This window comes from Neltuma alba, unplaced genomic scaffold, assembly GCF_004799145.2.
Source record: "Neltuma alba isolate B1F8T4 unplaced genomic scaffold, ASM479914v2 tig00012416_pilon, whole genome shotgun sequence".
NCBI lineage: Eukaryota > Viridiplantae > Streptophyta > Magnoliopsida > Fabales > Fabaceae > Neltuma > Neltuma alba.
In genome coordinates, this window is record NW_021636907.1 from 260,840 (window position 1) to 332,928 (window position 72,089).

The 72,089-nt window shown below is 32.6% G+C and overlaps 5 protein-coding genes across 6 annotated transcripts in view; 2 read left to right on the plus strand and 3 right to left on the minus strand.

Moving 5' to 3' along the window:
* Nucleotides 1–14,568: 14,568 nt before the first annotated feature.
* LOC114726968 (uncharacterized) lies at nt 14,569–23,452 on the plus strand. Its single transcript, XM_028913677.1, has 15 exons — nt 14,569–14,708; nt 15,131–15,236; nt 15,339–15,774; nt 15,934–17,717; nt 18,496–18,780; nt 18,868–19,143; nt 19,347–19,475; nt 19,579–19,779; nt 19,912–20,054; nt 20,159–20,462; nt 21,108–21,247; nt 21,836–21,893; nt 21,983–22,372; nt 22,775–22,995; nt 23,365–23,452. The coding sequence occupies exons 1-15, from the start codon at nt 14,569–14,571 to the stop codon at nt 23,450–23,452; spliced, it is 4,701 nt and encodes a 1,566-aa protein (XP_028769510.1).
* A 2,821-nt stretch (nt 23,453–26,273) lies between these two features.
* Nucleotides 26,274–32,857, minus strand: LOC114726970 (protein CROWDED NUCLEI 1-like). Its single transcript, XM_028913678.1, is given in 9 exon segments — nt 26,274–26,905; nt 27,101–27,269; nt 27,676–29,138; nt 29,140–29,760; nt 30,082–30,165; nt 30,269–30,539; nt 30,646–30,899; nt 31,076–31,285; nt 32,360–32,857. Coding segments are annotated over 9 exon segments (3,552 nt in total). The 5' UTR covers nt 32,591–32,857; the 3' UTR covers nt 26,274–26,656.
* Nucleotides 32,858–43,442: 10,585 nt separating this feature from the next.
* On the plus strand, nt 43,443–47,560 carry LOC114726956 (probable transmembrane ascorbate ferrireductase 2). Its single transcript, XM_028913667.1, has 4 exons — nt 43,443–43,709; nt 44,563–44,611; nt 46,327–46,526; nt 47,173–47,560. The coding sequence occupies exons 1-4, from the start codon at nt 43,563–43,565 to the stop codon at nt 47,476–47,478; spliced, it is 702 nt and encodes a 233-aa protein (XP_028769500.1). The 5' UTR covers nt 43,443–43,562; the 3' UTR covers nt 47,479–47,560.
* Nucleotides 47,561–49,297: 1,737 nt separating this feature from the next.
* Nucleotides 49,298–52,208, minus strand: LOC114726959 (cyclin-B1-2-like). The gene is made up of 4 exons (XM_028913668.1): nt 52,001–52,208; nt 51,452–51,552; nt 49,993–50,090; nt 49,298–49,612 (listed from the first exon to the last, which is right to left on the minus strand). Exons 1-4 carry the CDS (start codon nt 52,127–52,129, stop codon nt 49,512–49,514), a joined length of 429 nt encoding a protein of 142 aa, XP_028769501.1. The 5' UTR covers nt 52,130–52,208; the 3' UTR covers nt 49,298–49,511.
* An 18,249-nt stretch (nt 52,209–70,457) lies between these two features.
* The window catches only part of LOC114726971 (transcription factor CYCLOIDEA-like), a 1,983-nt gene continuing 351 nt past the window's right edge, over nt 70,458–72,089 (minus strand). Inside the window, exons 1-3 of one of the 2 annotated variants that reach the window (XR_003738546.1) lie at nt 71,240–72,089; nt 70,764–70,928; nt 70,458–70,667 (exon numbers count right to left, since the gene is read on the minus strand). The exon at nt 71,240–72,089 is cut by the window's right edge and continues 351 nt beyond it. Coding sequence is in view for 1 of the 2 variants with exons in the window: in XM_028913679.1 (XP_028769512.1) it covers nt 70,873–70,928; nt 71,240–72,089 (906 nt within the window). In the remaining variant the exon portion in view is untranslated. Of the gene's footprint in view, nt 70,929–71,239 lie in introns of both variants that reach the window. The other variant, XM_028913679.1, reaches the window with a different exon arrangement.

A 72,089-nucleotide genomic window follows, 5' to 3' on the forward strand; every position in this document is an offset into this window, starting at 1 on the left:
CAATAGCCCAAGAGAGAGATAATAACTAAAAATATAGTGAGAGTAGTTCCTAACCTCATCATTTTCTTTTCTTTTTTGGCCACGGAACTTCATCATTTTCATGTTACGTGAAGACGATGGATGAGAGTATGTTTGGCCAAAAAAGAAAAAGGAAGACCGTTGGTGATGTTGAATTCGAGTATATTTATATGACTTTTAGTAACCAATTTGAAAAATAAACAAATTGATTTTAGACTCTAGTAATTAAATATACGTTTGTATAATCATTTATTGTGTGAACAGTTAATTTGAGTTTCTTTTGATTTGACTATGAAAAAAAAATTGTGAGTTTCTGTTTTTTATATAAAAACGGAATTCTTGAATTCAAAAATGCCTTTGTATTTAATGCAAAACATTTGTCAATCTCGTTAAAACATAGCCAATTTTCCAAATTCATCAAAATATTAGACAGAATTTGAGAAATGAATTATTGATAAACTTGACTATGGAGATTCTAATTTGTCGAAGAAGTGTTTGGGTCAGACACTGTTGGTTTGAAATAGTGTCCGTTGGGAAGATATTACTATTAAATATACATTTCCCTCATGTGATGCGAACAGTTAATTTCGGTGTTTCATCTGACCCGAAGAGGGGAAAAAACCAAAGTTTCTATCTTTAATGAAACTGAATTCTCGAATGCAAAATTGATGCAAAACATACAAAGTACCAGAAACAATCATTTATATGTAGGTTGGATAGAATTTGAAAAATGAATTACATTACATATTGATCAAACAAGTACTTTATAATATAGTGTCTGTTGGGTTACTATTTCAGTTATATAAGGTTATTATAGCATAGAGGTTAAGGACTATGTGAGTCTCAGTTGCTACGTCAAACATAAATGGTTAAAGGGCAAATATACCAATAAAGTATTCTGCAAGGAGTTATAGCATTCCAAACTACAATATGATTTAATTTTGCCCATAAATGATTAAAAAAAAAAGGCGCAAAAATTTACAATCCGTAAAGAGAGGCATAAGTTGGCAAGTGTTGGCCTTGGATGTTATAAAGATTAGAATTCTATTTGACATGAAGTGCAGACCTGAAAATACGCATTCAAATTTGTCTTAAGTGGCAGAAACCTTAAGCACATCATTTAATTTTTCTCACACTTAACAGCCACATAAATCACACTTCAATTCAGAACCCATTTGTCACGCTCTTGCCCCTTCCTTCTGGATCGACCCATTTGAGGGATTTGGCATATCAAAAGGGAAAATTGTAGGAAGGGGATGAGCTTGGGACTCTGGGGAGAGAGTGAGGGAGGATGAGGGGTTCGAATCAACCTGGATAGAGGAGAGAAGAGAAAGTGAGGAGTTGGAACAGCTTTGAAATAGGTTTTGAATTAAAGTGTGTCTATATGAATGTGATGCGTGACAAAATAAAATGTCATGCCTCGGTTTTTGCCAACTAAGACAAATTTTAGCATATGTACTATGTCTGCACTTCCATGATACTACCTGCAATCTCTAATACCACTCTATTTTTAATTTTGAGTCATTTGTAGAAAAGAAGTTTGTTTCTAATATAAGTTATTTGCGGGGCAACTAATGAGATTTCTCTAGTTTTACGCTTGTTGGCTTAAATAAGTGAGAGAAAATATAAAAAATATTTTTTAATACCCTTTCTTTAATAAGGGCAAAGGTGGAAAAATTATTAATTTAATATATTTCTTGATTTGTAGGTTTGGGATATAAGTGACTTCTAAATAGAAACAAAGTGGTATACAACTCTGTTTCTATTTATAAGTCACTTGTATCCTAAGTTCACAAACTAAAAAATGCATTGAATTGATAATTTTTTTTACATTTGTCCTTATTAAAAAAGGATATTAAAAAAGGTTTTATATTTTCTCTATTTACTTTATTTCTCTCTACATTTATTAAATCAATAGGAATAAAATTAGAAAAAACTTATCAATTATTCTACAAGTGACTTACTACTCTGTCCCTTATTATAAAATCCTTTTAACTAAATTATCTAGTTTAAAAAAAAAAGTTAAAATTAGTCAAAAGCAATTAATATGTAACAAATGTAATTGTTTTCCAAATATACCTCTATATATAAATGGGTAAATGTGAAAGAGTAATAGTGAGATAAATGAATAAAAGAGAATGTATGAAATGCATTAAACTAAGGGCAAAATAGGTAATAATGTATTAAATGTTCAGACAAACTCAAAAAGGATCTTATAAAAAGGGACAAACTTATTCAAAAAAAATGGATCTTATAATAAAAGACGGAAGAAGTATATTAAAAAAAAACTTTTTCTTATAATTAAATTATACATAGCCATGGAAACAAAATGATAAGAGCTAGTCAGCTAGATAACTAATTTAAAGGGGAAAAAAACTTACCTCTGGTCCCGTTATATCCCGTGCAACCAGTTTCCCAATAAAAAACTGCCATATGGATTCAGTAAATGACCCATTTAACGGTGTTTATCTTTTCTCCTCCTCTGTTCATGAAAAAATCACTTCGTCGTCTTCTCCGACTTCGTTCAAGAGAAAATCAATTCGTGCTCTAGGATTTCACTGAGACAGAGGCAACCACTGTCACTGGACTTTCATCACAAGCCTATGTCTCGCCTCAACCCTTAACGTAGCAAAGAGAAAAGCAGACAAACAATCCAAGCTCTCCGACCATCTCCACCACCGAGCTCCGAGTCGACGCCGTGACCTTCTTGACTATGGCTTACATCTTAGCAGCCATTTCCATCTTGACCGATCTGGTCATACTTGCTCTAGTTTCGACTGCGTCCTTCTCTGTTCTGAGTCGGCCATCCCTATTTCAAACGGCAATGGCTCGTCTTCATCGAAGGTTTGATCTTCTTGCTTTTTCCTATCGGTTTGCGTGCTAATCTCATCCCCAAATAGGTCCGAATCATCTCCTTTGCCAGAATCAGACTCTTCCTTACATTCATCAGAAATCAAGTTTAATTCGGTACAAACCATCCACCCTACTAGTACTAGTCTCGATGGGTGCCCCGATTCCTCTCGAGCTTCCCTCAAAACGACAGCATCAACTTGCTTCCCAGCGTGACCGTCTCCGGCAATATCCTATGCCTATGAGATAGAATGAAGGGCCGACATTATGGCTCACCATGGCGGGTTGTGGCTTTTGCTGGGGATTTGCGCTCTTGAACGGAGATGGAAAAAATAAATGATAACCTGTTTAATAAATCCAGATGGCGGTTTATAATTGGAGAACTAGTTGTCCTGGATGTAAGAGGTAAGTTTTGTCAGAAAATTAGTAAAATTAGTTGCAATAAATGAGTTTTTTTTTAAATATCTATTTTTTAGTCAATTGTATTTCTTCCTTAAAAATTGGAATCTTATAATGATTTTCTCTTTTCTTTTTTGCCTTAAGCGCAATGTATTTTTAAACTAACGCATACTTGGAATCCACTGGATTATAGGTAGACAAGAATACTGCTACTTCTAATTTTTAATATAAGATCTCATTTGTTTTTTATTTTAATCTTAAATATAAAACCTCAATTCATTTTGTCTCTCATATTTATCTATTGTTTTAAAGATAGTTCTTCTAATAACGGCTGTTCTAGCCAATAAACTTGATTAGTAAAGATATTTTAAGAAAGATAATATCTATTCATTACAAATAACTAATTTAACTAATTTTTTTAATTTACTCAAATTAATCAACTAAATCTTATATTTAAGACCGAAAGTAGTATTGTACTACCTTCCAACCAAGTCCTTTGGGTCTCAAGTTTGAGTTTTAGGAGAGACACTTGCATTGGGAGGAGTAGTCACAAATTCCGAACCAAATTAGTCAGTTGTTCCAATACGTAATGATAAGATCCAGAAAAAACAATATAAAAAAAAAAGACTATTTGTTTTATTAGATATGGAGATAATCCTGTTATTGTTACACGCACACATATTTTACTGATGACAAACAATATCATATTCGCATCGGCGTTGGAGTCCAACGTTTGTGCAGGAGCAGTTAGTAGGATATGCTGAAGGTCCATACTTCCTTATGAACTCGAGATCGCAGTCAAGCCCTATGCCACCACAGTTCCCTGTTAACGTCAACGCCTCACGACATGTTTTCGGATCACCTTTTCCATGATTACATGCAAATATTTCATTAATTATTCCAAACATGGCATGTTTATAATAATTTTAAATACTACCTCCAGTTTTAAATATAAGACATCGTTAATATAAACGATGTCTTATATTTAAAACCGGAGGCAGTATATATATTAAAAATAAACCTAAACAACAATGTAAATACTTCACCACCATCAGGTTGGAAAAGTGTATCTTGGACTAGAATGTGGTAGCCTGAGAGAGAGAAAATAACAAAGAAAAGAATGAAAACTGCTTCCAACTTCATGATTTATCTTCCAAGTTCTGCAGGGTAAAGTTCTTCCCTTTTTCAGGCCGAAAGAGATGACCGAGTTGACTACCGTCGCATATTCAAGTATTTATGATAGTGCCCTCTATTAACCAATTTTAAGATTATAATTATGTCTACATTTATTGGATGGGATTCTGAATTAATGTCTTGTGACTCATTAATTATTACTCCTTCCGATTCTACATATAAGATTCAAATAATCAAATTACGTCTAACAAACCACTAGTTAAAATTAGTTTAAAATAATAAATAGGTAAGAAATATTTTTTTAAATATACCCTGATTTATTAAGAAAGTAAATAAGAGACAACAAATAAAATAATAATAAAAGAGAATATATGGGAATAATATTGATGAAAGAGATATATAGTCAGCTAAGGGCAAAGAGGGGAAAAAAAAGTAACCAATGCTCAAATAAACTAAAAAATAAAGCTTATATTTTAGACCATACCTATCTTCAAAGTGAAGCTTATATATAGAACAAGAGAGAGTACAATTGAATTGGTATACTCCCACCGCCACCACAGGTTTTAGTCGTACCACTCTAGTGCTTGTCATAGGTTATTTATAGAAGAAGATTAAGGTAGTGTTTGGATGAAAACCAAACTATAATTTTAAAAGTACTTTACAGTTTATAAAGTAAATATGTAAAAGAATTTGTCTCATTTTGCAAAAAAATACTTCTTAAAATCACTTTTGAAGGTTGTCAAACACCCTTTAAGTTTGATGCTAAATATAAGTTACTTGAAGAGTTACTAATGATCATTTTTTTTAATTTTACCCATATGCTACCTCTGGTCTTTAATATAGAACTAATTTGACTTTTAATTTGGTTCTCAATCTCAGATCCCAATCTATTTTGTCTTTAATATTTATCTATTTTACCCTCAAGTAATTTTTATAATAGTTACATATGTTAAAGGAGTTACTATTAATGAAAAATTCAAGCACACATGATTAATAAGGATATTTTAGGAAAGACAATATCTATTTGTTACAAATGATTAACTTAACTAATTTTCTTAATCTCTCCAAATTAGACAACTAGGTCTTATATTAAAGACACGAGGTAGTATAATTTTTGTTGGGAAGGGAGAGAGAGGAAGGAAGCTGGGTGAGATTGATTTCTAAATATATACTCGTCTAGATATATTTATAAGGTATTTTCAGTATATTTCACACAGATAAAAAAAAACTAAAAATGCATTTTCTCTCCTTTGAAATATAACAGCTTTTCAATTTTACCTTTATTTAATATACCACTCCATTCTTATTTATAAGTTACTTATACCCCAAGCCAACACATTAAGAAATGTATTAAATTGATAATTTTTTTCACGTTTGTTCTTATTAAGAAAAGAGTATTAAAATATGTTTTATATTTTTTCTTATCTACTTACTTTATCTCTCTCAGCATTAATTAAGTTAAGAGGGATAAAATTGAAAAAAAGTTGATTAATACCCTACAAGTTACTTATATTTAGGAACAAATTTTTTTTTTTTTACAAGTGACTACACCTTTTAAAAATAATAATTATCTACATTATAATTAATAAAGGACAAAATAGTACATTCATGTTAAAAATTAAATAAGATGATATATAAATAGAATAAAAAAATTCTTTCTTTACTTTATAAATAAGATCAGAGCGGGGGAATAGAGAGAGAATTTTAATAAGAATAAATTTGAAAATTTTGGTGAATTTAAATTTATGAGAATAAGTTACAAGTTATTTACAATGAAGATAGAAACAATATACCACTCTGGTTCTTATTATTTTTTACTTATAGGAATTTCTCACATACTTAGAAGAATATTAAATAGATAAAATATTTCACTTTTATCCTTATTAAGGAGAACATTAAATACTAATATATTTTTCTCACACATCCCTTTTTTATTCACCTCTACTATAATTAATAGGAGCGGAAGTGAAAATAAAACATTAAAAAAAGTACAAGTGACAAGTAAAAGAATCAATATCTCTCCGTACAAGTAAAAAATAATAAACACCATACTACTTTAGTCTGATTTATAAGAAGTTACTTCCAACACATTTAACCAGAAAATGCTTAAAAGTTATTAATTTTAAAATTTCACAACTTCATAATTCCCTACCCATATTTTGCTGCTCATCTATTTTGATGCATGTTGGGCAACTGATACTTTTTGGCATTTCAATTTTTAATATAAATTACTTTTAACTACTACTCACTTATTATAAAAATGAAGTAACAATTAATTTAATTAGTAAATTTATCTGATGACAGAAAATTTATTAAATTTGTCTAACGACAGTAAATGATTCTCCACACTACCTTTATTAATTGCATTAAATTCAAACATCATATTACACTAATTAATTATTTCGGTCAAAAAAAATATTCCCTCTAATCTTTATTATAACATCTCTTCTAGAAGAAATTTTTTATTCTTTTTATAAGACTCTAATAATTTCAATCAGTATTATTTTTTTTTTCATATATACCCATATTTGATAAGGGAGTGAGGGAGTAAAAATTAATACGAATATACAATGTTCAAATTTAGTGTAGTTAATGAGTAATATTAAAAATCACTTGAATTTCATTATAAATTCAATGCTTTTAACCATTTTTATTGGTACGTTAGTGAATTAATTAGTAGTCTCTTATAATAAGTATGAGAGAGTAGTCTTACCTTGATTCTTAATATAAAAATTAGTTTGATATTCAATCTAGTCTTAAATATAAGACCCTAATCCACTTTGTCCATCATATTTATCTATTTTTTTCAAAGTAGTTATTGACTTATTGTAGTAGTTGTACATGTTAAAGGTTCCATTAAATGGTATTTCTAGCTAACACGTATAATTAACAAGGATATTATAGAAAAAACAATACATATTTATTACAAATAACTAACTTTAAAAACTTCTTTAATCTATTTAAATTAATTAACTAACTTTTATTAGGAAGCTAGTATTACATTAGTTATATGTTGCTTGCAGAGCATGGGTATAAATGAAATGCAACAAGTATATTCTAAATTAACTTATATTTTGAGATCAAAAGTAACCTTGTGCTCATCTAATTTTATACAAGCCACTTCGATGACTTAGTTTTATAAAGTATTTTTTTAGGATTGTTAGTCCAAATAATAATTTTTTTAACAATAACAATAATTATTTTAAAAATTAAACTTAATATATTAGTAGTAGTTGAAAACGTTATGCTAGCATTTAAAATTGCAATGTCCATCATTTTTTACGTTAGAAGATAGAAAAGACATTAGGTGACAAAAATGAAATATTGTGAACTATAAATAAAAGGGTTAAGGTGTAATTTTAACAACAAAATTTATCCTAAGGGGCACTGGGTACTATAAAGTTTATTTGGGTGCAAAAATATACATGAAGTTGTCAAAAGGGAGCATCTAGCACCATACCGTTAACGTCCGTCAGTTTACCGTTAGAGGGGCCCAGAAAGTCAGTTTTAAGGTGCATTTTTAACAACAAAGTTTGCATCAAGGGGCATTAGGCACCATGAAATTTACTTGGGTGTAAAAATATACATGAACTTTGTAAAAGGAAAAAAATAACAAAATTCTTCAACTTCCATAAACATCCATTAATTTTATTATGTTGGGTCTCACCAAATGTTATATTTTCTCTCCATCAATTTTCACTTCCAAGTCGATCCATCTTTCTCTCATCATAGTCAACACGCAGACTCTTTCTGTAATGTTATTTTCTTAGCATCCAAGCCTTTTATATGTATTTAAGCAAAACACATCTTTTCCTTCTAGGATATGACGTTTATTGCTTGCATCCAAGTACTACCTCCAGTCCTTAATATAGGATGCAATGGACTAATTTGAAGAGATTAAAAATAAATAAATAAATAACTTTAAAATATTATATTTATTGTTTTTTCTCCAAATTAATTTTCTTGGCTTGTAAACTAATCTATAATTTAATGATGCATATAAATATTTTAGAGAGATCATGTACTATATGCTATTACGTCAAATAAATAAATAATATAATATTTAAAGTAATTTATTTATTTATTTTAATCTCCTCAAATTAGTCCATTGTATCCTATATTAAGGACTGGAGGTAGTACGCGGGTGCAAGTAATGAACTTCATATCGTAGAAGGGAAAGATGTGTTTTGCTTAAATACATATAAAAGGCTTGGAGGCTCAAAAAACGACATGACAGAGAGAGTGTGCATGTTGACTATGATGAGAGAAAGATGGATCGGCTTGGAAGTGGAAATTTATAGAGAGAAAATATAGCATTTGGTGAGACCGAAAAGAATAAAATTAATGGATGTTTATGGAAGTTGAAAAATTTTGTTATTTTTTTCCTTTTACAAAGTTCATGTATATTTTACACCCAAGTAAATTTCATGGTGCCTAATGTCTCTTGATGCAAACTTTGTTGTTAAAAATGCATCTTAAAACTGACGAGCGTTAACGGCATGGTGTCAGATTCTCCCTTTTGACAACTTCATGTATATTTTTGCACCCAAATAAATTTATGGTGCCTAGTGCTTCTTAGGGTAAACTTTATAAAATTGCACCTTAACCCTAAATAAAATTTTATAATTAGAACACAAGGTAGTATATAATAGGCATATATCTTAGTGCATTTTATTTGTTTACAGATACAGTACTATCATATATATATATATATATTTATATATATGATTGGTCAACATCTGAGGCGGGAAAAAAAAAAACAGAGAGATTGCTCAACAAACAAGATCGCAGCTGCAGAGGCGATGGGTATCGTCAGCAGCTAAACAATCGCAATGGGAAACCTGTGCTTGAGATCCATACTTCTTCATGAAGGCCCCAACACAATCGTACCATCCAAACTCACCACAAGGACTTCCTGGTATTGTCATGTTCTCATGACAGATCTTGGTTCCACCTGCTTAACATATTAATTAATAAGTGATTATATTACAACATTATAATTATCAAACAAGTAATGAAAAATGTTATCTAATTGTTTCTATGTCAATACTCCTTTGATCCTGTTGTTTATAAGTTATTTCTAACATGTTTCACCAAATATTTAATATATGCAATTTCCTACAAAATAACAACTTACATAATAATAAACGAAATATATATAAAATAATATATGTATGTTAGAATTTAAATATTTAATGATGTGACATATATAAGATAAAGAATATTTTTCTACATTATACTCCTTCTGGTTCAAAATATATATTTATTAAAAAAATTGGTTAAAATTAGTTTAAAATAATAAATGTGTAAGGTATATATATTTTTTGAAATATGTCTTTATTAATGAAGAGAATAAGCAAAAGATACAATAGATGAATCAAAGAAAAAAAAAGAATATATGTTAGGGGTAAAATTAAAAAAAAAACTCATTAAATACTAAGATAAAAGTAAATATTATCTTATAAAAAAAACCAAGACCCTCTAATAAAATATATTTTATATTTTGAACTGAAGGGAGTGCTCCTCTAGTCCTATTTATAGTATTGATAGAGAATTTTTTTATACTATTTATAAATCACATCATTAATTTTTTTATATGAATGTATAATTTTATTATTTATTTATTGTCGTATAGATTTTGTTCTCATGAAATGTATACTACATATTAAATAAAAATAAAGCTAAACGTTTGTTAAACTTTAAGATATAATAAACGAGATTTAAGATTTTTTTTAATTTGAATAAAACATGTAAAAAGTGATTTATAAATTAGATCACAGAAGCAAATAAGATTCAAGGAGTAATTTAAAAAAATCATAATCATACCTTGAACTTGAGTGCGATGACCAGAAAGAGAGAGAACAAACAGAAAAAGAGTGAGAATAGCTCCCACCTTCATTTTCTCTTTCAAATTTCTTGCTGGTGGAGTACTGTTCTCGAGAACCAAGTATTTATAGGGGATGCTTTGGCAATCAATTAGAGAGAAATTAAATTCATTTTAGACTGATATTAAGTGTGGTTAATTAATTTGTGAGATCATCTCTTTAATGAAATTTAATTGAATTTGTTTTGGTTTGGTCAACAATTGAATGGAACGACTTAATGTTGATTTATATGCGGTGCTACGTGGTCACATTTGAGCATTATTAAATTCAATGAAAAATAGATTAATGAAATTTATAAAAAAATAGATTTATCATTTATGAACATACTACTCACTCTAGTCCTATTTATAAGCTTCAATTTAGATTTGTCTTAATATTTAATTAGGTTTTTTAATGTTACTTTTTATTATTTCTCTTATCACATTTTCCCCACATATTCTCTTTTATAATTTTTCTCATTTATTATAAGGGCATGTTTGAAAATAAAAGTCTATTTCTAACCTACTTATTATTTTTAACTAATTTTAACTAATTATTCGTAATTTGTAAATTAGTTATTTGAAACTTATAATGAGGATCAAAAGGAATACTTTCATCCTAAATGTAAGTCAATTGTAGGAAAAAGTTTTGGTCACAAATATAAGTCATTAGTTGTATATTTAATATTTTTTAAAATTTTATCTTTATTTAATTCTAATTAAAAAAAGGATAGATATGAAAATAATTTTTAAATATACAGAGATAAAACTGTATGGGTGCTAATACGGGCAACCTACGAGGCGCGGTGGCGATGCAAACCAAACATTCCTGCTCCAAGCCAGCCGGCCACATTTTTTTTATTTTTAATTTTTATATAACATACCAAAAAGTACAATGAAATCCTTATTCTCCTTGAAATAATTTATTGAAAACACTGAATAAATGATATAGTCATATTTTTCAATTTTTCAAGTGAAATGTGACATATAATAACATAATTATAATAATTAATAAAATTAAAAAAATAAAAGTACGGTAGTGAGATAACTTAATACACTTGGTACTGTGAGTTGAAAGAGGCTTACAGCTAACTCAAACTTGTTATTTTTTGAGTTGGTAGGTTGAACCTACGAGCCCAATCTATATTACCACCTGTCCAGCTCTACTCCATTGATTTTATTTACAAGGTAAAAAGAAATATATTTTTTGTCTTAATTATAATTCACTTTATTAAATTTTAAACATTAATATATTATTTTATCATACACTTAGATTGCTGTTTTTTGAAAAGTAAATACTATATTAAATAGGGATAAAAGTGAGATGTTAGATTTTAAGGTAGAGTTAATGATATTTTAAGAGTTTTTTTTTTTTGGTAAAATAAGCAGAAGCGTGTGAGTGATTTTTTTAGACTAACCCCTTCAATGGCTTATTTATTATCGGTATTGAATATCGGTGATATTGTTTATTAATTGTCAGTTTAAAGTTAGAGCACTAACAAACGGAATAAACGGAAGTTCCACAGACACTCACACTACATCCACATGCACATTTGGATCATCGTTAATTTAGATTTTGGAAGAGTCCAAAATAAAACATCAAGATGATTATTAATTAGACCTACATATAACTTTCATAATTAGACTTTTATAAAAGTGTGTATATATATATATATAACAAGTCTTGGTTTTTTTTTTAATTGAAGACGTTATTAGATGAGTAGAAGGAGTTTTGAATTTGATTGGATATTTGTGAAATATTTCTTAATTCAATAAATTTATCTATTATTACTCAGTTATTATCTATTATTTAAATTTGACCTCTTTTTTCTTGGCCAAAAGCAATTTGACTTAGTCATAAAATAAAATATTTTATTATTATTCATTGGATTATTGATCTATTTTAAATGCACGGCTATTGTAAAATATTTTTGGGTTATTCATTCCTTTTAAAAATATGAATATTTATATACAAATTCCTTGAAAAACTATAGTTATAGATAAATGTATAATAATGCTAATATAATACCATTAAAAATGTAATAATATTGCAAAAATAAAAAAATGTATTCACATAATGATTTCAAGAAGATATTATTATTATTTTAAAATACTGTTCTTCAAAATCTTAATAGAATTTAATCGAATCAGATATCACATATAATTAGGATAAAACTTAGGTTCATCTACTTCTATCTATTAAGTCTAATTCTCCAATCAAATATAACATATATTTTTTTAATAATAAAAAATTCAAATAAATAAAAATTTAAAATTTTTTAAACCATTATTTTTAAGACTAAAAATCACATATGATAATATTTAATTAGAAAATTACACATAATAAATATAAGTAAAGCAACTTAAGTTTTATCGATAAAATCATCCTATCGTCCTATACCATATATCCTTTAAATCATTTTTATCTTATATCTTCATCATACGAGCGAGGCAGAAGCAAATTATTTTATAATTTATATTCTGGCTCTCTCTTTTCCTCTAGGGTTTTGTCAGGGTGCTTTGAATTTACATCACCTGGTCTCTGAGGAACATCAGCCAGATTTTACCTCGATCACAACTATTCTAACAAGTAAGCATGATAAAGTACTTCCTAGTAGTTCTTAATATTCATAATATTCAACATGTTGTGTTTTCTGAATTTTAACGTAGTTAGTTTATTTTGTTCATAACTCACACACATATCATATCTTTTATCGAGAATTTGAATCTGCAATCTTGCGTTTAAGAAAGCCTTAAAAATGATGCTTAGTATCTTAGTATCAATTGAATTACAAAATTCTGAACCAGTTAAGTTGGTTTTAACATAAATATATAATTTTCATAATTATAGTAGTTCATATTAAGATGATGTGATTAAAGTCACGTTATTTTGCCAATGATCTTATAGTCTAGTAGCATGAAAATTTCTTCAATCGAAAAATTAATCGTATTATTTTCGTCCAAACAATTAAAAAAAAAACTCAACAGATAGTAGTGTAAATAAAATTGGGTTTTACGATGTGAAAATAAATTGATTTATAAAAATAAAAATAAATTGTAAATCTAAAAAAATAATATATAATAAATTTAAATTATAGTTTTAATAAATTTATTTAAAATAGTTATTGGCCAATAATAAATATCATTCTTTAATCGGAGTTTTCTCAAAGATTGCGGGCGCTAACATTTAACAAAGAAACCCACGGGTCCACCACGGAACGAGAGGAGAGAGAGGGGAGAGAGAGAGGCAGGGTGACAGAGAGTGGACGAAAAGGGGGATTATTGCCTTTGTTAGGTATGTTTTTGCTTTTTCTTTTCATTTTTATTAAATACAACTATTTTCTTTGCGCAATTTTTGGGTTTAATTATGATCCTTTCAACCTAATTTTCTTGATCATGGTGCCTTCCTTAAGCCATATTCTCTCTTCCCTGCATTATACCGCATCTTCTCTGTATTAGTTTTCTTAAGTCGTTTCCATCTTCCTTCTTGTTAACGTTTCTATTTACTAATTCCAAACCCTAATTTTAATTCAATGGCATTTCTTTGTCCATGTGATTTCCCGTTTTACTTCCGTGACAGTGACCTAACTAGGACAAATTAAACCTAATTAGAGGATCCTTCTTTTGGGTCCCTTGAATTACGGGGTTCAACTTTAAAGGAATGTCTGCTTTTGCAGCTCCAAAAACAATTAAGAATGCTGAATTAATATTTTGAATAATTCAATGTTGTAACTTGAACCGGGTTAAGTATTAGTGCATGCAAGTAGTGCGGATGAGAGCGTTTAAAGAATCCAGGTGGGGCTGGGTCAAGTATTGAGGAATTTAATAACACTTAAATAAGTTCTCATTTGAAATATTAGATCTCAAACAGTTAGTAGTTGTAATTTGTAAACTAAAAAAATGAAGGCGGTGACCACTTCAGTGGCTCATTTACTATACGTATTGACATTTTTGAAATAAGATGAAAGAAACGGGCGTTTCATATTTAGTGACCTTACAGTGATGTGCAGTAACAAGGGTCGCTCTTTTTTATTATTCATTGTTCATTCGGTGATTCAAAAGTTCGGTAATAATAATATGACTTCATATATTTTGAATCTGCTGTCGCATGCTGGAGTAAAAATCTTGTCTTGGACCACTGTTAAAGCTCGTGTCTGGTTTAGATACAGAGCTCATAGATCCTACTATAGACGGATTTGGTGATGGTTTCGTTTGAGGAGACAGAGATGTGAAAACTGATTTAGAAATTGCCTTAGTGTTTTTGTCATTTCTGCATGCTTAGAACTTTCGAGTAGTCACATAAAATGAGTTTGGAGCTGCAGAGAAATGGTTACTTCTTATTGATCAACTGCTACCCTGTACTTATAAATCTGTTACTAGAAGGAAGATGGTCTAAGGTCAAGACACCTGAGAATGGTAGATGCTGTTTAGTTGGTTTTACTGGGTATTAATATGAATACAACCTGAATCAATTCTCTTCAACTTATGATTATCTAATCTTGTGTCTGTTAAGTTGTAATTAAAAGTTTTTAAGCATTTGTGATGGCTATACCAACCTGTGATGATAATAATTTCCTTTTGCAGGGCGGCCATCTCCTGGTTTCTGCTGATTCATAGAAGATGCGTGCCTCAGATTACAATCTATATTTAAGAAATCCTGGCCATTCCACTGACTGGCACAAAAGAGCGGGAATCAACAATTTGCGAAATTTAATAAAAAGGAATATGTAAGTAATTTTAGTTTTCTCATCAGCATGCATTTGTATTATTTTCCAAAATTTAGGAAGAGACATGCTAAAATATAGCTGGAAGCATGTAATTTTGTATAAGATTGAGTTGAAACTAATAAATTAAATTCTATTCCAGTTCTGCTATTCTCAGTTCCACAAGTCTTCCTTATGAGGCACAGCAGAAGGTACACAGCATTACAACGATTGTGGAAAGAGAACTGTTTAATCATGCTGCTTCAGAGGTTTGTCTGCTTAATAATTATGCTGTATGTGACTGAGGCTTTTAATTTTAGATAAAGAACCTCTGGCCATTTAATGACATTTTTTTTAAAATTATTTTGTAGGATGAGTATAAGAATCAGGAGACCTTGGCCCAACGAATGCAGAACCAACTCCAAGGGACAATATTCAGTCCGCAAGTAAACAGTTACAATACTTCCACACCTATGAAGGGTCCCTCTTCTGAGTTATCACATGCTTGGTATAACAGAAATCAAGCAGACCCAGTTTTGCAGATGCTTGCTGCTAGTGACATAAATTTCACTGATTTTAGCAAGGCCAATGTGGACAATACTAATAAATATGAATTTTCCAATGGGAGGCAGTCTCATGCTTCTGTTGGCAATGAGAGAACTTTTCCTTATAATGACTTTTCATCATTTCTGAGATCCGTTGATCCAGATGGGTTTTCTAACTCTAATGCTCCTGGTGGAACAAGCAGTCTCAATTCGAGCTTCAAATCTATTTTCTCCCATTTACAGCATCAACAGAGAGATCATGGTATCTTAAATAATCTTAACACGATTTCTTTCTAACTATTGATCGTTGTATTATGGTTACTTTTTATTTCCCTTTTTTTTTCCCAAACTTCTTCATTTTTTGGCATGAAATCTTCCTATTTTTAATCATGTTTGCTCATTTGAATTACTACTATGGCAGTGGAGAAGGATTGGAGCAAGTACGATGGAAATCAATCTTCACCTTTTGTCATTACAATGAGAGAATCCCCACTGTCTATGCATGGAAATTTAATGATCTCTCCATTTGTGAGAACGGAAGCTTCTCAAGCTTTCAGTAATTTTACCGTCCAGAACCCTTGCTGTCAGTATTCAAGCGTCAATAACTTAATGCAGTATCAGCCCCAGAATTTGCATAGTCAACAAAACTTCCAACATTTTGAGTCGTCATATGAGCAGGGTGCTAATGCATATATTGCCAAGTCAAGACCCTGCTTTGCAAGTAAACATGAACCTTGCAGCCAACTGCAGGGGCAGAAAATACTGAATCAATCTCAGCTTCCTTCAACACCTATGAATGTAGGTCAACAATTTTTTTCAGCAAGTTCAGCATGCCTTTATGGTTCTAATAGAGCTGCAGGGGTAGCTCTAAGACATTTTGATGAATGTAGAAGTGATGATTATCGTAGTTCAGACTCTTCAAACATCATGACGATGGATTCCACTGTGAGAGGTCATGACAACTTGGAAGGCATTTCACCACCTTCCAAAAGATTGAAAATAGAAGCTACTTTTGATGTTTCCGTGAGCAATAGTGATATTTATAAACTATGGGATTCTCAGATGGTTCTAAACAATTCTCCTGAAAGGCTTCCAAAAATGCCGCAACAACCAGAATCTTTCTTTCCTATCTATTCCAAAGTTACGGACAACAATATGGAATCATCCACGAATGCAAAACAAGATTCTGCAAATTTTAGCATGACAGACAACAATGTGATTGGCATAGAAGCTATTCTTTTTGAATCAAGAGAAGCTAGTCATAAATTACGGGATTCATATCCCAAAAGCAATGATGAGGTAGCCAGAAACATTGGGGAAAATGATAGTGGATCAAATTCAAATTCAAGTAAACATACTTTCAAGAAAGATCCTAGTGTTGATATAGGCGGTGTACAGGAAAGAGGTGGCTTTGACCAGGCTGGGAAGAAAACTACAAAAGAAGTTATTGGGCCAAAAGCTGATCTGGAAAAGGCAATGGAGTTTTCAAATCAAAAAATAATGACTGTTTCAGGTGGTGTATTTGGACAAAACTTTGATAATGAGACTCTTTCTCAAGGTCCAGAAGTTGATGGTGTATTGGAGAAGTCATACCTTGAAAGCAATGGTCTGATAGCCAGAAGCTCAATGGATACTGTTAGAGGATCAAGTCTCAGTGTCCAAGCTTTCCAAAAAGATTCTTGTGCTGATATGGAGGGTGTACAGGGAAGAGTTGGGTTTGACCAGGCTGGGAAGAAAACTACAGAAGAAGTTATTGAGCCAAAAGCTCATTTAGAGCAGGGAACAGTGTCTTCAAAGGCAAATCCAGTAATAAGTGGTGTTTCCTATGATGTACTTGAAAAAACTTACAAGAGTGGGACTACCTCTGAAGGCATAGAAGGTGGTAACACATTGGAGGACTCATACCTCAACATTGATGATGTGAAGTTGACAGTCAGTAATGCACCAAGTGATGTTGGCAAGTCAAATTCAAGTGAGCGCACTCTCCAGAAAGATCCTATTGCCGATGTAGATGATTTTTGGTGCCAAAATGAGTTCAACCAGTCTGTTAAAAACAATGCAAATGGAATTACTGAGCCAAAATATGATTTGGAGAATGGAGAAAAGTCTTCAAAACCAACTTTAAGCAGTGTTTCCTTGACTGAAACTTTCACATATGATCAAATAAAGGAACACATTATGAGTCTAAGGCAGGGTTTTGGTCAGGTCAGTAAACCATTTTAGCAATCGCCATTACCTTCATAATATCCTCTCTCTTTCTATCCCTATATATATATATATATATATATGGGAATATATTAAAGATTTTAATTTCTTTAATTTGATGTTCTTTCATGCAACTTTCTCTGATCCTTGGATGTGATTAACCTTCATAAGGATTGCATGTGTTTTGATCAACTCTACCTTCTGATTCATGTATTTATTGTTCCTTTAACTAATTTCTTCTATGTTAAGGTTACATTTTGTATTTTACTAAATTGATGCCGATTTCATGTGAGAATTCCTCATTTTTGTGACTGCCTTGTATGAAGGGAAGGCCAGTTGATCTCCTGTGTTAAAACCTGGTAGGTTAGTTTCAATGACAGCTTACTGCACCTTGATCTTTGCATTCACTCTGTTGTCCTTATATGTTGTAACTCTTTCTATATATATAACATAAACAACCATTTCAATTTAAAAGCTTAAGCTGTTATGTGAAGGCTTGTGAATAGTTTTTATCATAGTTTCTAACATACCTTCTCAGACAAGCCATCTGAGATTTTTAAGTGTTAACAAAGCACAAATTCACATACCCTATGCTGAAATGTAACTTCACTTAAATTCCAAGAGAATAGAAATTTGCAAGGATCATACTTTCTCTATTTAGTTATAGAGACCTTGATGTCGTGTCAAAGACTACAATTCAACAGTTTAGGTTGTTAACTAGAGGCATATGAATCCTTTTCCTTATACTTTTTAACATCTAATGCATCTTTTGACACAGAGTATACTTGAGGAAGAAATTGGAATTGATGATAACTCATGCGCGTTGTGTGGAATGGAGAAGCTTTTCTTTGCTCCAGTGCCAATCTATTGCCTATCTTGTGGCAAACTCATCAAAAGAAACGCAAACTTTTACCAGAGAAGAGCAGAAGAGATTGATACAGAACAGTGCTTTTGCACCCCTTGTTTCAGAAATTCTCGAGGTGAATCTATCCAATTCAATGGGGTATCTATTCCCAAGAAAGTACTTGATTGTAAGAAAAACGATTATGTTACTGAAGAAGCGGTAAGTTAGCTATTTATGTCCTATAATTCTTTTGTGTATACTGGATAGAGAATGATAAACTCACCTTTCATATGTTACCTCCTCTAGTGGGTCCAATGTGACAAATGTCAGAGGTGGCAACATCAGATATGTGCTCTCTTCAACGATAAGAGAAATTCAGAAGGCAAATTTCAGTATGTGTGTCCCAAATGCTGCTCAAAAGAAATTGAAGAAGGAATTCGTACACCCTTAGGGACTGCTATTTTTGGTGCTAAGGACTTGCCAAGGACCAAGCTTAGTGATCATGTAGAGCAAAGACTCTTTTTGTGTCTTGAACATGAGAGAGCGCACAAGGCAAAAGTTGAAGGAAAGAATATTGAAGAGGTATGGAGCAAACTGCAGCACAAGTACAATTGTGAACATCTATTTGAAAAAATGTATATAAGAAATTTTGTTATTATGTTATGTTCCACTATTTTTTCCAGTAAACAAGCAAACTAGCGAAAGAGTAGTAAACGAGTTCTATATTTTCTCCATTTTTTAACTACTCTATTTCCTAATTTTCAATGTATGTATTTGGTTTGCAGATTTCTGGAGCGGAAAATCTTACTGTAAGGGTGGTGCTATCAGTTGAAAAGCAATTAAAAGTGAAAAAGGAGTTTCTTGACGTCCTGTCTGAGGAGAGTTACTCTCCAGAGTTCCCATATACATCGAAAGTAAGTTGAGATGTTGATTTCTAAGTAATTTTGTTCAGCGACCTCTTCAGGACTAGCCCTCTGTTTATAATGGTCAGAACTAACACGTCAGTTTCTGTTGCAGGTTATTCTTTTGTTCCAGAATATAGAGGGAGTAGATGTGTGTATCTACGTTGTTTTTGTCCAGGAGTTTGGCTCAGAATGTAGTCACCCAAATCATCGTTGTGTGTACATCTCATATATTGATTCAGTCAAGCATTTTAGGCCTCAAAGAGAGACTGTGACTGGAGAAGCTCTTCGTACATTTGTGTATCATGAAATATTGGTAGGTAGATCATAAATTCCTTTCCTAGGTTTTGTTAGACAGTATATCTATCCTCTTCAAATTTATATTCAAAGTTAATTATATTTCTTGGCATTTATATTGATTCTGTTTTTTTGATTTTGCTATCTTTAGATTGGATATCTTGAATTTTGCAAAAAACGAGGTTTTGAAAAATGTTACATTTGGGCTTGTCCTCCTTTAAAAGGGGAAGATTATGTGCTATATTGCCATCCTCAGAGCCAGAAAACTCCAAAGAGTGATAAACTAAGACGCTGGTATTTCTTTCTTTCTCAATCTTTATGGATGTGTGTTTTGTTCGATTGTGATCCTTGCTGCTCATGATTATTGGGTATTTACTAGGCCTGTTCCATTTGTGCAGGTATCATTCAATGTTAAGAAAGGCCACTAAAGAAGACATTGTAGTTGGTTTGACCAATATCTATGATCAATTCTTTGTTTCTGCTGAAAAATGCAACTCCAAGGTGACAGCTGCTCGTTTGCCATACTTTGATGGAGACTACTGGTCTGGTGCTGTTATGAATGAAATCAAGAAAATTGAACAGGAGAGTAAAGGAGAGTATGACAAAAAGTTGAAACAAGTATTGACCAAAAGAGCTCTAAAGTCAATGGGACATACAGACCCTTCAAAAGACACCGCCAAAGACATTCTGGTGATGCATAAAGTAAGTCTTTCTTGTCTCCCACCATATTAGTCTGCATAGTAGGTTGTCTTATACGACTGCCAATAGTTGGCTTTTAACATTTAAATTAGTCAAGCAACTAGATGAATTCAAACACGTTTCAAATGGGACTCTAAAGTGATTTTAAGATTTAGGTCTTTGACCATAATATGGTCTTGTGAGTTTATTGGAACCAAAGTCTCGCATCATTTTTAAGAACTAGAACAGTCAATGTCAATTTTGTTTATTGAGGCATAGGGACCTAGATGAAAGGAATTTACTGCAATACACGGGAGATAAGTTTTGAATTCTTGGACTTGTAAAGCTGAATATGTTTTTTGTGGTTTAATGTTGGATACGAGACACTGAATAAAACGAGACAAGAAAGCACATTAGGTGTCATGGCTGCAAAAGAGAAATGTATTCGCTTCTGGATGCAATCACAAATCTAGAACTATATAACTTATTTGAACTTTATCAAAGGAATATTTTTGTTCACGTGTCTTGTTTATAAATTATCATATCATGGTTGGTAGAAAAAATATCAGCATGTTGGCCAGCAAAAAGTCCAAAATCATTAAATATCGAGTTGTTCAATAGTTCATGATCTAATATCATAATCTGATATCTTCATTTTCCTTCTGTTAGTTGGGCCAAACTATATTACCCGTCAAGGAAGATTTCATCATAGTCCAATTGCAGTATACTTGCACGCTTTGTCATAAGGCCATATTGTCTGGAAAGCGATGGTTTTGCGCTGAGTGTAGGAAATACCAGCAGTGTGAAAGGTAGCCATGGAAAAGAACTTACATAATTCTTTCATTTCCTCCTCTCCTCCCTCCTCTTATTTTGTTTATGCTAATGCATGTGGTTTTTCTTGCTTTGCTTCGAATTATCAGAACCTGACATTGTTTTAGAGGACATGATTGGTTGTTTTCTATTATTTTGTTTAATGATGTTTTTAGGTATTACTTCTATTACTAAGATCCTTTGTTCTGTGAACTTAACAATTCAGTTCTTTTATAACCTAAACATTGATCTGGTGCTTTAAGAAAGATTGAGTTCCTAACCAACATGGCCAGAGTTTCTTTTCTTCATTTTCCATTTTTTAAAGTTGCATATGTCTCAATTGTAACTTTATCCAATCCGAAGCGTTGAGAAAGATTTGGCATTTCCTGCTCTTCCAAAAGCTATTTGTAAATTTTCAAATTTTAATAAAAACAACAAAATTTATAACAAATATTTAAATTAAATTTCTGTTTTCCCCACTTGCTCGATCATTGGTTGTCTTGTTTTCTAGACTTTGTTGCTTTGCGCTGTTCTTGTTAATATTGAGTGCTACTATACTATTGACGCCTTTCTTATCATTATTTCAGATGCCGCACTTCTGACACACATACTTCAATTAATGGGGAGAAGCATACTCTCTGCCAGGTTACTGTCTAAACTAGTAGCTGACAACTTTGGTTCATTCAGTATAGCTTTCCATTGAATTTAACATTTTTGAATTGTTTGCCCCTCAGGCTGTCGTGGATGACATCCCTTGTGATACTAAGGAGAATGATATCGCACTGGACAATGATTTATTTGAGAATAGGATTAACTTTTTGAGTTTCTGCCAACAGAATCAACTTCAGTTTGACACACTCCGTCATGCCAAGCATTCCTCAATGATACTTCTCTATCACCTCAAGAGTTCTGCTTTGCGTAATGTTGATTCCAGATGCAGCATTTGCCGTAAAGATAATGTGTCTCAGCTAAGCTGGAAATGTGATATTTGTCCCCAGTTGTCCGTATGCTCAACATGCTATGAGGAAAAAGGGGCAGCTTGCCATCAGCACAAGTTAAGACAATATCCTTCCACAGCTCACTGTCTGCCAGAGAATCAGCGGTTAGAGCAGAGAAATGGCCGGGTAGGTCTTGGTCTTTTTTCTTTTTCCTTTTATTTCCCCTTTTCTTTTGCTTTTTGGTTGATTAGACTGCCCTTTTTCCTATGACAAATCATCTGATACCTTACATTACTGATTAACTCATGCTCGAGTCAAGCTCCAACTTTGCCAAATTAAGTTTTGATTCCAAGTTTAAAGCTTGGATTTTTAATAAATATTGAGGAGAGGTGAAAAACCTTCACGTAACTAAATTTATTATAATTACAATTGGATTAGTAGTCTATGCTAACCCAGAAGAAAAATAAAACATATTCCATGAACAACCTTCTGTACTATGTAGTTTTCCCACCTCTTCATCCTTGTTCTCTTTATACTTGTCAGAATATGTGCAATTTCTGACCTATGCACTTAATTATGCAGATACAGGAACTTCTGAAAGTTCTAAGGCACACATCTCAATGTAACTCAACAATAAGTCAACCATGCTCTTACCCAAACTGTCTTCAGATTAAAAAGTTGTTTTCCCATGCCAATAAGTGCACTGTTAAGGCACGTGGGGGTTGCCAACATTGTAAGAAGGCATGGACGGTGTTGAGTCTTCACTCAAAGAATTGCAAGGACTCAATGTGCCGCATCGAGCGATGCAAGTAAGCAGCTTTTCAAGTTTACAACAGTTAGACTCTGTTTGGATAGAGGGAAAATGAGAGAAAAAGAGGGGAAGAGAATACTAGGAAGGAAAACTTTCAAAAATAATAAAAAAATTATTATTTTTCAGAGTTTTCACTTCTAGTATTATTTTCCACCTAATTTTCTGCCGATTCAAACGAAGGATTAATCTGCCACTATGGAGGAAAAGACCCGGCGAAGAGTAAAAAAGAGAAAAATTCTGGTAGGCCCCATGTGTCAAGTGGGCCCCTCAAACCTCTATTTTTCTCCACCTGGACTTAGGTCCACAAGAATCCAAGTTTTACTTGCATATTTAGTCATTACTTAATAAGTTTATGTTAATGCTGCAGTGACATGAAGAAATATGCAGAATGGTTAGCACAGCAACGAAAATCTCGGCGTCAAGATGCAGTTTTAGGATCATCAGCGAGAGAATAGCAGTGAAGGTCGCTGGTCACAGTAAACCACCAAAGTATATATATTAAATAGGATACACTGAAGTTGGCTAGGGGACTGCATATGGCTTTCATACAAAAATTTGTACAGAGAGGGGCTCTCATGGAGCTGAAAATTTTGTCAACTAGCAGTACAAAATGCTCGATGTTTTATACATGTTGTCGTTATTCTTATCATCATTATTGCCATTGGCTTTTCTTTCCAAGGGTCAACTGCATGAATTGTAAATTGTGATACGGTCCAGTTATGTTGTTTGCCCCAAAAGTAAATACAATTCCACGGCTTGTATAAATAACATTGTTAAAATATGGGTTGTCGTCCAATGATAAAAACTTGCTACGAAGTGCAAACGAAATAAATTTTGAACCAAACAAAAAGAATATTGAAACTTTTGAAATTAAAAGGTGCAAAATGAGTAATAATATCATATAAGAGAACCTAGAATTCGTTGTCTCATACTTTTTAAAAATTATGCACCCTCCTTTCTTTCGTGCAATTAATAATTTTTGTACGTTAGTCAAGATTCAATATAAATATTTGGATTAAGATGCGTCCAGTATTTAAAAGTATTTTGTTAGATAAGTTTAGCATCCTAAAAAATTATGATGTCCAACACTCTAAAGTATTTTTGTCATCTACATCCAATACCCCTGTATTTTTATAGTTCACGGCACCTTAAAATTTTTTTCACACATGTCCAACACTCTAAAAAAATACTTTATAGTGCTTGACATATATTCATTTAACATATCTTTTGAGAAATTAATGATGAGGTTAAAATTGCTTATAAAATAATACCATTTTAAGTCCTTAATATAAGACCTAGTTGATTAATTTGGAGAGATTAAGAAAATTAATCAAGTTAATTTTTTATAATAAATAAGTTTTGTTTTTTCTAAGATACCGTTGCTAATCATATGTATTAGTTAAAACTACCATTTGATGGAACCTTGATCATATGTAATTACTATAAGGACTACTTTAAAAAATAGATAAATATGATTAAAAAATGTGAATTGAGTCTTATATTTAGGACAGAATTGAATATCAAATTCTCTTTTATATTAAGGATGGAAAACAGTACTTTAAAAGCACAATTGCTTCCAAAAAAATTAATACTTTAAAAACAAAATTTCATCGCGACATATTTTAAAGTGTAGCACGCATCATAAAATACTTTAGATTACTAGACAAACCTGACTGGAAGTAACACTTTAAAAGCACAATTGTTCTGAAAAAATTAATACTTTTAGGATAAAATTTCATCAAGAAATGTTTTAAAGTGTTGGACGCATCATAAAATACTTTAAGTTGCTAGACAAACCGGATAAAATACTTTTTGGTACTGAATACAACTTAACCCTAAATATTAACTGCATATGTTTTTCAAATCAGTAATTAGTAGGTTTGTATGTGAGATTTTTTTTTTTAATTTACCAGCATGCTTCTTAGTTAACAAATTGTTCTCGTTTATTTATTGGAAAAAAAAAACAAATTGTTCTCGTGCAAAACAATCTCACGTTGCTTTATCGCATGGCTTATTCTATAATCCTCATTTCTAAGTACAACCAGAACATCTAAACATCGAATACAGTTAACTATGGTATGAAAGGTGCGGTTATAAAACAAAGAAAAAATTATAATAACGTCTCACTGAAAGAATTAAATACAAAAAAAATATCTTGAAATCATTAAAAATATAATACATAAGTTATCAATATTTACTGTGATAATTATTAATCATTATACATTAAGTCGTTAACGACTGTACTTTCAGTTGTTAATTAAAAAAAGGAAAAACCATATTGGATACTTATACTTTTTTTCAATTTTCAATTTACCTATGTGTATTCTTAACTAAATCTTTAATTTTGCTCTATTAACATCATTAATCCTTATGTAGAGACTAATATCAATAGAACAAAGTTATAAGAGCTAATGTTGCTAAAATAAAATTAAATGTTTAATTAAAGGGACACATAGGTACCAAATTAAATTGAAAGAAAGTATAGGTATATGGTTTATTAAAAAATAAGGATAATTTAATAATTAAATAAATATCTTTTACAATAAGGTCCTTTGGGGCTTCAGATTAATTTGATGATTTTAAAAGAGTTTTTTTATTTAATTATCTTATGTGGGACCTTATTGCAACTTTTAAAACAAATTGAGGGGAAAAAAAAACGCAAACACATAAGAATATTACTACAATCAAATTAAAGTAAATGACAAATAACTAGTCAATGGTTCAATAAAAACTAATTTTAGAAAAGAGAATTCAACCACGCATAACTAAAAGAAAAGCCAGTGTTAGCTCATGAAAACCCAAATATACAAGAAAAATTAACGATTTCAAGATGTGCAAACCTTTAATCTTGGCCTCTAGCCCTCCCAAGTCCAATCCCCTTCTTGGAATCCCTTTGTGGCCATTTATAGAGAAATCCTCGAGTTTCTAGGCTTTCCATGCCCTAGTCACAGCTTGTACTCTTCGTTTCCTCAACTTTATACTCCAAGTCCAAATTCTTTCCTTATTTCCTCTTTCTAATTAATAATTTGGCCTCTTAAAAATTTTCCTTACTTCTTTCGCAATTTGCCCTCCAAGCGTTTTCCTCATTAAGATACTCCCATTTAATGCACAAACTTCCAAATTTAGTCCCCTTAATTAGGTACAATTGACATAAGCCTACGAATCTTAACATGGTATGTCTTCATTAGAGGACTCCACAGAACCTGAGACAGTACTTTTTTCACCCCCCCCCCCTCTTAATTTTCTCTTCTAACTTTTCAAGGGACGCAGGCCAACTAACGGTAAAGCACTTAACATCAACTCACATTTCAGAGAAAATATTCTAAACATTTTGATACAACAATCAATTTTTCAATGGAGGAGGGAGCTGAATTTCCACTCTAACATTGAAAACTACTACTATTCAATGCCTAAGACTGTCAAAAGTACATCAGGGCCTCAATATCCTTGACCCCAAATAAAATGAGCACCCAAAAAAAAAAAAAATCCAATCACCCCCCGAGTCCTAGGTACTTACGTGGTTACAGCTTACATTTATGCTTCTTAACAGTTAATACAAGCTACTACCCATCAGACTACCAATGACATTATGCCTAAAGGGTTGATGAGGTCAAGACCCTAAGCCGTAGCTGCATTATAAGGGAAGAAGGAGCAAAGAATTACGTTGTGAAAAAATTCCAGAGCTTCTTCCCTATAGAAGCTTGACCAGGATGTTCAATGTCTCCATCATCTTCTTCATTGTCTGCTCCACCAGCATCTTCGCCATGGGATTCTTCGCTTCTATACTGGGCATCATGATCCCCCGCATCATCTGGTGTCCCATTCACCTCCTCACTCAAGGCTGTATTGGTGGCTTCATTCCGTGTCGTTTCGCCATAGGTGTCCTGGATCTCCACAATTTTCTCGGACTGGAACACATTGCAGTACAACCAAAACCTCACAAGATTTAGCGCTTATTCTCAATCCCAAACTTCTAATGGTTTAAATGACAGTAATGCCTTAAAAATGCAAGTCAAACATAAAAGACCCCGAAACAAAAAATTACAACAAACAAAATAAAAGGGAAACAAGATGCAACATAAAACGCCACGTATTATGCTCACCTGCACAAGTAGTATGCGCCCACTATTCTCATTAGTAACACCCATTGAGGCTGAAGAAGTTTTAGAGTGAAAAATTGCATCTTCTGTTTCTTTTACACGATCAACCTCTCCCTCACTTTCTTTGCTACCACCTCCAGACAAGGCTCGGCTAGATGTGGCTGCTGCTCCACTATACCAATCAGTGTACAGCCACGTCAACAGACAGAAAAGACCAGTAAATTTTACAGCTATCATCAATTTTAAAAATTAAAAGAAAACTATTGGTCCAATAAAATAAAAAATTTTAAAAAAGAATATTGCAGATGATATAGCTAAAGATCAAGAAATAAATCCAGACCAAGCATAGAATCCGAATGTTAAGAAATCCTACGTGACAGTATGTACAAATTACATTAGTAAGCTCCAGCATAGCAAAATGACCTACAGGAGAACTTGTTCACTTCTACGAAGTATGAACATCAAAATTATAACGTGCATTGGTTCCTCTTTTCTTTTCCAAATGAGCAAGATGAGGTTAGATTAGTTACAAGAAAATAATCCATATCTGCATATACGAATGAGAATAAAGTACTTACACTTTGGGCCGTCTCAAATTATATCTTGGCTCACGTGCAGGAGGAGCAGCCTTCTGCCTCCTCCTTTTGGGTTGCCCTTGTACTTCACTATCAGAATGTCCCTCATTGACATCACCAGCAGTTTTACTCCCCGTCATTTGAGATGTTTGAACATGGTTTCGTTTCCTCAAATTTGTCGGCCTTCTACTGGATGGTCTTTGTGCCTCATTATTCATAGTGGCAGAATCCTCAGCAGTTCCGTTTGGATATTCAGTCTCGTCATCATTCAAGGATTCTCCAAGTATGTTCTTAGCATCTTTGACAACAGCTATCACAGATTTATTACGCTTTATTCTGGGCCTTCCTCTTTTGCGAACTTTCTGCTGACCACCCTTTGAATCAGAAAGCTGGGAGTCTTCTGGAGCCTCTGGTGCCTTGCTGTCAATATTGCTCTGATTGTCAACGGATAAATCTTTTTCAGCTTCAGCCTCTGCAAGGTCATTGTGAGGATGGGTCTTCTGAACACCAAAAGAATCACTTACAATGGCAAATGATAACTCTTCTTCATTGTCAGGTCCAGGAATACCCCCTGATGATTCCTCAATTCTACCTTTCTCAACAGACAATGTTGCCACCTCTTTTGAAGGATGGGCATCTTCAGACTCGATCTTTCCAACTGGGGAGATTTTGAATATCTTAGAGGTGCATTTACGCAGCCATGATATTGTTCCGCCAGAGATAGGAGATTTTGACTCGGCCACCCCAGTATTTTGTTGTGAGACCAGATTTCCATCAGGACTACCTTGCACAATGTCATCAGCCAATTTTGGAAGTGAAGGCACCTCTATGTTTTCAATTTCAGCTAAGGATCGTAAATCAGACAACACAAACTCACAGACCATTTCACCACAATTCAGGCAACTCCTGAGTTTCTCAACAAAATTAACAAAACGTCGTCTCTCCTCTACAAATTGCTCCCGCTGACTTTTCAGCTTGCTGTTAAGTTCTACAAGCACATCTATGTCCTCTCGCATTTCCAACTGCTGCTTTTCCATATGCTTTTTATTCTCAGCAGCTTCTTGTTTTTCCTTTTCTACTTTACTCCTTTGAAGTTTCATTTCCTCCATCTCTCTATGGGCTACTTCCCTCAAATAGTTAATATTACTTAATTCCCGCTCCCTTTCTTCCTCAAATAATTTCTTCCTCTCTAGAAAAACGTTTTCTTTCTGCTCTAACTGATTCTGCATATCAGCTTCAAGTTCTTTTTTCCGCAGCTCAAAATCCAGAAGCATTTGGTTCCTCTCACTTCGGGATTTTTCAGCCAAGTCAGACTTCTCCGTCTCCATTTGAATAGCAAATGACTCTTTGGCCAACTTAAGAGCTTCCAACTCCCTTTGTATGTATTCATCAGTTGCCTGCTTCTCATTCTTCAACTTTTCTTCTTCAATTTGTTGCAGTTTAGATATTTCTTCCTTTTTGTTTAGTCAAAATTTTCAATTCCTTCTCTATGTCTGCTTTCTTCAGGTCCAGCTCATCCCAATCTCTTTCAAAAGTCTCCTTTTGCTGCCTCAAATCATCAGCTTCTTTCAGAAGCAGTTCTTTCTGAAGCCTGTACTGATCAATTTCCTGTTTTAATTCTGACTGCAAGCGCCCATAATCTGACCTTTCCTCCTCAGTCACTTTAAGACGATTGGTCTCTTCATGTATCCTTTGAAGCTCTTCTTCATTGCCAGCCCGTATCTTCTCAACTTCAGTCTTCATACTGAGCAATCTCTCCCTCTCACACTCTAGCTGCCCTTTCTCTTTCTCCAAATTCTTCTCATCCGACTTAATAGACTTCTCCCTTTCCTTCAAACCTTTCAATTTCAATTCATACTCTTTCTCTTTTTCCCTAAGCTTCTCTGTTTTCTTTTCCAATGCTTGTTCACGCTTTGCAACTTTCTCCTCCATGTGGCTGATTTCAACTTCTTTCTTATCCAGTTCCATCATTCTATTCTGTAATCCAGCTTCAAAGGATTTTCTTTTTTCGTCCAATTCCACATCAAACTCTCGCTTTTTCAAATCCAGCGTAGCATTGTGTTCCTCAAGAAGCTTTTGAATCTCAACCTGCAAAAGTACAAGATATACAAATCAATATATAAGGGGAAAAAAATATTAGCAGTAGGGATACCAAATACAATTCAAGAATAACTGATTAGGATCCCAGAAACTAAAATCTTCTTTCATTTAACAATTTGGCAAAATTAGTCCAATTTAGGAACCATTTCAATTTCAATTACACGAAAGAGTTGAGAACCTAACCATTGCTAACTTTTGAATGACCAAAAGATTCAAAATGGCTACACAGATGATTCAGCAATTTATATAGGTCCATCACCATCCTTCTCTAAAATTTGCCATTAACAAAGAGTAAGTCAATTAACATACTTTTTCTCTATCGTTGAGCTTTTCTTCCCACACAGATAGCTCCTTCTCTTTCAGGTCCAAGTTCATTCTCATTGCATCATACTCCTGCATCAAAAGGATATTGACATTCAACACATAATAACAAAATACGTGATACAAGAATAAATTAAGTAATGCCCAACAATAGTTCAAAAACCAAAAAATTTGCCTTCTCTTTTAGATTTATATTTGCAAGCCTGCTGTTTATGTCATCTTCTTTGCTTCTCAAAGCCACATTGGATGCTTCAATATTCTTCTGTGTGTCTTCAAGTTCCTTCTCTTTCTGCCTCAATATTCTGTCAGTCTCATTTGACCTCTGCTCCCTTTCATTGAGAATTCTTTGACTCTTGGCTAGCCTTTCCTCTCCTTCCTGCAGTTTCTTTTCCCATTCTCGTAAGTCCTCCCTCTGCTTAGATATAGTACTCTCATGCAATTCTTTCCTGTCATAAATCAAAATAATGTGAGTTTTTAACATAATATTAGTAGTAGTAGTAGTAGTAGTAGTAGTAGTAGTAGTAAGTAGTAGTAGAATAGCATAGGGAATACTCTGCAATAAATGATAAGCGCTCTCTTCTAAGTGCAGATTCTTGGGCCTCCAAGTCTTTTGATTTTCTATCCATCTCCAAACTCTTCCTGTTCATTTCTGCATGCTTGGCATCAGCAGCACGTAACCTGGCCTCCACTTCCAAAGATTTATCTTCAATGCTAGCTACCAAAGCATTTGCCTCAGCCAACTTTGAGTCCGCAATGAATTTGATTTCTCCATGTTCAGCACGCATTTCTCGTAAAGATTTCTCAAGCTGTTGGTGGATAAATTGACAAACATTATCAAGCAACAGATATACTTCAACAACAAAGATAAAAGTACAATGAAGTATAGATCATCCATGAGGTAAATATTTCATCAGCACAAAAAAAACAAAGAGAGAGAGAAAAGATCATGCAAACAGTGCAAGTATGCATTAAGAGATCTTACATCAAGTACACACTCTTTCTCTACACCCAAGGCCTTCCTAAGATTATCTTCTCGTTTCTCAGCTTCAGATATGGCAATTAAATGAGCCGACTTTTCTTGTTCAAGAGCATCCCTCACTTCCTGTAAATCCTGGCTTAGCTCTTTCAATTTGGTGGTCCACTCTTTCTTTTCAATCAGCAGAAGACCCATATTGAATTGATAATCATAAAGCTGGTCCAAAAAAACATAATCAGGTTAAATTATTCAAACCCAAACAGAACATCAAACAGAAAGAAAACCCCCCCCCCCCAAAAAAAAAAAGCAATCCTGAAAGAGAATATTGAAACATCCCACGATGAATGAACTTTTGGACTAATGCCCAGTCCCTCAAACTCACCACTCTTATTTCAAATAGCACTGAGCTAATTTAAGAAGCATATTTTAAGAATAATATTCCATCTTTAAGATTGAAAAATGCCACGAATATTCATGCTTCAAAGTTACCCAAATCTCAGAAACCACCACAAATTAAGTCTGCAAGAGTAGAAAGACAGCCATAATTACCCACAGCTAGCAAACAATATATGATAAAATGGTTACTTTTGCTGATCTACCACAAAACAAGAAATGAAGAGGCTATCTCATGTATCAATTACCCAAAAAGGTTTCTCTTCCAGAAATTGACTTTCCTTGCAAATAAAAACGGAAGGAAGAAAATCTTTCCATGAACTGATTTAATACCAGCAGGTTTGTATAGCTAGATTACCATAGACTAACATAACCAAGCAATGTTCTACAACCAACATAAGCAAGCCGCCAATACAGAAGTTCACTATTTGTATCTGCAATTAAAAGACCTGGGGAGAAAAAACAGTAACAGTTCTTTTGCGCAATTCGCGGTTTATCCAGGATGAGTAAATTAGCTTCAATGAAGGAATTTTATGACCAAAAAACCTCAAATCCAAAACGGAAAGCTAGTAAGCTTTAAGCTACCCAAAAAGAAAAGCAGCTTCAGTACTCTCTTCCTTCCCCAAAAATTTAGAATTTCCTCGTACCAAAGACAATTAAAATTAGGAGGTAATGGAAGCTAAAGAAGTCGAGCATGGAGCATAAAAAACATCCAAGCCACATACTTAATGGAACCCAAAGGGCAAGGACATTCAAAGGGCATATCACAGACACGCCACACGACAAAATTTTAAGTGCAATTCTAAGTGTTACTGCTTCTAATAAGAAACAATGCTTTTTATTTTTTTTTTCAATTTGCCCGTGCTTCATAGGTATGAATGCCACTGCTTGACTAACCTCCTTTTCAAGACTGGAAATTCTCTCAACCAAAACTTCCCGATCCATGGCTGCTCCACCGGATCCCACTAATACGTCGCTCCCATTTTCACGAACAGAACCAGAAGCCGGCGTCTTGGCTTCAAGGAAAGCAACACTCTTCCCCTTAGAAGCAGTTCCATCACCAGAATTGGGACCCGACCATGTCCCCCTCTTGGGTGTTAGAGACCACAACTTCTGAGGCGTAAACATCACAACAAAAATCTCCCAAAAAAACCCAACCCTCTAGATTCCAAATTGAACTCCCACAGCTCTTCGAAACCCAGAATCGCAGGTTCCGAATTCAACTTCATAAAGCAAACGATGAGAATCTCAAACTAAAGTAGCCTGCCCGCGGACGAAAATTCTGCAAGTTTCTTGTGGCTTCAGACAAGAACCCTAGAGTTCGGAAGCAAAACCAGTTTCCAAATTCCGGCGAATTGTGGATTTCAAGTCCGATGGCGTCTCTCGAACTCAAAACGGTCCTGTGTTTTCTCTCTCTTCTCTTTTTGCCCTCCTTTCTGTGCTTTTGCGTGGAACGCTCGCGTTCCTTCTTTTTCTTATTTTATCATCTTACTTATCTGTCGTCATCCATTCCTCTACTGTTATATTACCTAAACGCCCTTGCCTTCCGTTCATTCATTCTCCTCTGGGAGGGTAGCCTCGTCACTTCGCTGGGTCGCTTTTTCGGTTTGTAACGTGGGCGTGCGTGTAAGTTCATCGTAATGACCGTATTACCCCCAGGACCCAGGCGCCTGGCGGTCGGACTAGATTCACAATGCCATTCCGTTTTACATTACCCTCTTATATTTATGTTCAAGAAAGACATTTTTTATAAAAAAATGCATTCATGTTTTACAAAATATCAATAAAATTAAAAGAGATTCCATATATTGTTGTCATCACTTTTAAGTAAAGATATGTTTTTTCACCAGAAAAAAAGTAAAGATATGTTATTTTGTAATAACTCAATTCAATACATTGATTGAAATTTATTATTTTAGATATTATAATTAAGGTCATATATTTAAAATTTAATATCATATTTTTTTAATCCTCAGTAAAAAAAATACCGTTCATTGTTATAACAACAAACATTCACAAGTTAATAGAATGCAAAATGTAACACTATTTTATTAGTTGAAAATTTATAATTTTATAGATGTAGTTATATTTTTAGGGTTAAAATGTAAATTTGTCTTAAAAATTGTACTCAAGCGTTGGACATCAAAAAAATTTTTGAGTTCAATATTATCTTAAAACTTTAAATTATAACAATTTTACCTCTTACCGTTAAAAATATTAACAATAAATGTCATTATTTTAATAATTAACGTTAGTTTTTCAATAATAAGAGACAAAATTATTACGATTTAAATTTTTAAGATAAATTTATATCTAAAAAAAACTTTTGAGTGCCCAACACTTTTGAGTGGAAATTTTTAAAGCAAATTTGCACCTTGAGCCTACTTTTCCTGTAGCAATTTCATATTTATATTTTTATTTCAAACTACCATTTTTTCATGTTTCACGTAAAAACATAATAATCACATTCATTGCAGCTTCCTAATATTAGAAAGCATTGTGTACCAAATAAGGCATTACACATGCACGGTAACACTTTACACTTTGATAAAAGATTTAGCTTCGGTTAACTTGTAAATCAATTAATAAACCTGAAACTACAGAGCAATTTCCTAAGAAAGAAATGTCACAAATATGTTACTAATACTATGGATGATATTATCATAATGAAGAAGGAGCCAACATGGTGGAAGGAGTGAAGCGTAAAAAGGAGGGAAGAGGAGGGAGAATTTGGGAAAAGGAACAAAAGAAGGGGATTGGGGTCTGGGGCCAGACAGAGAGAGAGCATGTCGGCTTCGCTGGGAATGAGCAAGGCCACGGTGTGTGTCTGTAAGGTTGGAAAAGGGCAGAATGGCTCATAGCCTTTGTCGTATTTGGCTTATTTGGCATTTGGCAATTATTAGTTAGGGATAAAATCGAGTTAAAGTTGCCATTAAAAAAACAATATGATTAAAGGGTATTTGGATTAATTTTTTAAAAATAATTTTACAGTATTTAAATAAAGATGTGAGAGTAGTTTTATCTCAACTTGCATAAAAAAAAAAATTTAATTGATTCTTGTGTCTTCCAAACATCCCCTAGAAAACTAATCAAAAATTAAATTTTGTAATCCAATTTTTTTTGCCTGAAATTTTTGTAATCCAGTTACTAAAATACTTTTCATCTGTTATACAGATATTGGGAGAATCCCATGCCCGCATATTGATAAATGACCCTCTTTTTTTCTTATAAACAAGTTTATTATAATATATTATTTCACACCACTTAATTAATAGATTTTTTTCAACACCATTAATACTACTTCGTATCAAGTTAATTGAGAGTTAAATTTGGTCTTATATATTAAACTTTGATATTCACCTTATCTCTTATATTTATTATTATTTTTCTAAACTATTCCTATTGATTACACATATTTAGGATACTTGTATTAAGGGTTAGTCTTAATATAAATGATTTAAGAAGGTACTTTAAAAAAAATAATATACATTTTTTATAATAACTAATTTAATTAATTTTTAATCAATTCAAATTAATTAAGTAGATACTATATTAAACATCTAGTAATAGTTATTAGTGGCTTAATGACAAAAACTCTTGTGGGGGAACCAAGGAGTCTTGGGCACAAGGACCCCAAAACTGCACAGAGAATTTACTAACTTCGCCAGCATTGAAGCTCCGATGGCAACTGGCGATAGTTCGACTATTAGGGAGTGTTGGGGTAAGAATAAAATCATGGTTTCAAAAGTACTTTTACGGTATACAAAGTAAATATGTGGAGGAGTTTGTCTCGATTTACGAAAAAGTGCTTCTGAGAAGTAATTATGGGGTGTTCCAAACAACCCCTTAATGTTGTAATTCTGATATGCTGCAATTGAAGCACACTAAGTTTCGGCAATGACAATGGCAATGGCGGTGAGAGCCTTTTTTAACCCCCCCCCAAAAAAATTAGGGCTTTTTAGTTTTTGGGTAATGAAATTTAATTTTTAATTACTCCTTTCACCTTGCAAAATACTGCTTTGACATTATACGCAACCCATTTTATAATATAAATTATATTACAGAATAAGTTTTACATTTAAGACGGGAAGAATAATTTCGGATTCTATGACTTCCTTGCCATAAAATTGTTTCTTTGGGTCTATAGTGTGATTCTTCCTGTTACTTATATCAAATCCATTTGAAAAAATAATAATTTATTTTCAATTTGATTTTTAGAAAAATGAGATTGGGTAAAAGTTAAATTTTTAATGTGATTTATGTTTAGATTAACTTTTATAAAAATTAGTTTGTAAAGTAAAAAAATTATTTGAATTATAATTGAATAAGTAAGTTTAGTTTGTAAAATGACTAAAATTAGTATGACTTTTATTAAATAATAAAAAATAATTAAAAATATGAATTTATAAAAGATAATAATTTTAAATTACTATAATAGAAAGAAGTTATATTTAATGAATAAAATATATTTAAATTAGAAATTATAGTAATATAAAAATTTTTGAACTAAATAATATTACATGATTAATTGGATAATACACTGCACATAATTTATGTAAATATAAAATAAAAAATAGTATTCAAAATTAGAAATATTATAAAAACTGTTAAAAATTATTTTTACTCAAGAGAATATTAAAAATAATTAATTAAAAACTGATTAGGAAGCACAAGAAATATATAGAGAGAAAAACATAAGAACAATATAAATATAAAGGCAAAAATATCTTTTAATTCTAAAAAACTACCTTTGCATAAGTCATAAGTAAATTTTATATGCTTCTACATTCGTACTTTAAAAAATAGTTTTAATTTATAAGTCAGATTAACTAAAAAATGCAACAAACAGTTTTTAAATTTGTAAATTGACTTATCACGCTTATAAATTACTTTTTATTCCCTCAAACGCCTTACCAAGCACATCATCTTCTTTGGGATTTGGTGTGCTGTGTAAAATAAAAATTAAAAATTCTATATAGATAGAGATGAAAGTGACCGTCAATGAATAATGACAATATTTTTCCACGCATGTTTTGTAGTATCCAGTTGTTTCAATTACAGATAAGTTTTTAGGTTGAAAATTAACCACAGAGTATTTTATGTTGATACGTTTTTGAAAATTTTAATGACAACTACGTGAAGTCTGGGTCGGAGTTGGCCCTTATGACCTCATCTTCATGGCGCGGTCATATAGAGTTACACACGGATTCCATGTCAAACTTAGATTTGAAATAAGGGAGAAAAAAAGAAAGTTTTCATTTATGTGTTAGTCAAGGCTTTCATGATTTTCCTAACATTTTTTTGTATCAAACATGCATATGTATTATTATTAAACCAAACCACACAAATTTAAAAGTCTTTTCTTAACCGTTTTCATGCTAAATTTGTTCCCCTTACCTTCTTTTTCATCTTCAAGTTTTAAAACTAATTAAACGGAGCAGTGTTTTTTTTTAAATAGAAATCTATGTAATTTCTGAGAAAAAAAATTAAAAAATACTTTAAGAACAATATTTGTAAATTTTCATAATTTATTATTGTGATAATTTATAAATTATTTATATTATTTGTTAAGAAATGAATAAACTAAGGATGTTATTATAATAACATTTTAAATTAATCTATATTATCTGCTATACATAATATCCTTCGAATTTTTATGATAATTTTAATTTTATGAAAGTATATGATTCATGATTGAGGCCCGTAGCCTTGCGTACTTCTAACATATTAATAGGATTATTGATTTATTTTTGTTCCCAATGAATGATTTGATTTTTATATGAATCTAAAGCTTTATAATAAATCATTTTTAAAAATAATTTTAACAAATCCACAAGCTTAATATTCCTATTTTATCTTATAAAAAACTACGGCTCTTTTTTTATGAGACAAGAAAATTATTTTTTCACTTGCGTATTTTACATACTACTATAATAAAAATAAAAGTATTTTTACCTCGCTCGAAATATTACATGCAAAATAATAAGCTCATTTATAAAACTCATGGCCGCCTTATGATTATGAGGGAAGCGAAGGAGAATATTCCCTCTTTTTTTAAATTAATAATAATTAAACAAAATATGCCGTTGATGAAACTCATGACCGTTGGCTCTGGAGTGGAATACTTTCCGGTGCTAGCCGTTATGGTCCCCGCACCGTCATCATGTTTCATTGTTTTGTATTGAAAAAGAAAAAATGTAACGTGGAAGATAACCCATTCCATTCTTTTCATCACTTATCACACTCTTTTTTCTTTTTAAATTTTTTATAGTAATTTCTTAAACATCTTTTATTTAATTATTATTCATCGGATGCCATATGATTTATTAATGATTTGTAGTCAAAAATTAAAAAAAAAAAAGTGGTTGTTGGCAAAGATAACCATAAAGCCTTCATCTCTGGTATGGAAACAAAAATTATTAAACGAACATGCACTAGTTAATTCTTCAATTTTATAATTCCTTTTTCATTACAAAGTTTAGTATAAGGCGGTGAAAATCCCGTTTTGATGTTTAAGTAAAAGTAAAACGCAGCTCTAACGCACTTTACATTAAAATTTAATTATATTTTTATCCTTAATTCCATTTGCTTCTTACTTGATGATTAATCCCAATATTTAATTATTTTCAATACGGAGTAAAAGCTATTTCTACTGTTGATCACTTAGCATAGCTTTCTCATGAGGATAACTCATCAAATGATGAGCACCCAGTACTCATCACTTGATGAGCAATTTGGACCATCCAGATCTCATTTGAACGGTCTAAATTTAATATTTTTAAATAATTATTTTAAAATAAAAAATTATTTTTTTAAAATATGATAGTTAAGAAATTATCTTTATTTTTCATCCTATACTTATTAAAATAATTATTTTAAAAAAATAAAAATTAAATTAAATCTAAACCGTCCAGATTGGATCTAAACGACCCAAATCTGATGAGCATCCAATGCAAATCCGATAACTTTTGCCTCTTAGAGTAATCACTTTTTATTGTTGAGGGAGAAGTTGATAAAGAAAAATAGGTCTTGTTAGTTTTTTTTTTGTCGTGTAAGGTACTCAGTGTTTAATTAGGGGGAAAAAAAATATTTTCAGTGCCTATTGTTTATGTTTTTGATATTTAAGATAATTAAATCTAATGATTGAAAACATGGGACATAAGTCTAAAAGATCTTTAAAATAACTGCTAGAAATTGAAATAGCAATTATTGAAAATATGAAAAATAAGTGCCAAATATATAAATGATAAGTATTAAAAATATGACCAAAGAGTGATGAAAAATTAACTTATAAAATACTTTACGGCAAAGTTGCACAAAAAAATGAGAAAGTTGAGTGTTGCTAAAAGTATATTATAGAATGCCAAGTGGACCTGTAATTAACAAACTTTTTGTGAGAGTTGGTAGTAATGATTTCTCCTTAAAAATACTTCAAAAAAGCAAAATTGTTCATGAAAAGATATTTTAAAAATAAAACTACATTATAAAATATTTTAAAATATTACATCCACCTAAAAATATTTGGAAGTGTTGATTAAATATTTTGCGTTAAAATTAAAAAGTTGTGTTAAATCACGTCATGTCACCAAAAATATCTAGTTCATTGCTTCTAGAAACCTTTCATAGCATCTGTTTGGAACGTACATTCATTCACTATCTGTCTTTCCGCGCCACCCCGCATGCTTTCCATGTCCCATTTTGCATGTACGAAAAATCAATGTCATTTTTTCTCATATTGCTTCTATTTTGTAATTTTTAATTTTCTCAGGAAAAAAACAACAAATGTCAAGAGATTTTTTGTTTCATCATAATCTTTCTTGTATACCTAACATTGGCTCTTCCTCCTCATGTGCACTTACAAATTGAAACGATTATAAACTCAAATACCACTTAATGATTTCTGTCAATCCTATCTCAATAAAATCGAGAAGATTTTAAAACAACAATCATCATAGTTTGTTTGGAACCATGTTTGTAAGCATTTATAAATATGTTTCACGTAAGTATAGACAAAACTTCTCTTATATATTTACTTTATATTTCATAAATTACAATTAAAAAATTATTTGTAAATCATTACAAACAAGCACATACGTATAAGGAAAATTAAAACAAGTATCATGAAATTCATTTTGGTGGTAGGAAGCCAAAAACTATTCTATGTAGCTTCTAGATGTTTGGTAGAGTCTCTATCCAAAGGGACCTATGTGTTTCATTAAATAAAATTATCACATTTCAATTTTTGTTGGCTTCTCATGTACTGTGATCTTAATAATAAGATCAAGCATACTTCCGTTTATTTGAATAGATGAGAAGCAACAACAAATAACATTATCTCATTAATTAGGGCCAACTATATTAATTGCAAGATATTATTGCATTTTATTGACAAATAAATATTTAGTTATATTGTTAATCAAAAGGTCATATTCAATAATTTCATTGGGCATTTTTTTAAATATTCTTTTACCTCATTTCGAATGACTTCATGCTATATAATTTATCTTTTACCAGGGCTTCTGATAGCTTTCTTTGTACATGAGATGAGAAAATATGGAGAAAATAAGGAAAATATTTTTTTTAAAAAAGAAAAGTTAAAAAATGTTTTTTGCCCCCTTTATATCGATAAACATGAGGAAACACGCATGCGTAATTTCACAACAACGATAATACTGTTATATGGGGAAAACAAAGTGAGTCATATGCTTCGATTTTTATCTTTCAAGACAATTTTAGAGATATATTTTCCCTCCAAATTTTTTCTTTTTGAAAAAGGAAAAACTTTAGAGAGAAACATATGCACCATGCACTTTTTTCCTTCCACATTTTCCCTCCTTAATTATGTCTTACTAGAAGAAAATTTATTTTGATTTTCGTTCAATTTTCTCTTCTAGTTTTCTCTTTCTCTTGTTTTTCCCTCCGTGGATCCAAATACAGAATAAATAATCAATCCAAGCCACCATAGTAAATTCAGTAAAGGATCCGCCTTGTTCTTTTTCCATCTTAAAGGTATTGCTTGTTCTTATTACTTGCTGCTTGCTTTGCTTTCTGGCCAAATATTTGCTTTCTTCCCTCTACCAAACTACCCAATCTTGCAATGCCACATTTATAGTGCTCCTCACTTTTGTATCAACCATCAAAGGATCTGCCTTGTAGTTTTGGAGCTCTTTTTGTAGCTTTTGGATTCCGAGATATCAAATTTGTTTTTCTTTTTGGCATTAGAAATATGAAAGTCATATAGTTCACATCTCAAACGTTGGGAAAGAAAATACTCCCAAATGGTCTATGACAGCCCAAAGCCCCCAACATAGATTGGCGTAACAAAGCCCGAGCTGGCTCCCCTCCTATTAGGGCTGTTCAAAAAAAACCCCAATCTAGGTAAACCCCGTTCAGTTCAGCTCGGAAAAATACAACTGGAACAAAAAAAAAAACTAGACCAGACCGGGTTGGTCATCGGGTCAGACCGGGTTTCGGGCTAGCCCTTCAGACCAAATGGTCTGGTCTAACCCGGCATATATATATATATTTTTTTATTTTTTTATTACAAAAATTATTTCTTAACCTATCTCCTCATCTAATCAGAAGCCACCGCCTCCACCCTCCAATCCTCCAACGTTTTCTTCTCTCATCTTAACTTCGATCTCCCTAATCCACCAGCTATCAAGCTCCCTCAACGCTTGATTCATTCCAGATCTTCCATCAAGACACCCACCGTCCTGATCTGCAGTAACAACAAACATTTTGGCATCCAATCTTTATCATCTCTTCGGCCTCTTCACAGATTGCCCGATTTGGATCAAGGTGGGTCAACACAATACACCGTTACAAAGGACGGAGAAGACGAACTTGTCAATGGCATCTTCCGAAGTTGCTGAAGCTGAAGACAAAGAACTCGTATCAGATCTGTTGAAGCAAAGATGAAGATCATGGGTTTTTTTTGTGCTTGCTTTGTTCGATTTCATGAGTTCACAACATCCTGATATTTTTTTGTGCTTTGTAAAAAAAATGCTGTTGCTATCACATATTTTTGTTGATGTGTTGCCATGAAGATTGTTGATTGTTAATGAGCTTGAAAGCTGTAAAACTCCATTACCAGATTTGTTGTCTTCCTCTTGCATCTTCTATTTCTTATGCTTTTTTCATGATGGTTTGCGATTGGAATAGGGAATAAGAATAAAGAGAAAAAAGAAGATTGATATGGTAGGAGTTTTGGGGGTGAAGGGAGGAACGTCCGAATCTTAACTTCCCCTCCTTTTTTATTCTTTCTGGACCAGTCTGTTAACCCGAAGGACCAACCCGGTCTGGTCTGCTATCGGGTTTGTTTCAGACCGGACCAGACTTCGGGCAGGAAAGTGTAACCCGAGGGCATTCCAGACCAGACCTCGGGTTGAGGTTAAACCCGGTCTGGTCCGGTCTTTGTGCACCCTTACCTCCTATGTACTCTCCCAACCCTTGCTCCTAAGATTGCATGGAAATAAGAAAAAGTATAACCTTCCATATTTAATATAAAAGCTACTTTAATATTTAATTTAATTTTGTATATAAAATCTTAATCTATTTTATTTTTTATATTTATTTATTTTTTAAAATAGTTTTATAGTATGTTAAATATTTTCTAAAATGGTAGTTCTAGTTAATACATATAATCTACTTAAATCAGTCAACTATTTTTTATATTAAGAATTAGATGTAGTATTACTTTATGTGCTCAATATAAAAAATTAGATAATTAACTAATTTGTGAATATGAAAAAAATTAGTTAGATTCGTTATTTGTAATAAACGGTTATTTAAACTATTCTATTTAATTATTTGTATTATAGGAAGTGCCAATTTTTTAAATCACATAGAATAATCAAGGTTTTAAAAAAGAAGTAATTGAACGAAAATATTTTTTCGTATTTGACACGTAGCCTATAGCTTAATTGCAGGTTATAGGAAGTGAATTACAAATCATGAAATCTCAACTGCAAATTCAAGAAAATCAATTAAAAATAAGCTATAAACTACCATGAAATTTCTATAATATTGAAAGTTCAGTTGCAAATGTTTGAAACTCAGTTGTAAATAGTAAAAAATTAGATGCAAATCATTTGTAAATTATGGAATTTTCACAAATACAAACTGTTTAATTTAGAAGTCATTTGTAACTAGGCTTTTGTTTGTAATTAAGCTTTCAACGTTTGTAATTGTGCCCTTAAAATTTACAAAACTTCTACAACCTATAATTACCTCTTAGTATTTCAAATATATGTAACTCATCTTTTGCCATTTGTAATCAAGTAAATGCAATGCAAATTTATCCTTTGCTTTTTTATTTAAAATTTTGGTGTTTGTCTGGTAGTATGTTTCTTCAAAAGCAACTTTTTATTGATAATTTATGGCATACAAAGTATTATTTTGAATTTTGTGAATAAATACTTCTAAGATTGTCCAATCGCAATCTCAAATAAGTATTTATTCTCATAATAAAAAAAACTCAAGTCTGTGTCTGAAATTAAAAAAATTCACCACCCTTTAGGGAGGCTTTTTTCATTTCTTTAATTGTCTTTTAAATGGATTAGATGTCTTAAAACCAAACTTAACACCTAACGAACTCTTATATTATGAATAAGAAATAATGTTATAATACTATTTCCAGTTTTTAATATAAGAGTTAATTAAAAGTTGAATTTGATTCTAAATATAAGATTTTAATATATTTTGTTTTTTATATTTAACTATTTTTCTTCAAAATAGTCATCATTACCTTCAATTCACATTATTAGCAAGAATATTATAAAAAAAACAATATTCATTTATATTTAAAAGAGAAGGGATTATTATTTAAAACGTTGTTCTTTATATGGAATTTTAAAAATGTATGGTCCTTTATAGTGATTTCTTCCACGGGGTTTATGTGTTATTCTCTCTTAATTGGGAAGCACCCGGTATTGCGAGCAGGAGGCACTGGACTGTCTCTGTGTGCGTGACTAATGAGCATGAGGATCAGAGCTATTATAATATTCCTTTCCTTTATCGGTGGATGTGGCCATTGCGTTAGAATAAGTTAAGTGACTCTCTGTCTGTCTGTCCCTCTCCGTCCGTTGACAACAGAGAAATGGCTTCTCCTCCAGCGGTGAAGTTCCCGATCCATCTAACAGTGCGACTCATTGGCGTCCTTGTGACGCTTCTTCTTCTCACCTGGGTTCTGCGTTTTAGAGGAGGCCTCGCCCTCGTTTCCCAAAACAAAGATCTCATTTTCAATGTATCCCTCCTCTTTCTTCTCTTGCCTTGAACATTAGTTAGTGCTTTTGTGGTCCCGATAATACTTAAATTGTTGTTGAGGAGATTCTCGATTGAGCTGTCTTCGTGGGATTAAAAATTGATTTTTGACTGAACCGAATTAATTCGGTGATGTAGGAATGAAAAAGAAGAATTTGAGAATCTTGAGAGTATATATCCGAATAATCACGGTTCGTAGTGGAATTGCGGTGAATGGGGTTTCCAATTTGCTTTGCGGAGATTGTATTGTTTTCTGGGTGTGAGATCCTGATTTTGGGTTATTTGATCCTACCGCAGTGGCATTCCTTACAGTTTCTTTTGCTGTCTTTAGGCTTCTTTCTTGTTCTTTGCTCTCTGCTTATAACAGTTGAGTTCAAGAAATCATTGATTTTGACATAGGTTGGTGAGGAAGTCTGAGAAAGTACGTCTTTATTTTGCTCTTTCTAGAATTTCACAATGCAATGGCAAACCGAGTCTGGAATATTGGAATAAATACTTCTTCCTAACTTGTGAACTAGTGTTCTCTTCTGACCAAAAAACAAAAATGAGAACTAGCGTTTTCTGTGGGATGCCATTATTTTGATTGCACGGTTTGATGGAAATCACATTTGAATCAATTTGATTGTTTGTTGACCCTTATCGTTAATTTCTTGGTAAATTTGATTCCAGCTAATTATTTCATTGAAAGCTTTGTAGGTAGTTTAAATTTTACTGTAATGTTGTAGCTAAAGCATAATTTTTGCATATTGGCGTTCGATGAGCCAGTCAATATATACCCCCTTTTCCCATCATGCCTAAAGTTTGATGACTCTGTTGTTATTTTGTACACACTACAGGTCCATCCAGTGTTGATGGTGATTGGACTTATCCTAATCAATGGTGAAGGTATAGGTTCTTCCTTGTTTACTTTGGGTAACACTGGAGATATACATCGTTATAAGCATAGCAACATTTTTAGAAACTTTCTGACATCATTCTCTGATGAATTTTCAATCCACTATTCCGCTATGAACTTATTGGTTCTTATTTATACACTATTGCAATGAATTAATTGTTTATACGGTATTACATGAATAATCAACAAACTAGCTATTATAGAGGACATGGAAGTGAAAAATTGACGGCATAGACTGACTGAAGTAACTTAAATTGTGGGGGTTCTTACTTCAAGTAATGCAACAAATCATACAAAAAATCATATTAGCCTTTTTGCTTAATGTTCATATTTGTCAGCACGGAATGCAGTGTTACTGGGCAATTCATATGTGCCATTCCATCTGAAAGTGACACATTTTTCAGTTCTTTGGCTTGCTAACCTTGTTCATGTAATAGATAAATTTATAGGAAGCTGTAGGTCCTGGAAAAGGATTAATAATTTAATGATCTGTTAACACATTTTCTATTAATAATTTATGATTTTCAGTGTCATTGTTGATTTAACTTGATTGTTCTGATTCTTATCCTCCCATATATATATATGGCATACTTGGTATATGACTAATATGATATGTAATTGATCCTGCCATCTTATTTATGTATAACTCATATTGTATTGCCATTGATTCTATGCCTGATTTCATGTATCAATCCAAGATGCATACGTTATTTTATCTTGACATGCATGCTCTGATCTATTGACTCCCACCCCCACTTGATGACATCTTAGAAGCCAATACTATGTTTTGCTCTTAAAGTAAATGAGCAAAAGATAATCAATTTTCTCTAGATATGTTAGAATAGATGAAGATGTAAATCAAACCACTTTTTCTTCGTTGATGAAGTATGTCGACTTTAAGATTATATTGTGACTCTCCAATTATTCATGTTGTATGACTGGTATATATAGTTATAAAATTAGAAAATGGTTTTCTGAAGAGGACAGAGTAATGTTGTTTTAGAGCTGGTTTCTTTTGTTTGCCCCTGCCCCGAGAAGTTAGGTAGCGAATTTGCTATATGTCTATTGCCTTAAGATCATGACCATGTTAATTGGCCATGCAACATCTAAAATTACATAGCTCAGGGCTGAAGTCATTTAAATCATTCCCCATCAGATATAGATTAGGTCATGTGTCTTCTAATTAACTCTTATAATCTACTTGGAGTGCCGAGTGGAGTGATGTCAAAGTTGCACGATGAATTTTGACACCATGAAAGCCCTGCATTATGTCCTTACAAGATTTCTCCCTAGCATTACCGCAAAAATTGAGAAATGAGCATATGAATTTTGGATGCGTTTCCTGTCATTCTTTTGGCATCTAAAGACTGATGGCAGCCGGGATAGTTCTGTCTTCCCTAAACCGGAGAAGAAGCTTTTTTTCCTATTTAAGAAAAGGCAGAGGCAGGAAGATGACAAGATTTTTTTTTTCCTGGCTAGATAACGTGATACAAATTGGTGGGCTAGCTAGTACCTTAAAAATGCATTTAACCTCTTTGTTCAAAAGTATATCTTACCAACTCTGGTTAACTCAATTCTTTTTCTGTTGTTTCCAAACAGCTGTTTCTTTACTAAATATTAATTCATCCTTTGGTAATTTCCGAGTTATGCTTCCTGACAATTTAGTATTTGATGAATAACAATGTTTTTTTATAACTTTGTGCAGCGATGCTTGCATATAAGTCCTTACCAGGAACAAAAGACTTTAAAAAAGGAGTTCATCTCGCATTACAATTTGTTTCTTTCATTTTAAGTTTGATTGGGGTTTGGGCTGCTTGGAAGTTTCACATTGACAAGGGCATTGACAATTTCTACAGCCTGCATTCATGGCTGGGTCTAGCTTGCCTTTTCTTATTCTTCATCCAGGTATCTTTTTGCCTTATTTCGTTTTCTTAAATAAAAAAAATTGCATAATGGGGCCTAAGCCCAAACGTCTTGGTATTATTTTGTATTTCTTCATACCCTTGGATATCGAATCATACTTTACACCAGAACTTGGATTTCATTATCGCATCTATCAGAGATTTTATCGCAACTATTTATGGACTTTCACTTAATAGCATAAACACCTGAATTGATTAGTCTTTAGCATAGTATGAATGCCTTTATGGCTGATGTTTGTTGGAGACTGTTTTGAAACTATTTATGAACTTGGATAAGAATTGCCAAGTGCCAGTAAACTGTTTTTTCCGTGCCTTTAACTCAAGGATGTTCATGTGAAGAGGCGTAAATAGAAATTTAGAAATTGAAGTATAAAACTTCTAAAACATTCTTTAGACGGACTTTTTTTTTTTTTTTTGGGAATAATTAACCATGTAGAGCTAAAAAAAAATAATAATAATTTTTGATGTTTTCATAGAAGAACTTGATAGCAAACACATGAAAAATTACACCTAAGCTTTGGCTTACTCCATGATAAAACTATTCATGGATCTTCATCTATTATCTAAACCTTTTGGTTGAAGCTGTGTTTGACAGTGCCTATCTCACTTACTGCTGTTATTTTTGTTAGTGGGTTGCTGGATTCATGACCTACTGGTTCCCAGGAGGCTCGAGAAATAGCAGAATCTCTCTATTGCCATGGCATGTTTTCTTTGGGATCTATATTTATGGCTTGGCTATAGCCACAGCTGCTACAGGTATCTTAGAAAAGGCTACATTCCTTCAAACCAGCAAGGTAATCTCACGCTATTCCAGTGAAGCAATGTTGGTCAATTCCTTGGGAATGTTGATCTTCATGTTAGGTGGCTTAGTGATTCTTGGAGTCCTTACACCATCTAATGGTAAAGCTGATCTTATCATAAGAGGCAATGAGTGATTTTAATATTATTAAGCCTTTCAAAATTGAGGAAGAGAGGAAGTTTTGTATGCAGTTTCTAATACAGCTCAGATGTTGTACCAATAGTCGGATTAATACATAGACAGTTTTCTTCCGTTTGGGTTGCTGAAGTTGTTGGCCCTTTTTCAAATTGTGCGTCTTTGATTCTTGTTTTTGAGGTATGCATTTCTTTCAGTTGAAATCACACGAGAGGTGGGAAACAATAATTATGCGTATTTTGATCGCTACACTCTTTTATATCTATTCTAGAACTAACAGGTATTTAATTTATTACTAACTTCTCCAAATTACATATAAAAATTCAAAACTCTTTCTTAATTTCAATATTTAAAAATTATAATTTCGAATTTAATAACGTTTTAGAAATATTATATTTATAACTTTGAACGTAAAATAATTTTTGGAAAAAAGATGACAACACTTATGGTGTTTCTATAATTATGACTTAATAAATTTTATTTTTTTAATAATCGTTTTAAAAAAGGCATAAATACAAAATGAAGCAGTTGGCATCCCTATCATGCGTATGATAAGCCATCTAATCAGCATGGATATGGCCTACAGGCTCCTCTGAAAATTGTGCTAATAAATAACAGTTAATGGCACGTAAAATCTCTTTATCACAATTATCGCATTGATCCAAAAAGAAGGCTACTTAAATACTCCCTCCGTTTCTTATTATAAAAGACATTTGATGCTTATAGCATGTTCCTATATATAAGAGACACTTACAAGTTGTCTCTACTTTTTTGTGTTGATTTACCATTTTACCTATATTTATTATCTCCAACTCACACTCTCTCTCCCTCCCACTTCTCTTTCTTTTAATAATTTAATTGTTTTCTCTCATGCTCTCTCTCCTTATTAATGAGGACATTTTTGAAAAAAAATTATACTTTTTACACATTAATTGTTCTTAACTAATTTTAACTGTTTTTTTTATCAACGTATTTCGGTTATTTGTCTCTTATAATAAGGAACGGAGGGAGTATTATTTAACCTTCCATAAAGCTACTGCAAATATTGACTTGCTTCCACGCTACGTCCCACAGCTTTAATTTAAGACCTTCATTCAAAAAGCCCTGCCAGTTCAACCTAGGCATGTCCTCAAGTTTATTGCATCAAGCTTACATAACTCCTCAGTATCCTTAAATTGTACTTTCACGGGAGATATGCAAACAATACAGACGACCAACCCACGCACACACGTGTAAGAACCACTGCAGTGACTGCACACATGCTTATGAAACTGTATGAACTAATGGACCATCCAGCTCAAAATGATCACAGAAGGCCTGGGTTGGTGGGAGATTCATATAAAAATACTAATAGCATACCACCTAATTACTCTGTGGGGAAATAAGGAAATAAAGAAAGCTGTGAGTATCGACAAAACCACAACTGTTGTTTCTCATGACGTGGGAAAACCCACGCACACACGTGTAAGAACACTGCAGTGACTGCACACATGCTTATGAAACTGTATGAACTAATGGACCATCCAGCTCAAAATGATCACAGAAGGCCTGGGTTGGTGGGAGATTCATATAAAAATACTAATAGCATACCACCTAATTACTCTACGGGGAAATAAGGAAATAAAGAAAGCTGTGAGTATCGGCAAAACCACAACTGTTGTTCCTCATGACGTGGGAAAACTCTGGTGGAGTTGCACAAGACACTGCAACCAACCCAGTTTGAAGTTCGCAACTTTTACTGCTAGATTACGCCTGCAGCTTGGTGTCACCAAGAACTTCAAACACAGGTATTGCATGCTTGAAAAAGTAGACAATGGAAAAGCCGCAGAAATAGAGCCGAAGCTTTAAGTGGTCAAATGTTTGGAAGGTATAAAATGCATCACAAGACACAAGAATCTGTCTGACTTTGATTACAAGTTCGGTGTTTCCATTAATCATGCATCCAAAACATTCTAAAATTAGTAAACAGAAACTATAATGAAACATGCTGCTGGCTCCATCCCTTTCTTTGTAGTGAATATTCCGATGCTTTCATTACATGGAACTTGGGTAGACTGGCCCCTTGGAAATACCAAGGCGAACTTCCATTCCATGGTGCATGTCTGGTGGCTGAAAAGATTCAGATTCCCGAGGATCTGCAGGCAACAAAAATGAACTTGAGAATGAGGGGTACAGGGAAAAACAGTGCCGCAATTAGAATGGAGAACAATAAAGCACTGCATTTATATTTTAATAATCATATGGACACAAAGGAGAGACTTCACTTTTACATGTTTTTGTTTCCAAAAGAAAGAAAAAGAAAAAATAAGACAAGAAGTGACAAATGAAAACTTGTCCAACAATCTAGAATGCTGCGGCACCGATTTCAATCCTCAGACTTTTCCATCTCTTTTTATTCAATAAAAACGTCAAAATGTAGGCAATCCTTTATTCAGGGTGGAGAAACTTGAAAGTTTCAATGAATAAACAAACTACATCAACAAAATAAAAAGATGTGGCCTGATTATATTATTACCATTAAGATAATCCTCAAAACCGATGTGATCCAGACTTCCAGTATAAGCTTCCAAACCCAGCATTGAAGATGGAATGGCTCCTGGAGGTCTCTGGAACCTACAAGGAACAGTAGCAAGAAACATTTATAAAAGGCAGACCAAGGCCACCAATACAGTGCAGCCCATAGAAGGAACGGGTGTTGGGATGACAAACCATGGCAAATAGCCAAGAACAATGAAGCAAAAAAAGTCACACAAGAGAATTAATTCCAACCCACTTAACCCTTATTTATAGAGCAACAATTTATGCTATATATGGAATTACTAATACCCAAGCAGATCGGTTGTTTTCTAGGGTTTAAAGGTTTTTTTTTTTTTTTTAACACTCAGATAAAGAGAAATGACCCTTATATACCTTAAACTCACAAGCCCAGTGCTTACTTCAAGAAAAAAGGTGAAATATGCAAAGGTTTCAAACTCAGAAAACGTGGCAGCATTATTGGCCACTGACCCACCCATGGCAGAAGTCATAGTACTGCCAACTGCCAGACCATGGAGGTTTCAAGGTAGTGCTAACTTTGCTGCCATGCCAACTCACACCTCACTGGCCAAGAATTAGGTCATGTGCGGGCCTGCAGGACTTGGTGCAAAGACTAGGGCCAAAATCAGGTCATGCGGGCTCACCACTTCTTATAATGGTAAATTGCAGACCGTACGAATCCCCAATAGCTATTAAAATGAATTTTTCAGAACTCACAAGTCAGAATTCCTTCTCAAGTCATGCTGAAAGAATACTCATGCTCTTCAGGAATTAGCACATACTTTTGCATCCAATTTCAGTATTATATTGTTTCACGAATAGAAGAGAAACAATTTGGAAGCGTTCATTCTTTTAATTTATAATTTGATGCAGAGAATGAGATGATATTAAATAAAAACATGATCACACTATAATCACATATAAAATACGCATATTTTAGAGGAAAATTCGGGGTTAACCCAAAATGCCATATTGTTTAATATTCTTCAAGTACATGAAGATGCTGTAATACACACTTTTGTATCATGTTTTATTGCCCTATACCATGTGGTTTTGTATTGCCTCAAGTTTATGTCTGCCTCACAAAACAGCAGGAGCTTGCAAGACTAGAGTTAGGCATTTCATGTGAAACGTCCTATGTTCACAAAAAAATTTGGAAGTTTACCTTTCCATCTCGGAGAAACTTGATCAGGTTCACGAACACCAGTAAATTAAAAAGAGCGGGGATGGGAAGAAGCAACAATTTCAACTGAACAACCTCAATCAGGTTCACAAAAACCACTAAAACAAAAATAGATGGGGGGATGAAAGGGGCCTACACCGATCGACTAGACACTGTATCCTTGCCGTTGCCAACTGTCAGTTTTAAAAATTCAGAAGAAACTAATTGCTTCCAGATACACGCTACAACAAATTCAGAAAACCGGATACTATCATACCTAGAAAGTATTTGCCTGTCCAGGTCCATCTTCAGCGGAAAAGCAGACCCATAAGTGTTGATAATGCATTTTCTCTTCATCGATTCCTGTGTTTGTCTTGCCTAAAAATAACAGAATGGAGAAGCTTCATTACAGAGTAAACCATGATCAACACCAAGACTTCCACAATTTTCATCAGAAAATCAGCCCAAACACAGTTGACCACAGTACACCTTGCAGCCTCTTTCAAACCCCGATGGTTAAAAACAATAATTAATTCCCAACTTTTCAGACCACCAGGTTCTTCATAACAATGACTAAAGTAGCTTGCAACGACAGAAAGCCTATTTGCGGAGAAAATCTCAACAGGAAAAAAATCAACGAAATTCAAATTATACCCAACCAGCGCAAGCCCTAATACGGAGGGGGGGGGGACTGCCAAGTGCTCAAATGAAAATCCAGCAGTGACCCATATAATACATCCGAAAACCCCAGACATTTTCCAGATAGGAGCTCCAAACAGAGCTTCCAAATAAAGAAATTCAGGGTAAGAGAAGAGAAAATGATTACAGATTTCTGAGCAGATTCAAGGGGATGAGATCCAACGATGTCACTCTTAACGCCCTGAAGTCCGAAACGAAGCTTGTCGTTTTGGACACCTCCGATTTGGTGGGCGATGGTCATCGGTTCGTCCTCCATGCTTCCGTCTTCTGCCTCAGCAACTGGTCGGCTCAGCACAAACTTCTGTACCAAGCAAAGAAACAGCGAAACTAAACAGTGGATTATGAATTATTTATTGGCAAAGAGAAGAAGCCAACGACGTCGTCTATTATTCTTGCTTGCTGCTCAATTCAACCCGGCCAGCCCGAGACCGGACATGACGGGCCAAACCGCTAACATGTTAGTAGTTGGGTTTTTTTTTTTTTTTTTTTAAATTCTCTTCCTTTCCTTCCTATCACCATTAATTATTCCAAATGGATTCTTAAGGACTTTTTTTGGTTGCGGATTCTTAAGGAGTTTAATTTTCAGTTCAACCCTTTTAGGTTCATACCGTTCAATTATCCATATAAAAGCTTTAAAATGAAAAATAAAAAAATAGGCAAACTAGCTCGCCACAATTCATGAGCTAGCATTTAGCTAGTTTCTCACTTTTAAGGATTTGTTTGGATTTGCTATTAATAAGAACACTTGCATAAGTCAAGATAAATTTTTTTCACATACTAATTTTATATTCTGTAAATCATGATTAAAAAATTATTTATAAATTATTTATAAGTCATTCCAAACAATCTCTAAGTAAGTTGACACGTTGGGGTTATGTTACTAGCTCTATCCCTAACTGATAGGCATCTTGTGGGCCTTAAATAAAGGCCCAAAGAATTTCGGATCCAAGACACAGTGACTGCTTCTTTCTGAGATGCCCAAACCCAAGGTATAAAATAAGCCCAATTCTGGAAGGTTTGTTTTTAAGGTTCATGCAATTGGGTCATTATTGAAGTGGCCTGCCGAGGACACCAATGTGCCCAAGCGTGACCAGTCCAGTCCAGCTAAACCGAAAAGTGAAAAAAACAAAATCACAAGCAAAGTCGATATAAATATAATTGTAAAAGGTGAAAAAAAAATAATAAATCACTTTTGAGGAAGAAGACATTTAAGGATGATATGAGATTATGTATCCTTTACAATTAGAAGCATACAGACAAACTATGAGTTCATGAAACGGAGAACGTTAAAGTGAGAGTGCTTTTTTTACCAGAATGAGGGATTTATTGAAAAGATGGGTTTTCTCTAGGTGTTACGGGGGATTATTGCGATGTGATTTATGTATAGGTCTCTTACGTAGGGGTTCATCATTGCGTTATGTACATATATATTATATAATTGTATTATAATGCGTGGAAGTGTATTAATCAGACCCTGGTCCAAAAAAAAAAAAGTGTATTAATCAGAGAATAAGAGGTTGGGTTTAGGGTGGTCAAAGTAGCTTGGGAAGACAGAGGGTAGCTGTTATGTCATAGAAGTGATCATTTGCATGTGACGTAGTCGAAGCCAACGCAGTCACAAAACTCGTCTTCTGTATCAAATGATTTCAAGCTATATAAATATACACACACACACAAATATATATATATATATATAATATAAAATCTTACCGGTTAACATCCATAGAACCAGGAATTAATATTAATATTGACATAATATTTCTTGTTACTGTGTAATATGTACAGAATCAATATGTACAAGTTAAGCCAATCACCTTGTAACATAATGATATATGAATACTCTCATGTAAACGGAAGTTTGAGAGTTCAATTCTACTTATAATTTCATGTCATTAGTGCCTATTCCTCTAATTCAAAATACTATCTATGCTCCTTAATATAAAAACTAATTGATTAATTTAAGTAGATTAAAAAATTAGTTAAATTAATTATTTGTAATATATAGATGTTGTTTTCTCTAGAATGCTCTTGTTAATCATATGTATTAGCTAAAATTAAAACTTTTAACATATGTAAGTACTATAAAGACTATTTTGAGAAAAATGAATAAATAGAACAAAAAAAATAGATTTGTATTTAGGACTAAATTGAATACCAAAATAAATAACTCTTATATTAAGAATCGAAGATAATGTTTGTGTATGAGCACAGTTGTGTAATGAAGTCACGTACGAAATGTCAAAACGAAGGGAGACATTTCTGAATCCTCTCAATATTTGTTTGCCTGAAGGATATTGGCATCTTCAGTTTTCAGCTTGAAAAGGGGAAAGCTTGCTGTGAGTTACGTTGTATGTGGAAACTGGAAAGTAGGTAGCGACAAGGGAATTCATTAGTGTGAACTGAATACTCAAGAGAAGAAGCTTTTTCTGTTTTGAATTCAGGATGACAGATGCTAATAAGAGATTTTTTTTGGCCAAAAAAAAGATGCTAATAAGAGATTGAAACCGCGATTTTAATTATATTTATATGTATGGGCTCTTTCATATTAGCAAGTCACAAGGTCATCCACAATACAAAAGAAGAAGTTGAATGAAGAAAAGGGAAGAAGAAGAGCTAACAAGAATTGGTTCAGTTAGTAAGTAATCAGCTTATAACTTATAAAATTGTGAGCATGCATCCTGTTACCAATATGATGACCTTATTAGTGAGTAATCTGTAAGTATCTCTATAAGTAGTTTTTAAGTTTGAAAGTATATCCTAATTTTAATAAACTCTCGGTACTCAACTCAACTGAATTTTTACGTAATAAAAAAAAAAGGAAGAAGAAGACAAAGAAGGAAAGAATAATAGGGGGGTAGGGTATGTTGGGCATGAAGGGAAGGAAGGGGAGACAAAAGAGAATAGGGTAAAGAAGAAGAAGAAGCACAAGGCTTGCTTTTAATTTGCAAGTGAAGGTACAGTTTTGGAATTCTCTGGAGTCGAGAGGGAGGGAGGGAGAGAGAGAGAGGGAGGCATACATGATACGAATGGTTCATTAATGGAGGGAGATATGAAGCGATTATAATAATGGATTTGCCGTATTCATTCTCATCAGCCTTTGCAGCGCCATTTGTGTTAATTTTTTTATCATTTATGTGTTTGCTTCTCTGCTTCATGAGCCCCCTTTGAGAAAGACGTACCACCTACTCTCTCTCTCTCTCTCTCTCTCTCTCTCAGAGCCTCCCTCCTCAGCTTATTATAATATTCCTTCATGCCCAGCCATGCAGTACTTTCTCTCTCTCTATATATATATATACAGAGAGACACACACACGCCTGTATATCATTGTTTACAGCTTCACATATTTGATGTGAGATCATCTAATTTTTTTCATAATACAAATATGCATATAAATATGCTCTAAGTTAGCAGCTTATATATATGATACACATGAAGAAGAAGTATCATGTGAGATTCTGTTATTCCAAAAACTTTTAGTATTATATGTGAATATATATAGAAACAAGCAGGACGAATTTCGATCTTGCTGGTAAAATTTGGAACTCCTAATTTCATATGTGTGTGCTATTTATAATATTTTGATAATTAGATGTGTGGTTTCAAGATGATAACTTTTTTAAATGAATTATCTGCATGTGAGTTTAATGTAGCATAAGAAGTTTAAGAATAAATAATATAATATTATTTATTAAATAATATGTCTTGTTTGTTATAAGTGTTGTTTAAAAATAGGAAACTAGACTTTTCGTTTTTAATATTTATTTACATATTTCACCACAATATTACTATACATACTTTAACCCTTTTTCTTTCAGTCGGTACTATTAAATTGATTCATTTCTATATTAAGTAACTAAGAGTAAAAGATCTTGCAAGTTTTTCCTTTTTTGGTAAGGAGTAGGGTTAAAGGCTTTTTAATGGTGAACATTAGGTAGAAGGAATTAAAGTCTTCTAACTTGTATTAGCGGTTGCCGTAGTGACCATTTAATTGCATTAGCTTTAAATTATTATGTATTATAGCTCGAAAATACTTCAAGAAAAAAAATGCATTCTCACTTTAAAGATTATTATAGATAAATAGTTATATTTAATAATAGATAATTGAAATTTTCAACATTTAAAAGTATTTTCACCAACAAGAAGGACATAATTTGTTTAAAATTCTCTATGTTTACTGATCAAAGAGTTAACTGGAAGCTTGAGATCCTTTAAAATTTAAATGAAATTTACACACTAAACTAGATAATTCTCCAACCTAAATTAATCATGTAAAACTACCTGCTAAAAGCTGATAACATTTCTAGTTCAATTTCCATATATATTATATATCCTGCAAAACCCCTCACCCCAAATCACCAAACCATAGATAACCTGAGAGGCCAAAAATAAATCATGAAGAAACGCAGTCACTTTTTCTTCTATAGCTTCAGAAACCCTATGGAAGTAGTTTAGCAGCTATCTTCCTTGCTTTTCTGAAGCGACGAGCCCCAACATGTAGTCATCGAATACTTAAATACCAAATACCTCACCTCAATCTGTGCTATCTATCTGTTACTATCATTCTCTCTCCCCCTCTCAAGGTTAGTTCTCCCACTATTACTATTACTGTTCTTCTTCTACAGTTGCTTTCAATTAGTTTCTGAGGCATATTACTATTTGCATCTCTCAGCTATTTTCTCACCTGACTCTGCTCTTGAGCCACCAAGTTCGCTGCTGTTTGTTTGAACAAACCACGCCCTTCTTTCATGTAAATCTCTCTCTGTCTCTCTCTCTCTCTCTCTCTCTCTAATTAGTGCTCTTCATATCTTTCACTATTCAGAGAAGATTTCTGATCTTTCAGGTGAACGAGTAGTGAAGACTCAAATTAAGTTGACTTCACTGTTTGGTGAAAGTTAGTGATGCTTGATAGCTACCATATGATATATCTCTATATGACCATTTTGACGTCCTGGTATATATGTGTTTCTCTGTATGGTTTAATTTCTTGTCTATCTGTCTTCTTCAGCTCCTTTTGATTTCTTTGTTTCACTCTATACATCTTATACTGTTTGATGCACAGTGATTATACTATTCCATAATATTTTTCTTATCGCCTAAGTAAAACAAATTCTAATAGGTAACACTGTCTCACTTTAATTTAGCATTCTTCAGCTCCTTTTGATTCCTTTGCTTCACTCTATATATCTTACACTGTTTGTTGCATAATGATGGTACTATTCCATTATATTTTTCTCATTCGCATAAATGAAACAAATTCTAATAGATAATGCTGTCTCACTTTGATTTAGTATTGATCATACATCATCATTATTCATAATTTATATATGATCTGTGAGAGTGCTTAATTAGCTTCTATAACTAAGAAGAAGGCAAAAAAAAAAAAAAAGCAAATCGGAATTTAGAATTTAGATCTTAAAAATTAGATGGGGTGGTGGGAGAGATGCGTTTCTCTAGGTGTTTTTATCTGCAACTGTCAACTTCAGCTTGTTTTTTCGTTTCATGTGAAGTCTTAATCGGTAAAGACACTTTATATATATATATATTTCACAGCTGCTTGGTGCACATTCATGATGATACTGTGCCATATCATTTTTCCTGTTTTGAATAAAGGAAGCAATTTCTAAGAACATTGTCATTTTGTATTTAATGCATATATAGTCATTATTTTCAAGTATTAATGATCTGAGATTCTTACTGACTTGTGGAACAAGCAGAAGAAGAAAAAAAAGAAAAGTAAACAGCACAGAGTTATTTAATTAATATTGTGATCATTGCATTTTGAAACTCCACAAGTTCAAGCAAAACCTCCCGGGGGGGATTTAAATATGTGATATTATACTTTGTTTTATTAGAGCCACTTTTAGACAAAACAAAAGTTCAAGCAACACTGTAACAAAGTTAAAATAAAGTATAGTAGCAGTAAACAGCTATATAGTGAAGTAGCCAACTCATACTAATATACTATTATTTTATTCGGGTTAAGCTACAAATTTGTCCCGAAGATTTTCACTCAAGAGCACTTAGTACCTTAAAGTATTTTGGGGGCAGATTTGTCCCAAAAGTTTAAAATTATAGCAATCTTATTTCATACCATTAAAAATTTAATGTTGACTGAGATATTAACCATTAGCATTTTTAATAGTAGAGATAGTAGAGGGTAATATTACTGTAATTTTAAATTTTTGAAGCAAGTTTGTACCCAACAAAACTTCCAGGCACTCAGTATAGAACTTTCTAGACATATTGACACTAAATCCCTTTATATTATTATTATATCGGGTTATATATATAAGTTGGAAGAATGAAATTTGTTTTACGCAGTTGGATATATATATACAGTATCGCGCATAGTCAATCTGGAGATCTTGTGGTTTATTACTTTTCAGGGAAAAGATACTGACTTTTTGATGATACAATGAATGAATGAGCAGACAATATGGAAGCGAACCATGTAAAAAGGTCTCTGCGACATATCTGCCTATAACCGGCAATCATTACCTTTTTTATATATCTCTTTACATTTTCTCTGCATTTTAATATGCCTCTATAGTTTCCGTTGCAACAAGAACCTTGTTCACTGTTGATGATCATTTTCAGATTTTTTTAAAATTTATTTTAGGGTAAGCATTATTATCTAATGGCCGTACAAATGGATGGGCTTCAAATTGAATGGGACAACATAATTATCTGCTGCTGCAATCCAAGGTAAGTAAGAGGCCAATCTTTAAATTATTTATTCTTTACATTGTTGTGATAGTTGTTTATACACCTTAGTTAACAACTAAATTATAGTTTGCTGTTTTGCATGGAATTTGAGATGAAGAGTTATACTTTTTGTGTTTTATTTAGTGTGCCTTCTTATTTATGATTTTAGTATCTTGAATATATGCTATATAATTCTCATATTTTAATGAAACTCTGTGTGTGTGTGTGTGTGTGTGTGTGAATGCGATGCATTGCATGGAATCCGAGTAATTATTTGACTTGTTTGTAATTTGCAAATAATGGGGCTTGTTGTGTGTGTCAGTGTGTGTTAATTGTAGGTTATAAGATTTTCTAACCTAGTGATACTTTATTCTTATTTCTTGCGCATTTGGTTTGATGTATCATTATTAGTTGTTTTGGCCCAAAAAAAAATCATTATTAGTTGTTTTCCATTTTTTAAAAAAATTAATATTAATTCCAAACTTTAAACATTACATACACAGGCGTATCAATATGGAAGTAATCATCACATAGTTGAAACTAAAGTTGCTTTTGCTAAAGGAAAGAGAACTAAGGAAGGATTAAATGGCATAATCAAAACACACAGAAACATCCCTCTCTAGTAAACCACCTGAATCATTAAAGAAACCAACAACCCATATATAGCACATACTTGAAAAATTGGAGAAAGGAAGGAAGAAAAAGGAGATTTCAGAATTCACTCTTAAGCTGAACTCTAGACTCATATCTTGCACAGAGTTTGGAGTAAGTCGTACTATACATATAATTTTACTATACATATAATTTTAAGAATAGTGCAGTTTTCTACAAGTTTTATATTGTATATAAATATGATTACAAATAGGGATTCAAATCTTACATTTGGTTTGGTGAACATCAAAGATTTGAAGACCAATAAAAAAGAAGGAAAAGAAAATGTCAATCATGTTAGTGGGATCAAGAAATTGGCATGGACCACCTCAGGGATCATCAGGAGGCAACTGAAAATGACACTTAATTATAAATTCCACAGAACCCACTAAGAGTCTGATCTACACTTAAAGTGTTGCAATGATTAAGATAGAGAGGTAGAATTTATCATTTTGCTTGTGGCTAAGTTCAATGTGACTTGTCATGACAAGAAACTTAGTTTGACACATTTTAACCTTCGATGGATTCATCAATGATCAGTAGTTGTTTTGATAGAGGTTGACTGCCACTTTCTTCAGTGAATATCAATTTCTCCGAACCACAGAAAGAAAATATATATATATATATATATATAGTACCAATTTTTTGACTAATGTTTGGTTCCATGATTTATGTGCATAGGCGTGTGTTTGGAACAAGTTTGATAGGACTCTTTTTGGATGAAAGTTGGGTAAATAAGAAATTAAGAACATCTATTAGGGGTGGGTTTGGCATATAATTTTAAAAAAAAGGTAAAGAAAAAAGGGTGTGCATTTGTGTGTGCGCCTGTGGGTATATAGAGGGAGAGACATACACACTAAGAAAGAGTTTCAAAATTTTCCTAAAACCGTACTTATATCAATTTTGTTGAAGTCACTCACAAAACATAAGCCTCCATGAATGCTCAATATTTTCTAGTTAATTTGGATTTGACAACATAATTAGTGGAGATATTTTCACTTTACAATAAAAATATTAGTGAACAGAAGTGAATCTATACTTAGTTCAAGCATTCATAGATGAATATCACAATTATTTCATTAAACAGGACATTATGAGATGTTATAATAGTTTGAGATTTGATATTTGAGATATAGGTGAGACAAGTTAGACAACTACTATAAGTCCCTAAAAGGAATGAGCAAGTCATGAATATATTAGGGGAAGCTATATATATTATATAGCAAGTTGGATAATGCTTTTCCAGGTGCAGCCGTGCATTTTATTTTGGGAAAAAAAGTGACTTATTTCAAAATTTAAAATTAAATTTAAACTCAAATTCTGGATTTAAATAATAATTTTCCAGCATTCATTTAAAGGCCTAAGACCTAAGGCCCAGTCCCAGTCAATTCAAGTCTTTTAAATGAAATATATGCACATATATTATGTATGTAGATGTATAAGTATTTTTATTTATTGACAGAAGAAGGCTTCCTCTCATATCATCCATTTGGTCGTGTTTTTTTTAGAAGGTGTTTGGATAGAAACTAAACTATAGTTTTAGAAATATTTTTACGGTTTACAAAATAAATATGTGGAGGAGTTTGTCTCGTTTTACGGAAAAATGCTTCTAAAATCATGGTTTGGAGGTTGTCAAACACCCCCTTAATCTAGAATTTAAATTTAAACGCTACTAATATTATAATCTATTCTAACACAACATGCAGCAAACCGTGTAAATGGCGGAGTGGTCTTCTTTGTATCCATTAAAATTTACAATATCGCTCACAAATTATTCATAACATGTGCCATAAGCCAGACGTTTTATGCATTAATGGATCATAGTGCTTTAATTTGTATGTTTTCACACACAGACGCGCACACACAAATTGGAAAGTGAGTACAAATGAGAAAAAACTGATTTGATAGGCGATGTGGGGTTAGGTAAGGGTTGTTGGTGATGTCTTTGAGAAGATGGGAATGGAGAGCTCGAGCCTTTAAACGTACGATACATAGGTTAGGACGTTATAGATAGAAGCTAAGGTTTGCAGAAAATCCTCAGGTTGTAAAGATTCTGGCGCTATCAGATTCAGACCAGAACCTAGCTAGCTACGAACATTCAGGCGCTATAGAATGAATCTTCATAATTACTAATATTAGCTAGCTACTTGAGAGATTCAGACGCAAATAACATGAATTGATCTTACATATTTTAAGTGTATATATACGTTTGAGTAGCTTAGATTTAGTGATCATCATGCTCTCAATCATATATACATTAATGTGAGCATGTAGAGTTGTCGTACGTTCCAAATATATCTTCTGAAATTAAACTTAGCATATGGTTTTGGATTTTTTTTTTTAGTTTTATCATGATACAGTACTTAGTTATCAATTGATCATATAAGCCAGTAGAAATAATTCAAATCAGAGAAGAGTGATCTTCTAAACCAGCTAGAATCCTTATATATCCAAACTTAATGGTAAATCCAAAAAGTTCTAAACGTGAAAGAGAAGCTAAGTTCCCAGACAGTGATGAGGTGTGTGGGTGAGTGGGTGTGGAGAGTTCGTTTAATTTATAGCTTGATGATCCTCCTTAGGATATGAGGTTTGGATTATATTGTGGGAATCCATGTTTATCTAGATGCATGAAAGAAGGCATGCATGCCCCGAAATTGAACCATCAAATTTTAGAGTCAGTTTTTCCGTTTAATGAAATTAAAGAGCACAAAACCTATAAATTATTTTAATTACACTGAGAATTCTGAGCAAACGAGCATTAACACACACACTCACTAAAACCTACAAGACTATAGGGAAGGATGTGTCTTGAGACCAAAAACTAAAATACTTTGAGTCTTGAAAACAGGAGAAGATCAGAGAGGACAAACGTAAAGCAAGCAAAAACAGAAGAGACACCTAGCTACTTACCACTCTATAAAATATTACTTGATTACTTCATTTAAAAATTTGATCCTAAACACTAAGAAAAAGGGGTTAAAATAAAGGCTTGTCTTGGTTTTTAGGATGAAGCTTCATATCTTAGCATTTGCTCTGAAAATGTGTAATTTCTGTTTAACGAAAATGGCATCATCTGCATTTAGCTCCTTATAATAGTTAGTAATTCCCAGCAAAACTCTTTACCTCTTGTTGATGTTTTCTTAATTATTTCTTTCCATCTTCAATGTTAAATGAATAACTCCCTGAACTCTTAGCCTTCCTTCTCTGAATTTGCTGATAATTACATATATTACAGCTATAATGAATACTGTTATATAATTTATTTAAAATGATTTTAACCCCAGGAGAGAATTGAATTCAGATTGAACCAAACAAGGAACAAGTGATTTGTTTGCTCCAGTAGTATTTTTTGGCTTAATAATTAAACCTCATGGAACATCTAGACGTCTAGGCATTTAAATAGTTGTATTTTCTACTTTGTGAAGTTGAATACCTAATCTAGCAAGTATCATTCCATGCTTATAAGGTAAGACGTAAAACCTTTTTGGGCTATGGGAATGGTGGAATTTATTTGACTTCCCACAGTGCTTGGCCAATTTTTAATACCAAAGACTGGACTTGTGTAAAACATTCAGAGAAGACCAAACCATGAAAAAATGTCAATCTTAAATTGATGAGATCACACAACAAAAATGTCTAACAACATTTGTTCCATTTATAACATAGATAACATTATACTAATTTTATAAAAGTAGAGATGATGTTTTACTAAAGTAAAGTTCCATTTTCATGAGTTATAGAGTAGCATAAATCAATTGGGAGCTTTTCTAATGTTTATTTACTTTCGGTTCTTTAAAAATTTTTCATGCCAGATTGATATTTTTCAAATAATAAGGATGTCAAGTATATTTAATCCAACTAAGAAAAATTAGAGTTTTTCGCTCTATATTTAATCACTTGTAAACTTCAACATCACAAACCTAATTTTGAAATCAGAATTGTTACTGGCACATATATAAATCATGTTACAAATTTCATGCCCAAATAGAAAGTTTGAACCTAACAAGAAAATAAAACTAACTAGTTTCTCTCTAATTCTCTAACCCATTGTTATTAATTTAACACAAATTTTGATGATATAATGAAGCTATATATATGTTTGATCTCTCATTGATAAGATCCAAACCCACGTTAGACTTTTATTGTTTTTATTTCCCATTTTGCATTCGAGCCAAGTCTATCTTTTGCGGACTCGTTTCAAAGCACCCATATAGATCCTCATAAAATTGTAAATGGCTAGAATATCGATTATACATCGCATTTCTGGGTGTAAACTTTAATTTATATCGAGAGAATCCATACTTTTGTCAATTTTTGGCTTAGTCTCTATATTTTAAAATTCTATAATTAAATAATTATAGCTTAATCATTTTTTAAGTTAAAAAATTCCTTATTTTTAATGCTTTGGACATGTAAGATTTATACTAACAAGTGATAAAAGTAAGGATAATGAAGTAAAGTTAACTCCCATACATATATCGGTAAATGTGCCAAAGTATAATATAATGATTAAATTTAGTATTAAACGAACGTGTAATCTTATAATCTTGGGGTGTGTGCACATATGCATATGTAATCTCAAAAGCGTCTCTAACTATAGAAAGGTTCCATGGAATACTGAAAATTGTTTTAAAGAAACAACATACACAAGCAGTTTGATTTTATTTTTGTCATATCAATATATATATATATATATAGAGAGAGATAAAGTGATAGATAATTTAGTTATATTTTGTTTAAAAATCCTTGGTCCTATCTAAAATTATACCACTGTGCATGCTTGAAAATATAATTCGACCTTCTAATTAATTAATTAATTTGATTGAATCATTTCAACAACAATTATAGCAACCTCTGATCTGTGTAGGGGAATCATTCTTATAATCTCATTTGCTTCTTAGAGTTAGAAGCCATACACCATGAAAGTAACCTGATCAGTATCTCACCATTTTTAATCAATTCAAGTTCCCCTGAAAGCTCTCTTTACCTATCTTTGTTTGGCCTTTATTATTTTTCATTCATTCTTTTATTGGGGTTTCCACTCATTTATGGATTGAAATCTTCTAGAGATTGAGAGGATATGGTGGAGCACAATTAATGGTGGTTGAGCCATCGCTTTTAGGTTTTAGAATTATTTGCTGACATCCATGTGTGTGTCTGGGTCTTTGTGTGCATTTCATTTTCTGAAGCAACTGGGTTTAAAAAGTCATTGCCAATAGATTAGAAATCGCATTACCTCAGTTTGATTGGGAACAAAATTTAAATAAAAAAAACAAGTAGAAGAAAACTCAATTTTGTTGATTAAAACATTTTTTATGTTGACCAAATAAATTCATGCCAAATTTAATTATTAATATAATAATACATGCGGCCAATATTGACTTTAAAAGCACCATTTTACTTATGGATTGAATTGAAGAAATTATTATGATTGAGGATACAAATGGAAATATGAACCTATTGATCATCATCACCATCATCACGTACCAACATAAGAGATGTTCCTCGATCAAAAAATATTGTAATGATTGATTGGAAAATTGAATAACATCACATGCATAGACCAATTGGTAGGGACAAAATATACTTTAGCGTGATTTAATGGCTTGTCTGCATTTTATTTTATTTTTTCATGTGAGGCCAACTTTTAAAAGTCACCAGTCACAGCAATACTCGAAGACAGGTATCAAATTACAAAAAAAGAATTACAAGCTAACAAGATTCCGATTTTTCAAAAAACTACAAATATATAAATGAAAAAATTCGAAAATTATATGTAAACTATAGAAATTAAAATATCGAATCAAAACCCTGCCCTAATCATAAACAAATTTCCAAGTTACGTGATACGTATCGTGTTATATCCATATCAGAATATTATGCCAACTAGCTTGACAAGACCATTAACAATGAGATATGGCAGAAAATGATAGTGTTTGAAGACAAAGGCGGAGTTAATATTAATATACTTTGTAATATGTCTCACTAATGGGATATAGAAAATACATCAATGTTGATATGGGTAGCTTTACAGTCATTTTCAAACTTATTAATAAATTCCTTTTACATTAACTAGGTCTAGTTTGTCCTCTCTTTTAGGTTAGGACAACCTAACATGCCCCCCACCGCTCTAATCTTGTGTGATCATATTTAGAATTATAGGCAACATGTGATAACGTTTAATTACTTCCATGTTGCTACCTATGAAAAATCTCTCTCTTGAAGGATCCTAGGGTGTAATTGATATATTGTGGTTATTAATGGAAGGTTAGGGCTATATATAGCTTGTTGCTTTATATAGCCCTATACTGATTAGAAGTTTATGGACCAAAATATCAGCAAAGGATCTTGGAATTTTAATATTCTTATTGTGCGTGTGCAATACTCAAAGTAAATATCTAGCTAGTTAGGCTATTTTTATATTATCATTTTCATTCAGATTTAAAAAGTTATAACCAATTAAGGTTGCTAATTAAATTGACCACATGTGTGTTTAAAGGTATTTTTAATCAAGTCAAGTCTCATGATGTGTTTGAAGCATATTATATGCCAATTTAGGTGTACTTTATATTTAATTGTAATTCCTAAGCAATTACCCAAAATTCTTAAGGGCAAAGGACATACTCCTATGAAATCACATCAAGTAATAGAGCTTTGTCAAACTTTTTGTTTTTTAAAATCCTAATTATATCCGTTTATTTGACACATATATAGCTTTAAGTATCACACAAATATAGATATAAAAATCTTCCATGCACTGAAAGAATTTGGATTTTATATTAATATCAATATTAATATTTCTAATTTACAATGAACTGATCACAATTTAGAGATATGGGATTTGTTTTTGGGAATCACTCAAATTAAATCCTAACGAATCAGATCAATAGAATAGAATACAATCAAAATTTTGCAAGAAAAAAATTAAGGTCAAACAAAACAAAATAGACAGTATTGTTTATCATATTTGTATAGCTATTTTGAAGGCACCATTACTAGTATCCAGCTCTTTAGAGTCCATTAACCTCAAATTGCTCAACCCTGCCCTGAGGTTGAATTCTGTAAAAAGTCAAAGTCAATAGCAAAAATTCTGCATAGGTGGGATTTGGCTTTAATGCCATATGATACAACTGAACGATATATATGATTAGACTAATAACTATGTGTTAAAGCTTCTATATAAATTTAGTGCCTTTTATTATTAATTATCAGAATCCAATGTAACATTACGTCTAGAGATGCCAGATGAACAGGTATTTCAAACATCTACTAATATTATATTCGATCATTAATGAATTGTGATTAGTGCTTAATTAAGTATCCAAATTAGACTTGAAATTTGAGTTTGACATATTTGGATTTAGCATTCAAGATTTTGACATCTTTTCACATATTAGTGAGTGGAGAAAGTACTCATCATTAGTCAATATAAGTTATCCCTTGTTCCTAATCACTTTGCTTTTAACTTTCTCATATGCTTGTCTTCTTCATTAATTTCTTTTTTAATTTTAATTTTAACTCAAAATCATGTTGTCTGCATCATTAGTTGGTGCTTTTATGAAATGACTAGAGAAAAAGGAAATGCACAGTAAATATAAAAAAATAAAATAAATGAAAATATTAAAAAATACTATTAATAAGTTATAACTTGTATGTCTCATCTTATGTTCTGTATACAAATATATAAAAACCCCCTTAGTCCCCCCCCCTTTTTGCCCTTAGTTAAAGATAAACGCAAAGTGAAAGTTATGAAGTTCAAATGCAATGCAATAAGAGAACCTTATGATTAAGTTGCCTCTCAAGCATGATAGATATATGAATTAGTGCTTTAGGTAAAGGTCTTTTTCTTATAATCTAGTCAAATATTATTCGGAAATTTTTTTACAAATACATACGAACTAATCTAAAGAACGAGATAAAGCAAACCAAAAGGAATGTACTGAGACATGCCATATAAAAATATGGGGAAAAGATATAGTGCTTTTCTAATTTTTCAGTCATTAAACTATAACATGAGAATTGAGTTCTAAGCAGCCTAAAATATCATAATTGATTAAAATTCTTTTATGTTATGCTGTTAGTAATTAATAATTAATTGATATCATAATAAATTCTTAAATTAAGCTAATTAAAAAAAATATGATCCAGAAGCAAAGGGCAAGCATAATTGGCAAAATATTCAGGTTCTACCATATACACTTTTTGTGGGGGGGGGGGGGAAGCACTTAATTGGTCTTGTCCTGAAAGATCATGGTAGCTAGCAATGCATTAAAAAGCTAATAAACTCGTTAACGCTTTCCTACTTTGCTTCATACTGTACATATCTGCCCCTTAAAAATACCAATATAACTTATCAATTTTATCAAAATCAAATTAGACGCCATTTAGCGATTCACACTTTGGTAATAGTGGTGCTAGTAATTTATTTCTCTGATTCTGTACAGATATTGTTGATTTAGCATACAAATAATCAAGTTCCTTTATGGCGGGACTTTTACTTGATACCAATATACTATAAGCAAAATAGATTTAGCAGTTATTTCCCTCTAAGAGAACTTCATGTGCATTAACTTGGATTTAAATTCTGAATACATGAATTCACCATATAAGTATACATCTTATGCATTGAACTCATAATTAGGAACTTGACTATGTCTTCTTAATTCTTACTCTAACGTGTGAATATTCCCGACAAATTCTAGAAGAATTGACTATGAGAAATAATTGAAAATATGCCATATCACTTTGAAATATGCCTCTCAACTTGCAAAGCGTCTCTAGTTTTTCCATGATACAAGTTTCAGCTTAACCAGATGGTGGTTTTTTAGTATTAGAATTGAGTAATATCCAAATGCAGATACGTAGGCTTTTTAAAACTTATGTAATCATAACAGTAATTACACATTATGTATTGAAATAGAAAAAGAAAAGAAAAGAGATTGTGAATATATAAAGAGAAATATGATGTGATGATAGTTACACTTTTTGTGCTCTTTCCTCTTTAAATTCATGATTACATTGTTATAAAGGATTCAATTTGGCAATTCTACTTATTACATTGTTCCCCTTCTCATTTGTTGGTTGGACTTGTGCCAATTCATTTTTCCTAGCGAGAGCTGCCTCAAGCTTGTTATGATGTTGATGGTTGAGCATGCCTGTTACCTGAAATATCAGTTTGGTCTCCAAAGATATTATCTCAATATTCATTTTTTCTGTCCTTCTATTAATAACAAAATGGGTTTCAAAATTTATATTAATAGTGCTGAAGAAGCCATTAAAAATATAATGGCATTTGAAGGATCAAAATAAGGTACCAATCTAGTGTTACATCTATTATTTAGTGTTCTTCATAATCTCAAAATTAAATAATCTATATTTGTGGATCATATTCACACAATTTCAAAAGAGTGATACAAGAGCGAATGCAGTTTTATGTGGAATTCACATTTTACTTTTACACACAATTTAATTTTCCTCCATCTCTCTAATGCTTATATATATTTATTTCTATGAGTATAAGGAATTCATATGGCATAATCTCGCGCATTTTACCACATCAATTTGCCTAATGAAAATCAAATCTCAATAGCAATTTGTTTTAGATGATTCATTTGATTCTATTATATATTACATTTACTTTGTATTTGAAAATTCCCTTATGAAAATTGAAGGAAAAAGAAGTGAGATGCAATGTACATAATAGAAGTGAAATTTTAATTTTTGACATTTTCTTTAATTTAGATTATATTTAAGTCTGATACCTTTTCTTTGCAGATTTGCTTGAATCAGCAAGAGTACAGCAACATAGATGTTCATTAAAAAATCAAAATTTTTCATTTCTCCCCCAGTTCTGATCAATATTAGGCATACTAAGAGACAATAGTGTAATGCTGCAGGTGCCAGGTAGCTTGATGGAAGAAAGATATATCTGTTATAGCTTTGTTTTACTTGTTATTGAATATATATATACACAGACACATATAAATGGACAGATCAATGTTCTGCAAGTTCTTGAATCAAACCTCTCTGTCTCTCTCCCTCTCTCTCACACACACATTAGTGATCTGTTAATCAAATGAAATTTTCAAGTCACATTGAGAGTCATGGAATATAATCCTGAATTCTGAACTCAGAAGTATAACCTCTCTTATATACCAAAGTACAGCACACACACAGATATATATATATATATAGGTTAATGAGGGGGGCCTTCCACTTGAAGAGTTAAGAAAGCCCACAGATCAGTCCATCAAACTTCTCATAAATTAATCATGAGTTTTTGAAACTGAGGTCTTTACAGAGATGTTTAAACTCAGCTCACGAAAAAGTATCATATATGTATTTTTATTTAGACATCCTCAGAGAAGGATTATAAAGAAAAAGAAACTGATCTAGTATAGGATTTTACTGACATGCAATATATTATTTGTATACAAGACAAGAATATATCCTTCTTTAAACCAGAAGAATAAAGTTCTGTATAGTAAGTCTGTAAGCTCTTCTGAACAAAGACCTCTGTGCAGAGAAATAAACATGATCCACATAATTCTTAAGCTTCAAAGATGGAAAGTAGTTAGAGCTTTTGTCAATAGTTCCAGGGAATAATCATCTGCTATTCTTACAATGTTAATGTCCAGATTTGGAGATAGTTGATAATTTGGTCTTCCTATGAAGCAGAAGCAGCAAGAATTCATGCATGCTCATTAGAAAGCTGAAATTGCAAATATATAAAAATTCCTTGACACGTGCTTAATTAATTTTAAAGGTATAAGATGCAATAAATGCAAGAGTGAATGTCAGGACCTGTATGAGTACACATTAGTGCAAAGTTTCACTGAATCTTCAATTTTTCTATGCATAAAGTAATTGAAATAACTGATCATGAGGTTGTTTAAGATAATCAAATTTTCTTTACAGAGCCACAATAATAAGAATCAGAATAACTTAAGCAGCTGACATTGTTTGAAACAGGAAAATGCAGATAACTTGATCTTGGAGCTTGCTGTGTGAAATTTTTTATGCGGTTTGCTAGCTCCTGTTCTTCCCTCTGTTTGAGTTTTATTGGTCTTTAGCACCCTTTTACCAGAATTAATTGGCAGATTTCTCTGATCCATGCTTGCTTTAAAGTATAAGTTTAGAAAAAATTTGCAGAAAGGAGATGAAAGTTCTAGCGTAATCTTCTGAACCTTCTTTTCTTGCATTCAAGGTACATTACTGCTCAATATATATATATATATTTGCAACCATGGAATATATAGGTCCCGTGTACTGTGGAACATTAACCAAATAATTATATATATATATAGACTAAAAGCTGCTAGAGGGACAGTTCCTGATATACACTAGTTGGCATATTATATAATGTGAACCACACTTCAAATACTGGTCAGAAATAATACACGCAGCAACCTTGTACGTCAACTGTCATATGCCATAGGCTGATCATCATCAGGAGAAAAATCAGTACAAAGAAGGACTACAAAAATTAAAATTAATTGTAGAAAGGGAATAATTATATGGGACAGAAAAGTTACTGGTAGAGATCATAACACAAAAAAGAAGCTAGCTAGAACGCCTTCTTCATTCTGTGGCAAAGAGAATTCATAGTTCTTCTGATCATCATGAGATTGAAAATATATCATACTATTGTTGACGCTGATTGTTGCACTCTTCCCAAGACTTCCCATAAATTTGAAGATCTGCATGAGAAAAAAGAGAAACAAATTAGGGATCCCAGTCAATTCTAAATAACATCAAGGTCACAGGTGACGAAATACTTAATTAATTAAGATTCATTAGTACTTAAACCACCTCACGACCCAAGAAATTAAGCTTAGCAGTACAGTAGAGTCTGCAAGGCCGAAGAAGTCAAGCCAAAATAATCAATAAAAAAATTACAAATTTCAGCTCAATAATACAGGTCGAAGGATCCAACCTTCAATATAATCCTCAGTTTCTGTGAAAATTAACCGAATAGAAAAACCAAAATTGCTCGTGAAATTGAAAATACCTGTGGACATATTCATATTGGCTATAGCACAGAAATTGGGGCGCCCATTAGTGTCCCAATTCGGAGTCAGATTAGGGAATATGGAGTAGTCATGGCTAGTAGTAGCAGCATTAATGAGAGAGTTGTTGTTGGTGAAACCTGCTTCCTTGTGATTAGGGATCACAAGGTGGTTTTGGGGATGATTCGAATTCATCAGATTAGAAGGCTGCTTTATCTTCCTTTTGATCACAGTACACCCTTCAATTTCCATATTAGGCTCTTCTCTTCTTGTTCCTTCACTGGTATCAGTACCACAAACCACCATTAAGCTCTTTCCTTTGTGATTAGCCCTTTCCCTCGCCCTCGCCCTCGCCTTCTCCCTCGACTCCTTCTTCGCCTTCTCCGTATCTGACCTCCTCGGCTTGCCGGAATCCGAATCCACCCTCTGTGGTGATACCACTTCTTCGCAGTCAGAGGAGGAAGAGAAGCTCTTGTTGGTGTTGGTTTTGCTGTTACTGTTGCTTTTCTTCTTGCTTCGAGCTGCGACTTCAAGCTCTTGAATGGCTTTCTTGGACTTGGAGAAGAGCCAGTCGAGAGTGTTGCTGGCTTTGTCGAACCCTAACATGTCTTGCAGATCGAAGAACTTGCGAGCGATCTCAATGGACAATCTCACTCGTCGGTCTCTGAGGCCCTGAGATGTGCAAATCTTGCTGTGCCTATCCTTCTTGGAAGGAGGCTTCTTGGCGATGAAATTAGCAGGAACGACATTACAATCGGGAGCAATGTTCTGCTGTTTCCCGACCGCACAAGCATAGTCTGAGGGCGCAGCGAGATTATTACTGGTTAGTTGTTCTGGGATTAGAGTGGGTAT

Bases quoted from the DNA above. Each gene is read 5' to 3' on its own strand.
- LOC114726968 (XM_028913677.1), top strand. From the start codon at position 14,569: ATGAGTTTGGAGCTGCAGAGAAATGGTTACTTCTTATTGATCAACTGC. The intron at 14,709-15,130 runs GTATTAATATGA...ATTCTATTCCAG, and splicing joins TGTTTAGTTGGTTTTACTGG to TTCTGCTATTCTCAGTTCCA. The intron at 22,373-22,774 runs GTAGGTCTTGGT...ATGCAGATACAG, and splicing joins TAGAGCAGAGAAATGGCCGG to GAACTTCTGAAAGTTCTAAG.
- LOC114726956 (XM_028913667.1), top strand. From the start codon at position 43,563: ATGGCTTCTCCTCCAGCGGTGAAGTTCCCGATCCATCTAACAGTGCGA. The intron at 44,612-46,326 runs GTATAGGTTCTT...AACTTTGTGCAG, and splicing joins TATCCTAATCAATGGTGAAG to CGATGCTTGCATATAAGTCC. The intron at 46,527-47,172 runs GTATCTTTTTGC...TATTTTTGTTAG, and splicing joins TTTTCTTATTCTTCATCCAG to TGGGTTGCTGGATTCATGAC.
- LOC114726959 (XM_028913668.1), bottom strand. From the start codon at position 52,129: ATGGAGGACGAACCGATGACCATCGCCCACCAAATCGGAGGTGTCCAA. The intron at 50,091-51,451 runs GTATGATAGTAT...TGTTCCTTGTAG, and splicing joins GACAGGCAAATACTTTCTAG to GTTCCAGAGACCTCCAGGAG. The intron at 49,613-49,992 runs GTAATAATATAA...TGTTGCCTGCAG, and splicing joins TTTTGAGGATTATCTTAATG to ATCCTCGGGAATCTGAATCT.